General features: G+C 42.0%; 2 protein-coding genes and 1 pseudogene across 2 annotated transcripts; all 3 read right to left on the reverse strand.

Annotated features, from left to right (window-relative positions):
• Positions 1 to 21,051: 21,051 nt before the first annotated feature.
• On the reverse strand, positions 21,052 to 54,128 carry LOC143863357 (fatty acyl-CoA reductase 3-like). Its single transcript, XM_077374037.1, has 5 exons — positions 54,055 to 54,128; positions 26,028 to 26,109; positions 22,480 to 22,746; positions 22,027 to 22,154; positions 21,052 to 21,163 (listed from the first exon to the last, which is right to left on the reverse strand). The coding sequence occupies exons 1-5, from the start codon at positions 54,126 to 54,128 to the stop codon at positions 21,052 to 21,054; spliced, it is 663 nt and encodes a 220-aa protein (XP_077230152.1).
• Positions 54,129 to 54,796: 668 nt separating this feature from the next.
• LOC143863358 (putative cadmium/zinc-transporting ATPase HMA1, chloroplastic pseudogene) lies at positions 54,797 to 57,145 on the reverse strand (annotated as a pseudogene).
• An 8,059-nt stretch (positions 57,146 to 65,204) lies between these two features.
• On the reverse strand, positions 65,205 to 66,703 carry LOC143863359 (alcohol-forming fatty acyl-CoA reductase-like). Its single transcript, XM_077374039.1, has 4 exons — positions 66,613 to 66,703; positions 66,384 to 66,487; positions 65,659 to 65,861; positions 65,205 to 65,319 (listed from the first exon to the last, which is right to left on the reverse strand). The coding sequence occupies exons 1-4, from the start codon at positions 66,701 to 66,703 to the stop codon at positions 65,205 to 65,207; spliced, it is 513 nt and encodes a 170-aa protein (XP_077230154.1).
• Positions 66,704 to 69,547: the final 2,844 nt, after the last annotated feature.

Raw genomic sequence — 69,547 nt, forward strand, 5'->3', positions numbered from 1 at the left:
GAGCAATCGCGCATTTTCTTTGCAACCGACCATCAATGCCGCCCAACGGGGCCAGCACGAGCAGTCATCCGCGGTCCCCTGGCCCTGCGCACGTTTGTCTTTGAAACCGAGCATCAATGCCACAGAAAGTGCCGGGGCGCCAGCTGGAGCCATCATCCGTCGTGCCATGGCCTTGCTCCCATGGTCTTCACAACCGAGCATCCGTGACACCCGACGGGGCCAGGACACCAACCCTTCCGACATGAGCATTCGCGCATGTTCTTTGGCCACACAACAGCGCCAGCACGAGCAAAATCATTCGCGGTGCGGTGGCCTTGCACGGCCTTTTGTCTTTTGAACCAACCATCAGTGCCACGGGAAGTGCCGGAGTCTCGGCATCCGCGGTGCCAAGTCATTGCGCCCTTGGTCTCTGCAGCGGGGCATGCCGGGCACTCCCAACCATTGCAAGCAAGCAAGCAAGCAAGAAAGAAAGTAAGTAAGTAAGTAAGTATTACATATAGGGGTGGGACATGCGGGGAGATCTGCGAAACGTGCATTACGGGGCACACGCGTACCTACCGGGGCATACCGACCCCTATTGGGGCACACGTGTGCATATCGGGGCATACCGGGCCTATCGGGGCACACGCGTACATACCGGGGCATACCGAGCCCTACTGGGGCACACGTGCGCATATCGGGGCGTACCAAGCCTATCGGGGCATACGCATGTATCCCAAGGCATACCGAGTCTATCCGGGCATACGCGTTCATACCGGGGCGTAACGGGCCTATCGGGGCATACTTGGGCATATCCGGGCAAAAAATGCCCAAAACTTGCGCAACCTTGGCAACCGTGGTCCATTCCTCTCTATATGCCTAGCCTTGGCAACCGTGGTCCATTCCTCACTACATGCCATGGCCTTGTGCCCATGGTCTTCCCAAGACAGCATCCAAGGCGCCCGGAAGGCCAAGGGAGCCCAACCCAGCAATGCCCTGCTATGGCAAGCCAAGGCCAAGCATTCCGGTGCCTATCCGGGCAAAAATGGGATTCCTCTCTATATGCCTAGCCTTGGCAACCATGGTCCATTCCTCACCATATGCCATGGCCTTGTGCCCATGGTCTTCCCAAGACAGCGTCCAAGGCGCCCGGAAGGCCAAGGGAGCCCAACCCAGCAATGCCCTGCTTTGGCAAGCCAAGGCCAAGCATTCCGGTGCCTATCCGGGCAAAAACGCCCAAAGCATGCCCATTCCTTAGCCTATCCAGGCAAAAACGCCCAAAACCAGCACATTCCAGTGCCTATCCGGGCAAAAACGCCCAAACCCTGCACATTCCAGCGCCCTCCAGCATGCCACCCTCCTATAGGGTTTTCCCAACCAACCAGCCTAACCACCAGTGCCAACCAAAGGTGCTGTTAGCGACGACTTCTGAAGACGCAACGAGACGCGACGGGTTTGCGCCCAGACGCGACGAGACGATGCGGGATCTGCGCCCAAGAATGCCTAGACCCGTCGACTTGATGCGGGATCTGCTCGCCCAAGCATGCCTAGTGTGCAAGGCCATTGTGCAAGGCTAGTGTCCAAGGGTAGTGTGCAAGGCTCATGTGGAACGCTAGTGCCCAAGGCTTGTGTGCCAGGCCCGTGTGCAAGGCTAGTGTCCTCAGAAAATCGTAAGGCACGGTTACTTTTGGCCTACGATCCTCAGGGACGCCAAGGAATTTGTCAAAAAATGCAGCCCGTGCCAGAGGTACGCAACCACCCCCCATCAACCGGCCACCCCATACACTGCAATGGCAGGGCCCCTGCCCTTCGCCATGTGGGGTGTGGACCTGCTCGGGCCATTCCCAAAAGCCCCCGGGGGGCACACGATGTTGTACGTCGCCATCGACTACTTCACCAAGTGGGTAGAAGTTAAAGCCGTAGCAAAGCCCAATTCAAAAGCGACAGAGAAGTTTTTCTATCATGACGTGGTCTTCCGTTTCGGCATTCCAAGAACACTCGTAACAGACAACGGGCCCCAGTTTGCAAGCGCTGAATTCGGCAAATTCTGTGATAACCTAAGCATCGAACACCGTTTCGCCTCTGTAGCACACCCGCAAGCCAACGGGCAGGTGGAGGTAACTAACCAGACCTTGCTCCAGAGCCTCAAGAAGCGGTTAGGAGAGGCTGGAAAGAACTGGGTAGAAGCACTCCCTAGCGTCCTCTGGGCCTACCGAACGACGCCACGGACCGCAACTGGGGAATCCCCTTTTAGTTTAACCTTCGAGGCCGAAGCGGTCATTCGGTTAGAATCGGCCTCTCCAGCTTCCGCACGGAGAACTACGACGAACAAGGAAATTCCGAGCTCCTTTGGAACACTCTCGATCTCGTGCTTGAAAAAAGAGAGCAAGCCCTCCTCCGAACCGCCTCCTATCAGCAAAGGGTGGCACGATACTACAACGCCCGAGTAAAAAAGCGCACAGTAAAGCCCGGAGACCTGGTATTACGACGGGCGGAGGTATCCGACCCCCGCAACACCGGGAAGCTCGCACCTCAATGGGAAGGACCCTACAAGGTCGTTCGTGCACTCCGCCCCTGGGCCTACCAGCTAGAGCGCCTCGACGGGACCCCAGTCCCTCGAAGTTGGAGCATGGACAACCTCCGAGAATTTTACCAGTAAAAAGGTAGGGTAAGGTCCGTGTTTTTCTTTTAAGATATGACGAGTGTTTTGTTTGTTTTCTTTTTTGTGGTTTCTAGAAGCAAAGCTGTGTTTTCCCCTTTACAAATCAATGGAATAGCGTTTCTACCTGAGCCATGTGCATCTCCACTTTCCGGCCCATGATAAATAAGGGGCCGGAAAAAAAACATGGAGTGAGACAGAGGTAGTCTCAGGGCCGATCCCCCCGAAAATACCCTGAAACGCTCCCCATGAAAAAACAGGGAGTGAGACAGAGGTAGCATCGGGGCCGACCCCCCCGAAAATACCCTAAAACGCTCCCCATGAAAAAAAGACAGGGAGTGAGACAGAGGTAGCATCGGGGCCAATCCCCCTGAAAATACCCTAAAACGCTCCCCATGAAAAAAAGACCTCCCCTTTAAGGGCAGGCGGGACCCATTAACTCCGAACTGATCAGTCGAGGGGAAGATGGTCCTTCCACGAACAAAGACGCCCTACAAGGGTACACTAGAAGTACTCTCGCCAACCAAGCTTACAACTTAATAACTCGCCACGAAGAAAAATACCGAAAAGCTCAAGGGGCCCACGACACATTGTATAAATAAAAAAATAAAAAGGGAAAGGAAAGAAAGATAGTTCAAATGTTATTACAGACCAAACATGTCAATGAAACCATGAAGAAGGAGCAAACCCCCAAGACATCCGAAGCCTCACTGAGCCCCCGCAGAGGTCTCAGTAACTACAGGAGCTCCCAAGGCAACCACCGGATCCTCGACCGGTGTCGGTATATCCGCCGGCGCTTGCAAAAGATCCTCCGGAACGCTTTCCTCGGCCTCGTGCACCAACTTCTCGAGAGGGAAGGAAGGATCAACCTCGCGAACGCGCCGCCGGCGCTCAACAAAAGCATCTATCTCAATATCCACCCTGAACGAAGCTGCGATCTTGAGAAACTCCTCGGAATCCCGCCATTCCTCCCGCGCCTTCGCCAGCTCCTCAGCATGCCTCTGTCGAGCCACCGCCAATCTTTCCTCCGCACGGCCTCTCCCATCCACTGTCTGCCGGAGGTCCACCCGAAGTTGAGCAACAGTATCATCAAGCGCCACTTTTTTCGCTTGGGCCTTCTCCAAGTCCTCGCTCAGCTTTCGGACTCGCTCCTCGAAAGCACCTATCTCAGACTCCTCCTTTAGCAGGTACTGCACCATCTTCCTGGCATAACTTTGTGACTGCAAAAAGCAAACCATTAGGAAATTTTCACTTGCGATCTCAAAGGCAACAAAAAGGGAAAAACACAAGCAGGAAAGCCAGCCACCCGGTACTCACTCAAGATGTCGACTGAAAATACCGAGCCCCCAGGGCCCTGCGGTCGAAGCCTTCTAACTCAACCTCATCGCCAGGAAGGGCGGTTGTCACCCCTTGCTCCACCCCGACCCGGGGATTCGCAAGGAGCCATCCTCGACACCAATCTTCCATTCGGGTTTAAACAGCTCTCCCCGCGTCTGAAACCACTACGAAGAAAGCTCCATCCGCTCCAGAAGCAGTTTGGTCATAACCGCCCCCTCCAACCGACTCGGAACGTCCTCTGTAAAAGCAAGAGGACGCGCCGCACGGTCAACTTCCCCCTGTCTAGCGCCAGAAGGGGCTACCCTCTTGGCGGAAGGCTCCAACTCCCGGTGAGGAGACATGGCCGTACCCTTTTCTCCAATCAATCGACCAGAGGAGCTAGATGGCGCGGATACGGGAAGCCTAGCCTGCGACCGGTCCAACCTGGCCGCGGCCATAAAACTGGAAGGAATCTTCTTACGACTCACGGGACACTTCGTCGCCGCCGCGACCCCCTTTCCCCTGCCAGCATCACCGGAAGAAGACATACCTGCTGCCAAAAACAGAAGAGCAACGACCACTCAGAGCAGAGAAAAACAACAACTCACAAAAAAAAAACATATGCTTAAGGCGCATGTGGACAAACCCAGGGAGAAAGGCTCACCGCGATGACTGGCGGAACTCTCCCCTGTTTCCTCGCCCGTACAGCGGGCCCTCCTCTCCATAGCTCCCAGCAAACCGAGCCTCTTCAGACCCCTCTCCCATCTAAATTCGGAAACATCGATAGCCTCCCTAGAGGCGAGCTTCCCCAAGTCAAACTTACTAAAATCGGACTCGTCGGGGAGGGACTTCCTTCGCAACTCAACAGAGCGCCTCCAAGAACGAGGAAAGCCCCAACCAGCGTCCGACGGAGGAATAATGAACACATACTCCTCCTTCCACTTCCTAATGGAAGAAGGCAAGTTCGCCGCAATTTTCACCTGCGGACGCTGGGTCAGATACAACCAGTTGTCCTCCCCCTTCACCAACAGGCTAAGGGCAACACAACCCCGGAGCAGAGGGAGGGTAGACTGAATCTTATGAAGACCCGCCTTGGCCACAAAGGCCAAGAGAGTACGCCAACTATTAGGCGACAGTTGGGAGGGGGCCACCCGGTAAAACTCGAGGGCCTCTACTATAATACCCAAGAGCGGAAACCTAATCCCCACCCGGAAAGCCTCCACGTAGAAAGCTATCTCTTCCTCCGTGATACCCTCATACACCCCCTCCGCAGAGGAAGGAACCCTAATCCCATAATCATCGGGAATGTGAAACTCCCTCCTAATCTTCTCCGCCGCCCCTTCTCCCAAAGTACTCCTATAACAAGCCACCCGACCAGGACGGATAACGGCACCAGACCGAATGTCCCTAATCTCCGCCTCACGAGCGGAAGAGACTCGAGCAGGAGATTCCAAAGGAGCGGCCCCCACTGATGATCCAGAAGCCCCGGAGCTATCTTCCAACTCCCTAGGCAGCTGTACATCTCGAGAGTCGCCGCCACCGCCCTCTACCAACCGCCTCATTTTCCTTGGCGGAGCCCTCTCCACTACTTCTACCGACTCAGAAGATGTACTCTGAGAACCGGTTGTGACAGACATCGTAAAATAATCAAATGTCGGATGGAATAAAAAGCACAGAACTCACCAGGGCAGACGAACGAGAAAAAACCAGAAGAAAGTTGGTGAAGAGCAACACGTAGAAAAATCGCCGCAGAAGAAAGCCCGCTTCACCCGAGGAAGACAAAGAAATAAGACAAAGAATGAAATCCCCAAAAAGGCTTTAAAAAGAGCTAGGGTTTCAACACGCATCGATTGATCTCTCTTTCCTTCTAATCCGATGGGACGCGCACACGTGGCGCCGATTGGGAAATTCGAAATCGAAGATCCATACCCCCGACTGAAAAGACGTTGCTACCCCTACTGCTAGGTGACTTTCCCAGCAAGCCATCCCTAAATTCTCCCCACCTAAGGGGAAGGAAGGGCCCGGCATACAAATCCACAAGATGGAAAATACCCCGTACGGTGGCGAAAGACTCCGGACCCATCACAAGGGCCCGGCATGCAAATCCACAAGATGGAAAATACCCCGTACGGTGGCGAAAGGCTCCGGACCCCCCATCACAAGGGTCCGGCATACAATACCACCAGAAGAAAAAATACCAAGTACAGAGAAAAGGGCTCGGGTCGCATGGCAAAGGCCCAGTCTTACTTCTAAAGCTCCGCTCGGAATAATTCGGCTACTATGCAAAGGAAAAGGAAACATAAGGTACGAGTCGTAAAAAAGAGAACCATTCATAACTATTTCCTTCTGGCCAACGGGCCTACAAAAAAAGGGGGAGGAGAGTGAAGAAAAAAAGATAAGGGCACGCAGGCCCGGGCCCCCAAGACCCCCAACAACAACAAAAAAGGGGGGGAAAAAACCCCTCCAAAATCCCACTCACCCCACCGCCTCCAGCCCAGAGCGACTAGCCGCTGAATGAGTTTTCTGCGTCAGAAAGCTCCTTATCACTATGCTCCTCCTCCGAAGAGCTCCCCCAACCTGGATCCTAGACAAATCGGGTCTGGTCATTCAGCCACCTCACCCGGTTCTTCAGCAAGTCGTTCTCCGCACGCAGGGCTGCTATCTCTCGATCCATGTCCACCATCCGGCTACAAACCTCCATTTCCCTACGATGGACATAAGAGAAGAACGAGCGGTGGCGATGAACAAAAGCTTCATGGGGCTCCCTCTCGTAAAGGGGAGGAGGATGAGAGCGCGGGTGAAGCCCTGGAGGCGGGTTCCTCCCAGGAATTCTTTGCTGAGGCCCCAACCCGTCAGGGTTTGTCTCGGGGCTACTGGGAGGACTCCCCTCGGTAGCAACTCTCCCCTCGCCACTTACAGAAAGACCCTGAAAAGACGACGACATCTCTGACAAGCCCGAAGAAAGGCCGAAAGAAAGCAAAGAACGAAAGAGGAACGAAAAGGCAATCTACATAAAAAGCGGAAGAACTCACCCCTTATAAAACCTATGGGAGACCCTTGGGTAGGAAAACGAAGCAACTTGCCCTACGCGTGTCCGTTTCCTATCGGATGACCGGCCAGCACCGCTTGATGGCACCACAATTCCTCAGGAAGGAACTGCCGGACGTAACAGCACGTCCTCTCGTATCCCAAAGCTCTCATAAATGCCTTCGTCACGATATTCCTTAACCAGGTAAACAAGCCTGCTCCCTTGGACCATTCAATGGACCAAATGTAGTGTTATGATGAGACATAAAAACGGCGCTGCTCTCAGATCTTGCCACGTGTCACCCATGCACCCCATACAGCCTAACCTTCATAAAGAAAGGCGATGGGAAACGGCAAGACCGTACGAATTCGACACGTGTCACTTCCTCGCCGCCCAAACCTCATCATCATAAATCACTCCCAACTCCTCTCCACCTAATGAAAGGGAAGGGTCCGGAGGTGGGAAACCAAGCAGAGAGGTCCGACCTCAATCCCACTAGAGGAAAAACACGCGCCCAGGCCCGGAGTCCCGGCACGAGACCACAACGCACAAACACAACGGGCGAAGGAAACTAAACGCGCTAGGAAAAGGCTCGGAATCCCGCATAGGTTCGAACAAAATGCCACAATTCCTCGCAACAAAGATAATTTATACCAAACAGATGGAAAAAGCAACACAAAGAGACACGTCACAAACTCATAAAGATCGTCCATTCACATCCTCCTGGCCCACAGGCCTACAAAAAGGAAGGGAAATAAGAAACAAAGCACAAGGCACGCAGGCCCCAAAATCCCCGATAGGAAAGGGGAAGAAAAAAACACACAGAAAAACAGCAAGGGCCAGAAACTAATCGGAAGAAGACTCCTCCCCCGAAGGGTTCCCCTCCTCCTCCCAGGAGCTCTCCAGCAGGGGGTCCACCTCATATTCAAGCAACTGCTCGTTGAGGGAGTGAACATTTCTCTGCAAAGCCTCGCTCTCCTGCAGTTCCATCCCCTGGTGATAGGCTCGGGAGAAAAAAGACCACTCCCTAGCGACACGGGACCGAGACGACTTGTCCTCCCTAGGCAAGGAGGAAAGGCGAAGCGGGGGAAAGCCCGATGAAGGGCTCGAATCCCTCCTAGCCCTCTTCTGACGAGCCGCAAGGTCCTCCTCCAGATCGGAAGACAAGTCGGGGTCACTCGACGATTCCTGGGAAATATAGGCCTTGCCCCTGACTCGCGAAGGGGAACCGGACATGGTGTTGAAAAAAGGCACGGAGAAACACCTACCTCAGAAAAAAAAGAGGGGGAGAGAGGCCACAACAAAACGCCGGGGTAATCTTCCTTTTTCAAACTCAAGGAAGGAAACCTCGTGTGTCGAAACTAGGCGACCCACATAATGACGCTACCACTTCCCGGGGATGGTCACCGAATAAAACGGCACGCCTCCTCGTACTCCGGAGCTCCCATAAATGCCCTCACCATGACGTCGCTTGACCAAAAACGTTACTCCCTTGGCCCATTCAATGGACCAAAGGAGTAAGGGAGTGTTATGATGGGACATGACTACGGCGCTACTCTCAGATCTCGCCACGTGTCGCCCATGCACCAATAAAGCCTAACCATCATGAAGAAAGGCATTGGGAAACGGCAAGACCATACGATCATGACGTGTGTCGCTCTCTCGCCGTCCAGGCCTCATCATCACAAGTTATGGAAGGAATTATCCGACGAAGCCACGCGCGCCGGCGGAGCAGGAGAACGGCCCAATCCTGCAAAGGAAGGTTTTCTCTCCATAATGATGAAAAGGTCCGCACACCTCCCTTTAAAAGGGAGGAAGGGAAGAAGCGAAGGATCGACGTTTTTTGAAAGAGATCCCTTTTTCTCAGCTCCCGCACAACAACCAGAAAAGAGGCGAGGCAACAACAGAGGAGACTAGAAACTTAATCCTACTCTCCCTGCTAGTCCCCTCCGACCCACTCATCCGCACACCCAGAAAAGAACCCGCGCCTTGGTCCTGGTAACCCTGATCAAACCCCCTCCTCTTCTCGCTGTCATTTATATTGATTGGTCGAAGGATCTGACTTTAGTGTCGAAGTGGTCGTCCGGGACCCACCCCGGACCCCCTGACCCCCTTTGTTTGTGATTGCAGACCTCGCGGAGGCCCTCTACCGACCGCACGATCGCAGACCCGGATTCAGACGCCATCACGCGCGCTGGCACACACACAAATATCTCATCTATTTTTTTTTTGTTGAATGGCACAACTTTCTTATCTATTTCTTATACTATTTGTGACTTTAGAAGTATAAATGATTAAATAACACCAACTCTTATCAGTTTAAGCTTTTGGAGTAATTGGTTGTTTCACATGATATACGAGCTATTGCCTCACGGCAATCGTAGGTTCTAAACTCAACACTTCTTGATATTAAAAATATACTTGAAGGCTGACCCAACAGAGGGGCCACATGTTTGGCAAACCCAAAAGAATAAATGAGTAAATAACACCAGCTCTAACAGCTTAAAGCTTTTGGAGTAATTGGTTGTCTCGCAGCAACATTTCCTTTTAATATTTTCTAATAAGATGCAAATGAACAGTATCCATTAACTTATTGTGATAGACGTCTTATATTCTATTGGTATTTGGTCATGTGATTTGCGTTACTCTTTATAATGTTATTAAGGGTAAATTTGATAAGGGAGATGATATCCCCCCCGGTTTTCTTGAGAATGGTTCACTGCCTGAGGATAAATTCACCCCCTTAAACGTTTTTCTTTGCTTTTAAAACTTAGCGAAGAACATTAGGGAGGATTTTATCCGTCGCGCGGGGGGAGGGTGGGGGCATATCATTTCCCTTTTGATAATTGTAATGAGTATTTATATTCTGTTAAGGGTCACATGGAACAATTTCACTTTCAAGGTTCTGAAGTAGAGAAAAGCTTCTAACCTTAACATCAAAGATAGTAAAATTATTTTCATCTTCTTAGTGGAAGTATGCACAATGTCAAACCATGTAAATGTTGCCACATTATGTGTTTATATTTTATTTTATTTTATTTTCGTTACTGCTTTTGTGATTTGATCTAGATTTACGTTCACAATTTTTTCTATTTTTCCCAATTTTTTTTTTCGCATGCAACTTAGGTAAGAAATCACAAACTACACTTACCTATATTATACATTTGTAACTATAAATGAAAACATATGCAACAAGCTTACCACATCGATAATCTGCCTATGATCGAACGGCAAGCATCTCTACTTCCCCTTACCAAAACGCACGATAAAGATATCAAAGGTTCTGGAGTTACACAAAGTACATTATGTATGATTAGCAAGGGAATCATGAAGGTTACAAGAACATAAGTAAATAATTTACATTTTGTAAAAATGAGAGAGATTATGAGCAATAATCTATCTATGAATCCCTTAATTAGGTTACCTAATGCCTTCAATCCAGCCAGGGAAAGGCTCCCTGTAAGTGCTTGTTATGATTGTTGGGCGTATGATGACTAGAGGTACATTTTCTCTCAGTCGTCCATGAAGCATTTCCCCCATTGCCTTCGTAAAAATATAAGTGTTTGGCCATCCAAAGAATCGAGCCCTGAAAGATATAAAGTAGTAGAAATGGATAAATAAATGGAATAGATATGGTCTATTTGGGGTGACTTCCTTTCAAGAACATGCCAATCCGTGGATTCAAAGACTTCTATAGCCATCCCATAGACATTTTGGAGTTGAATGATAAAAAAATCCATTCATCTTGGTCGCGGGATAAACATACATTTGGCAATCATGAATTGTTTTTTATGACATCTTCATATGTATGTAGTTGTGAGTAAGGATAGGAAAGGATAGGGCGGAGGAATTTGGGAGATTAAGGAAGGCATGGGAGTAAGCTGAGAAATTAGGGAAAAATTCATAATCTAAACAATATATTTTGGGAAATAACCTCCCCCCCCCCCCCCCCCCCCCCCCCCCGCCCCCCACCCACCCACCACACACAACAGAAATCATTAACTTTCAATGCACTTGGAGAGAGAGAGAGAGTGAGAGGAGTTGGGGGGGGGGGGAGGGTGTCAGTCACTGCCCTATATTTTTCTTTATTTTTAGGGACTTCTTATGCTCCCCTAACACCCCATCTCAAGTCGATCCCTCTCCTCTTTCTCTCACAATTGGTCCCACAAATTCTATTGAATATTTTTTTAGGGAAGTGATATATTCTTCTTCCCCAGGCCCCACCCAGCTAGTGTATTTATGACTCATTTTACTCTCTTTTTTATGGTTTCCAAAGATGATGTAAGAGGGTTGTTCATGATGACTAACAAGCCCCTTGAAATTTATTAAATAATAAAAAGGTATGTGCAGTGCCAGTATTAAAAAGTAAAGAAATTGATTATTAATTTAATTGAAATGAAAAAATTCATAGAATAATGAAAAAAGATGGAAAGACTTTTGTATTTAAATTATTTAGAAAATTATAAGCAAACATTAAAAAAAAAATCTTAAATCCAATTTTAGGATCATGATATATTTTGGGCGGTGATATTTTCACCCCCCTGCATTACGCATGCGCCCCCTTATAACGTGATTTGACATGAAAAGTGGGCAAATCACGTTATAAGGGGGGCGCATGCGTAATGCAGGGGGAGTGAAAATATCATCTCCCTATATTTACATTTGATACCGATGTTAACAATGGAGGGATGGGATCATCGATCCAATGGAGAATATATTCTGAGCACACAGTATATATGTCAGCGCCCAACAAATTATAACGTGATTTTACGTCAAAAAGCGTCAAAGTTGCCCACTTTTCATGTCAAATCACATTATAAAGGGGCGCATGCGTAATGAGGGGGAGTGAAAATATCATCTCCCTATATTTTTAATGTAATATAAATATATATATATATATATATATATATATATTTACATTTGATACCGACGTTAACAATGGAGGAATGGGATCATCGATCCAATGGAGAATATATTCTGAGCACACAGTATATATGTCAGCGCCCAACAAATTATAGCGTGGCTTTACGTCAAAAATCGAAAGAGTTGCCCACTTTTCATGTCAATTCACATTATAAGGGGGCCCATGCGTAATGCAGGGGAGTGAAAAAATTATCTCCCTATATTTTTAATGTAATATATATTTTTAATGTAATATATATATATATATATATATATATATATATATATATATATATACATATACACATTTGATACTGAAGTTAACAATGGAGGGATGGGATCAGCGATCCAGTAGAGAATATATTTTGAGCACAGTGTATATATGTCAGCGCCCAACAAATGAATGGTTTGGATCACCCAAACAATGTGCTTCTCATTGTATTTTTGGGCTGCACACTTTCACAGTCGTCCAGAATTTCTCATGGGATTTTCTAGGGACCGTCGCGGAGTGGCTGTTGCATGGGAGAGCGGCCACGTCAGATGAATTAAATGAATAAGACAAAATTTGTTGAAAAGTGAGCACTGTTACATGGGAGAGCGGGCAACATCAGATGAATTAAATGAATAAGACAAAATTTGTTGAAAAGTGAGATATATAGGTGGCCACTCTCCCATGCAACAGCCACTCCACGAAATACCTTTTGCAATGCTCCCTAGCCTAAGTTGTAAATTTCATTTCGTTTGCAGTTTCGTTTTGGTGACCGGAACAGAACATTGCGGTCATTTCAGTCATTTTGTTCGGATTTCTTTTGAAACTTTTCATTCCCTTATGACTAGGGGTGCAACTTGGGTCGGGTTTTACAGTTTTACCCGACCCGCATCGACCCGACCCGAAAATAGCATTGGTCGGGTTTAGAAATCATGGGTCTTGGGTAGGGTCAGGTTTTAGTTTATAAACCCGGCTCAATCTTGGGTAGAGTCGGGTTTAAAGAAAGAAAAACCCAAAACCCGAAACCCGACCCGACTTATGTAGGTGTACTATGACATTTTTAATTATCTCTTGAATAACATAGCAAATTATTTTTCAATATATTGATATAATTGTTTTCATTGAGGTGATCATGTTTGTGATGTGGAAACATAGTTTCCTTCTTAAATTTATACACTTGATTACATAAATTTAGAGATTTTTGGTGTGAAGTTTTGTTTTTTTTCCTACAACGCATCAACGTGAAAAAACCCGACCCGACTCAACCCGACCGAGTTGCACCCCTACTTACGACGGAGGGATTTTTTTTAATAGTTAAAATTATGAATAAAATTAAAATTGTTAGAAAAATCTAAGAAACATTTAAATGAACCAAATATGTAAAAGATCCCACATTTACTTAAAAGAAAATCGCTATCAACTGAAACGATGAAAAATGGCTGTGTTGACCAGTGCGTTGACCAGTGCCTGATGCAATGAAAAAATTTTAGAGACCAAATTATGGGATTTTTTTACCTGACTTTTGGGATTTCATAATGTTTGGACATGATAAAATTTATGAAGTTTTAAAATTGGAAAAATACCCCATCGTTTGGATGTTAAAATTTTGACCCGATTTTTGGGATTTAATAATGTTTGAACACGTCAATACGATTTTGTACTAATCCTTTGTGGGATTTCTTAGTCTTTCAAGGTCACATGTCAAACCTTCTGGATAGTTGGAGTTTTGTGCCATGGCCAAGAAACAGCAAAACCTTATGGAACCTGGCCTTGATGGCTTCCATATGGGTGTTATGGGAAAAGAGGAATGCTCACACTTTTAAGAATGTGGTTAAAAATGCGTCTATCTCTTTCTCCAGGATCATCACCTTAGTAATTTCTTCGGCTAAAGTTCTCCCTAATTTTTCACTTTATACGGCCTTAGTTCTAAAAAGACGATAGAAAGAAACTGGCATGAGTAAAGAAGATATAGTTGCACCTAGATGGACCACACCTGACCCTGGGAGATTGAAATTAAACTTTGATGGCTAAGTTTGGGAAGCACAGGGCCGTCAGGTATTGGAGGTACTCTTTGAGATGAGAATAGTACCACAAAGTGGGCCTTTTCAGGTCCTATAGGAACTACAGACTCCGATGAAACGGAAGTGATGGTAGTCCTTCAGGGAATAAGGGAATAAGGTTGTTGTCAGAGAGAGACATGGACAATCTTATTGTGGAAGGGGATTCCCTAAATGTCATCAGTTGACTGGAAGGTCAATCATATCTCCTCACCCTAAGAGATTTTAAGAGTTCGTTGATGAGATCTTGGATCGGGTCGATGGTCATTCGGTCCAATTTCATCACGTAAGGAGGTCGTCGAATGAAGAAGCGGATCATCTTGCTTGAGGAGTGGCTAGAACGAAACTAGAGATTTTCGATTCACTCCTCTCGTGAGGTTTTTTCATTGGTTGTGCTTTGTCTGCTTTCATTGTAATGTTATTGTTGGTCTCCATGATCGCCTACATCATGCCTTTTTCAATGTAATTAAGATTCACCATTTTTTTAAAAAAACGTACTTGTATTCTCGGCGTAGCCGGAAGCACGAAGAACGAGTTGGGGTTGAACGAAGTAGACACCGGTAAGGTAAAACCTTCGAAATCACGAAGGGCGTTCTACGAATCCGTGAAAAATAGAGCCAAACAAGAAGAAACTTCTTCTTTTCTTTTAAATCAATAAAACAAAGAAAACCATGCAACAACCCTTGCACGTAGACCTTTATAGGAAGACAATAACTTCAACCCTAACTAGGACTAATTGATTTAATCTAACTGTTATTAATAACTCTCTAACCTACGACTCAAATCCATCCCGAAATAAAAAAGACGTGAGGAGCTTTCCTCTTTGGATTGGTTAAGCATGGAAAGAGATATGTTTCCTTCTTTATTCTCTTAATTTTAGAAAGAGGCGTGCAATTTGGGCAGCTTTTCAACTCCTTGCAATGACAGCTTTTCAATGCCTTGAAGCCCACGTCATTCTCCTCCAGTTGAGGAGAACTCGACCTCGAGTTCATTGGTAATGTCGCCATAGCACCTCCAACTTCAAAGACTTTGACACGCCAATGCTTTGGTTTTTCCGTGTTATACTTAGCTTTAGGAGGAGTAGGCTTCTTTTGCTTCTCTTTGACGCCATCACGTATCTCTTTCTTCTCAGATTTGGCAAGTGATTCCTTTACCGCAAAACACGATTGCCCCTCCACTTGAAAAGCTTTGGAGTTCTTCTCATCCACCATAGGTTGAAGTGCATAACTCTTGTTGTTTTGGCGAACAACAAAGACATTCTCTCTTCTCTTATGAGTGGAATCCCTGTCAAATTGCCAAGGCCTCCTACTAGGGGTACAAGTTTGGCCCTGTCAGCCCTGACCCGCCCTGAGCCCGAACAGGGTCTAGACTGGATTTTCCAACCCTGAGGGCGGGTCAGGGTTCATTTTTTAGGCCATGACTCAGGGTCGGGTCGGGTTTAGGGTTAATACCTCGGGCCAGCCAGACCCGGTCCGACCCTAAGTTTTCTATTATAGAATTGAACCATCTGTGCATGTTTCTTTTGATAATGTTGTCTATTATTTCTTTAGATTATTATCATTAATTGTCTATGTTGTCCGTCATGTTGTTAAGGAATTGAGGCGTCAAGTCCAAACCCTCACCGAGAGGTTAGCTCTTCAAGAGCCTCAAGATGAGGAGGAGGAAAACAATGGATCGGAGTCGGACGTCAACCCTTTCGCTCGGCCACACCAACGCCAAGGAGAGAGTGACGGTTCTTCTTCGAGACATCCCCCTTTACGTCAACGCTTCACCAACTTTAAGAAGGAGGTTTCCGAGTTTGAAGGAAAGATACGATCATATATCTTTATTGAATGCCCTACTTCTGTTGTATTGAATGTTCTTGATGAACAACCACATTTTGATGACTACAATGATGAGGAGAGTGATGAGATCATTTGGAACGATCGTGGCGAGGCATTAGTTATTCGGCATGCTATGAATACGGCCAAAGTAGAAGAAAATCCTCACGGGTTGTCGCATAATGTTTTTCATAAAGGATATATGTAAAATGAAGAGTTGTGCAATCTTATCATTGATAAGGGGCGTTGTGAGAATGTGGTGGCACAAGAGATAGTCGGCAATGTCAATCTTGAGACCAAGATGAAGCCTATGAATTTTGAACTTGCATGGTTCAAGAAAGTGAAGGAGAGTAACTATCTTCTTTACGAGAACAAATTTGATCAAGAGACCAAGGGTAATGGCATATCTTATGCTCTACTTGATGTTGAAGCTAATGAGAAGCACAAGGAACTTCCTCGACAATTTAATGAATTCATCACCAAAGGAAATGGATTTGACAACATATTAGGTGAACCGATGGATATTGAAGAGATGGGTAAATGGAAAAGAATTACATCGATTTTTTCATCCAATTTCATTGATCCATTTTTATTCGATCTGACATCGAAGGCTATAGCATTTTTTCATGAATTCAAGCATATTCAAGATGGAGACATATTCTATTTTCGCCTTTGGAATTATGTAGTAGGATTTGTTCGTCAAGAGTTTAAGATTCTTCGACACATCAAAACTCGAGGACGAGTCTTCTTGAACAAGGGAAGTTTTGCGAACTTCAAGATCGTGCGGATGGTTTGTTTCGAGTTCAATCACCTGAAGATTATGGCGTTTCAGCTACTCTCAATATTTTTTATCTTATTCCATATCATGAAAATGGCCCGGTCAACTCAGGGACGAGTTGACGTTCAACCGGGGGAGAAAGATGCAGTGGCATATCCAAGTGGCACTGTAGGATAATGCCATTTGTCATCCATGTGGCACATCCATGTTGTTTGAATTGGTCTTGGGTTTTGCATGGGAATTTAGATAAGCAATTACTATGTCTAGTTTTTAGTATGTGTTAGTTAAGTCTTTCTTTAATGATTTATAGCTATGTCTAGTTTTTAGTATGTGTTAGTTACGGTGTTTCAGTTACTTTCAATGTTTCTGATCTTGTCCCATACCATGAAAATAACTCGGTCAACTCAGAGACGAGTTGACGTTCAACTGGGGGAGAATGATGCAGTGGCATATCCAAGTGGCACTGTAGGATAATGCCATTTGTCATCCATGTGGCAAATCCATGTGGTTTGACTTGGTCTTGGGTTTTGCATGGGAATTTAGATAAGCAATTACTATGTCTAGTTTTTAGTATGTGTTAGTTAAGTCTTTCTTTAATGATTTATAGGGACTTTGTTAAGACTTATTGGGTTTGTACTTTGACTACTTAGGAAATAGTATTGTCATGAAAATTGTCTTAGAAGTTATTATAGGGTATTGAGAATAGGTAGAGAAGTTATTGGTAAGTCATTTTCCATGTATCTCATTTACTTCTTGTATCTCAAAATATATCAATGAGAATGAGCAAAGAGGCGATAACAGTTTTTGGTTAAAAAAAGAAAGCTTTTCTAAGCATTTAGCAAGAGTTCTACTTCTTGTGTTTTTTCCACAACCCTAAGGATTGCGATCGTCGATCCGAACGGTATCAAAGTGGGTCTCTATACTCCCCTTCCCATTCCTCAAGCTCCTTGGGAAGATGTGAGTTTAGACTTCATTTTGGGCCTTCCCCGAACGCAAAGGAAGAAAGATTTGGTCATGGTGGTTGTTGATCGTTTCTCCAAGATGACGCATTTTGTGGCATGTGAAAAGACTTATGATGCATCCAAAGTGGCCGATCTCTACTTCCGAGAAATTGTTAAGTTGCATGGTATTCGAAAAACTTTCACATCGGATAGGGATCCAAAATTTGTTTGTCATTTTTGGAGAACATTATGGGCGAAGATGGGGATTAAACTTCAATTTAGTTCTTCTCACCATCCTCAAACCGATGGTCAAATGGAGGTGATCAATCGAACTCTTGGCAACCTCATTCGGAGTTATGTAGGAGGAAATAAGAAGCAATGGGATCTTGTTCTTGCACAAGCCGAATTTGCATATAATCGCTCCACTAGCCACACCACCGGTGCTAGTCCTTTTGAAGTAGTGTATGGGTGTAATCCTCAAGGTCCTCTTGATTTAGTTCCTCTTCCTATTACTACTAAGTTGAGCGGCGATGCAGAGGCAAGAGCAAAGGAGATTAAGAAAATTCATGAAAGAGTTCGATCTAATATTGAAAAGAACACCCAAAAGTATAAGGCACGGGCAGACAAGCATAGGAGAAAGATTGATATCAATGAAGGAGATCTTGTATGGGTTCATCTTCGCAAAGAGCGTTTTCCACCCGGGAAGTTTGGCAAGCTTTAAGATCGTGCGGATGGTCATTTTCGAGTGCTAAAGAAAATTGGAGATAATGCGTTCAAGATTGAATTACCTGGTGATTACGGTGTTTCAGTTACTTTCAATGTTTCTGATCTTATCCCATACCATGAAAATAACTCGGTCAACTCAGAGACGAGTTGACGTTCAACCGGGGGAGAATGATGCAGTGGCATATCCAAGTGGCACCGTAGGATAATGCCATTTGTCATCCATGTGGCACATCCATGTGGTTTGACTTGGTCTTGGGTTTTGCATGTGAATTTAGATAAGCAATTACTATGTCTAGTTTTTAGTATGTGTTAGTTAAGTCTTTCTTTAATGATTTATAGGGACTTTGTTAAGACTTATTGGGTTTGTACTTTGACTACTTAGGAAATGGTATTATCATGAAAATTGTCCTAGAAGTTATTATAGGGTATTGAGAATAGGTAGAGAAGTTATTGCTAAGTCATTTTCCATGTATCTCATTTACTTCTTGTATCTCCAAATATATCAATGAGAATGAGCAAAGAGGGGATAATAGTTTTTGGTTAAAAAAAGAAAGCTTTTCTAAGCATTTAGCAAGAGTTCTACTTCTTGTGTTTTTTCCACAACCCTAAGGATTGCGATCGACGATCCGAACAGTATCAGCAGGGCTTCTTGGTAAGATTATGGATGCAATTTTTTAATGAGTCTATTCTATGCTTCATATTTTCGAGGATTTTCCCTCAAAGTACTGTTTTTATATTTCCTAGGATTTTGGACACAATTAAGTAATACATGTTAATCACTTCCCAATTTCATTGTCCTAGTATTGGTATATTCTGCACACAACTCATTGCAGCCTCTTTCTTGCATCGCTGCACCTTTTACAAACCTGCTTTGTTTGGTTAAATGATTAACTCTACCTCAAATTTCCTGGGACATATATAGAAATACATATATGTGAAGTGTGTAGGTGTCGTCGATGGATTATGCCACCGAGCTATTTTTCAGATATCCAGTTTCTTATTCCATATTTATATGTTTTTTCCCATTATGTTAATGTGAAATGAATTGAATTCTTTACGTGACAGGAAGGAGGTTATCTGGAAATACATATCATCCTGGGTTATTACAGCCACAAATACGTGTGTTTGGATTCAAATAAGGTTTCACTACTTTTCTCTAGGACTGAAACATTGTTGATTTTTTATGATTGTTATATGTTTTAGGATAGGAGCATGCTATGTTACAGGCTTATGAATTTGTTGGTTTGGATTCTGTTCTCAATGAAGGTTTGGATTCTCTTTATTAGAATTATCTCATTTCTTCTGAGTTTATGTGCTGTTCTGTCCAAGGGAACCGACTGATATTTCAAACGAAATTCAGTCTGAACATGCTTTATTGATTCATTAATCAGTTACTTATTTTCTTCATGAAAAATGAAGCAAATGGATCCCACTACCCATCACCATTTGATCTTGATCCAACGGTGATATAATTGGCCTATAGTGAACTACTCTATGGAGTATTTGTGTGGCACATCTATACTGTTTAGAGTCCACCAATCTCTACTATTTATATTTTTTTCTTAACATAAATTGGGATTAGTAGTCTACATGATTTATCGTTGATTGCCAATCAGGTTTCAGCTGTTGATTTGCCATTGTAATTAAATTGTTGGGGGTTTGATTGGAGTGAGAATTCTTTATGCAGTTACCTTTTTGACATCTTTTGATCAACTTAAGTGACTGTATTTCCTTCAATAATCGTGAAAATCTAGGCTTGGACAATGCTACTTTTTGACACCACCTTTACATCTTATTGACATTTTTTTATGCAGTTACACTTTTGACATCTTTTTCCACTTTTAGCGTATTTCAAATCCGGACTCAATCTGTTTAGCAGTGTGATGGGAGTTGGTTGATCCTCCGGCAGAAAAGAAGATAGTTGGGCTGAAGTGGATCTTGAAACCAAGTTGAATGTGGATGGATCTTTGCAAAAGCGTAAGGTGACCAAGTACAGATTTTCAAAAAACTTTTCCTCCGCTTCCTCGCCATCCTACATTCCAAGGTTATTAGGCTTCGACAAGTCGTCTTGGGATCACGCGTAGTCTCTTATTGTTTCAAGTCTTATTTCAAGGCTTTGGAAACTACTCTTAATCTCCTAAAATCAATTTTATAGTCTAAGGTTCAGATTCAATTTTATAGGCTCGGTGATACTGTTCCCGTAAGTAATTTTAAACTTTTTTAGCTTTCAATTTATTGACTGCTTTATGGCATCAATTGTTGTTGTTTGAAGTTTTTATTTATGAAATGATCTCATAAAACACTGTGGTTACAGTTGTTGTCATCAAAACAATATTAGAAATGGTATACGAATTTGGTTTTTCAGGTTAAAAATCACCAATCAGTTGTTTTCCTTTATGGGAAATGTTAAATGGTTTAGAACCAATATGAGTGTGTGAATGCATCATTTCATTTCTTTAGATGGCATTTTATTCCTTATGGCCTTCATTTCTCATATGTTTCTCTTATTTATTCGTATGCGCATTATTCTCAATTCGCATTATTCTCCTTTTAAACAGCTGGTAAGTTAGAACCAAATTACGCTTAGGGCAATCAAATTTGGCAATCGTGTTCTCATTCTTTTGCCCCGTGCGTGCATCACGGGACTGCAACTAGTGAAAACATATGAGTACATGTTTTACCTTATTACACATTTAGTAGAATGGCATAATCATAAGCTGAGTAGAGTTCGATCAATGCGTAACCTCACAACTATTTTACTAATTTTCATTCGAGTAGATATTTTACAGGACCTCACAACTATTTTACTAATTTTCATTCGAGTAGATATTTTACAACACCTGGGATGTGAATTTTCATGAGATATTCTTCCAATCGATGCACTTGGGGTCGAAACAAAACATCCCATCTACCATGCCATCATCTTTCATCGCTGCCCTAAACTTCTCTGAGTTGAAGTCGTCGAATCTGTGCAACATACTTGGAATCGTTAAACACTAAACAATTTTGAGAGCATGTGATCCAATCATTTTAGATTATATATATCTAACTTAGAAGAATACTACGGGTTTCTTTGGCTATCTTTAAAATAATTTACATGTAATCTTATATTCAAATGCCTTTGAATTTAATCATGATTACTTGAAAATAACGGTTGTAATAGTCATAGAAATTATATAGTTAATAGCAATTAAATGAAAAGGACAAAAAGTGAGCCTATGTGGCTGCAATCTCATGCAACAGCCTGTCCACGAAATGCCTTCTGCGATGGTCCCTAGCAAATCCCTCTCAACATTATGCCTCATTTATTTTCCCTATTTAAAAAAAATATATTACCCTAAAATTTGAGTTTTAAAGGCTACTGATATTTGCACTACCATATTTTGATAATGAGACTAACTCACCTTGTATTTTCTTTTTAAATTGGCAGGTGAGAGGTTTTTTGTAATTGTAATTGCCTTTGACAACTGGTTAAAGAATAAAAGGAGTGTTTAGTCTCATTATCAAAACATGGTGGTGTAAATATCAGTAGCTTTTTTAAATTTTCCTTTACTTTTACAGTGAAAACATATACTTTTGAGTTTGGTAACTTGGCAGTGGGAGTGTATTCATGTGAAAAAGCATTCAGAGGAGCACATAGTTAAAATGCCCACATAGAACACAAAAATTAATCTTATCCTTTTTTTAGAAAAAAACTAAATTGTTCTATTCTTTAGAACCCCAGAGTTCGGAAATCCTCTAACACATGCAGCTTTTAATAACATTTTTTTTGATGGGTCAGCTTGTACTAACATCTTATAATTTCCATACGCAAGAGGGAGTACACATACCTTCCTTTGAAAAAAAAGAAATGTTCATATAGACCCATCAAACGCATGATGAAGTTGTACTTTCGACTTGAATCTCGGTATAAACGATTGAAATGCTGGAAAAATACGACATTTGCTAATCCCAAGCCCTAAAAAGATAAGAATCCACAAGAAAATAGTTGTTAATGACCATTAGTATATATTTATAGATTCGGGATGGCTACTGATATTTGGACCACCATGTCATGATAATGACACTAACTTGCCATGTCTTTTCCTTTTCAATTGGCTGCTAAGAGCTTTTCTGGAATTGTAATAGCTTTTGACAACTGATTAATTAGATAATAAAAACTCTTAGCAACCAATTAAATAAGAAAATACAAGGCGAGTTTGTGTCATTATCAAGACATGGTAGGGCAAATATCAGTAGCCGTAGGTTTTTAAAAGTATCTTTACTACACCAAAAAAACCAACCTTGAGGGGTATCTTGTAACGTAGAGTCATGTATCTGCGAAAGCTAGCCATGGTGTTGAAGATTGTTAACGTTGAAACCCTAATGGGCTTTCCATCGTTTGTGATGCATGGGTTCTTAGAAAAGTAGTGGTACGCACTATCTATAAGCATGGAGATACACAAAGGATTTCGCAGAGATGAACCAATTTGGTAGATGAATAGTGAGGGTTGATTTGAATGAGCCACCATGCTCACCATCATAGCATTTACGACCATGTCTCCTGGGATCTGTATAAGCTTACAAGCCTCATGTCAAAATCCATAAGCTTGATCCAGTTTTAAGATACATTCACTAATTAACCATAAACACACACATTTGGGATTTTATAGGCAATTTCACAGAAAGCCATTCAACAGATTTTGTCTTATTCATTTAATTCATCTGAGGTGGTTGTTCTCTCTTGAAAAAGAGAGCCGCGGAATGGCCTTATGCCAAATTGCTTAGCAAATCCCATATATATATATATATATATATGGGATTTGCTACACATACATGACTCTACACTAATTAACCATGGGATTTGCTACACATACGTGACTCTACACTAATTAACCATATATATATATATATATATATATATATATATATATATATATATATGAGTTAAGTGAAGCTACACATATGTGTAGCTAACTTAGCTACACTGACGGCTTAAAATACAGTGGGCCCACATTATTTGGGTGATCCAAACCATTCATTTGCTAGGCCCTCACATTGATAGGGTGTGCCCAAAAAATCAGTTCCATTGGATGATCCCAACCCTTCAAACTGTAGAGGCAAAAATGGACAGATTTGTGAAGGTTTTTACATGTCCATTTTTGCCTCAACAAATCATAGGGTTGGGATGATCCTATCGAGTTGATTTTTTGGGCACACCCTATCTATGTGAGGGGCCATCAAATGAATGCTTTGCATCACCGAAACAATGGGGGCCCACTGTATTTTATGCCGTCAGTGTAGCTAAGTTAGCTACACGAGTGTGTAGCTACACTTTTCTCTATATATGATTTTTTGGGCACACCCTATCAATGTGAGGGCCTATCAAATGGATGGTTTCGATCACCCAAACAATGTGGGCCCACTGTATTTTAAGCCGTCGGTGTAGCTAAGTTAGCTACACGTATGTGCAGCTTCACTTAACTCATATATATATACATATATATATATATATATATATATATATATATATATATATATATGTATCAAATGAACGGTTTCTTCACACATGTGTAGATAAGTTATCTACACACTACCTTAAAATACAGTGGAGGCCCACATTGTTTGGGTGATCCAAACCATTCATTTGATTGGCTCTCACATAGATAGGGTGTCTACAAAAAATCAACTCAATAGGATCATCCAAACCCTTCGAACCGTGGAGGCAAAAAATGGACAGATTTGTGAAGGTTTATACACGTCCATTTTACCTCCACAAATAGTAGGGTTGGGATGATCCTATGGAGCTGATTTTTTATGTACACCCTATCTATGTGAGGGCCAATCAAATGAATGGTTTGGATCACCCAAACAATATGCCCTCCATTGTATTTTAAGGTAGTGTGTAGAAACCGTTTTCTCTCTCTCTCTCTCTCTCTCTCTCTCTCTCTCTCTCTCTCTCTCTCTCTCCATATATATATATATATATATATGAGGAAACTGTTGGTGCGCTTAAGCTCACCAAATTTATGGTGAGCTTAAGCGCCCAATCACATGGGGGCCCACTTTGTTAGGATGATCCAAAGCATTCATTTGAAAGGCCCTTACATAGATGGGGTGTGTACCAAAAATCAGCTCCATAGGATCACCCTAACCCATCCATTTGTGGAGGTCAAAATGGACAGACATTGTTTGTCCCCAAATCTGCCCATTTTTGTCCTCCACAAATGGAGGGGTTAGGATGATCCTATGGAGCTGATTTTTGGTACACACCCTATCTATGATAGAGCCTTGCAAATGAATGGTTTGGATCACCACAAAAAATGTGGGACCCATGTGATTGGGCGCTTAAGCGCACCATAAGTTTGGTGAGCTTAAGCGCACCAACAGTTTCCTCTCTCTCTCTCTCTCTCTCTCTCTCTCTCTCTCTATATATATATATATATATATATATATATATATATATATATATATATATATATATATATGTGAGAAAAGTGTTTCTGTACACGTGCGCAGGGAGCGGCTTAAAAAGCCACCAGTTGGTTGGTATGGCGGGTCCACCTTTGTAGGGTCCACAAAACGCAACCAACCGGTGGCTTCTTAAGCCACTTGTGCGCAGGGAGCTCCCTGCGCACGTGCGCAGAAACACTTTCCTCTATATGTGTGTGTGTGTAAATATATACATATTAACATATGTGTGTGTGTGTGTGTGTGTATATATATATATATATATATATATATATATATAGAGAGAGAGAGAGAGAGAGAGAGAGAGAGAGAGAGAGGTTCCTGAGGTGGCACTAACGCTACCTTATATGAGGTGGCGCTAACAAAACATAGGGGGCCCACTTTGTTTGGATGATCCAAAGCATTCATTTGATAAGCCCTCGCATAGATAGGGTGCCCACAAAAAATCAGGTCCATAGGGTCATCCTAACCCTTCATTTGTGGAGCTTAAAATGGATGGGTATAAACCTCCATATATCTAAACCTCCACAAATGGAAGGGTTAGGATGATCCTATGGACCTGATTTTTTGTGGGCACCCTATCTATGTGAGGGCCTATCAAATGAATGCTTTGGATCATCCAAACAAAGTGGCCCCCCTATGTTTTGCCACCTCATATAAGGTAGCTCTAGCGCCACCTCAGGAACTATTTACTTATATATATATATATATATATATATATATATATATAGGGGAAAGTGATTGTGAGCGGCACCTCATATTAGCTCGTGGGCCCACATTTTTGGGGTGATCCGAGCCGGTCATTTGATAGGCCCTGACGTAGATAAGGGGTGCCCAAAAAAATCAGCTCCATAGAATCATCCCAACCCTTCGTACTGTGGAGGTGAAAGAGGGGGAAAATGGACAGGTAAGTGGGCAAATTTATACCCGCCCATTTAATAAGACAAATTTATACTCGCCCGTTTTTTCGTAATTGTCATTATTATTGCTAGCTTCTTTCTTTACTTATTATTGCTAGCAACCTTTCAAGAAATATTACTTCGGTGTAGTTTTTCATCAATCTAATAAGACAAATCTCTGAATACATACAATTGCAAAGGATGGGCGAGACGTAGCATTTGGAGAAGGTGGCTAGCAAATCAAGATACAAAATTACCAGCGACGTGTTAATGCCACAAAGTTTGCAAATAATACAGATATGTGGGGAGGGCAAAAAACGGTAAAAATCATCCACATTGACGTGTTAAATGGACATTTTTTCAACAGTTTCCCTTTTTTTTTATATATATGCAACTTCAGGAAGGATGCCACACACTATACTTAATACGTACATGTATTATACATTCATAACTATGAAAGGAACCATAGGGAGCAAGCTTACCACATCGAGAATCATCCTTCTATCTATCGGCACGCATCTCAACTTCCCCTTACCATAATTCACTATAAAGACATCGAAGGTTCTACAGTTACCCAAAGTACATAAAGTAAGATTAGAAAGGGTATTATGCATAAATACCAAAATTTTCTTGATTTCTCTAAAACCTCTTTCCAGTGCTGAATGTCATTGAATGAATCAAATTGCAGTTTGAAGTGAAGGATATCCAAGACATGAAGGTTATAAATAAGATCCCAAAGAAAATTATTTACAGTTACTGTGTGTGTGTGTGTGTGTGTGTGAGAGAGAGAGAGAGAGAGAGAGAGAGAGAGAGAGAGATTACAGGAGCATTAACATGTTTTAAAATTTCTTGTTAGGTAAATTTGGGGTATGTAACCCGTACGGGTGTGGCTCTTTTGCTTAGAGTCATAGGTATGGTCCCCATTGACGCAAGTTCAAATCCCCCGGGCTTACCCGATGCGCGTGGTTAACAGGTGGTTGTGCGCATCCGTAGGGAATAATCCCGCCCTAAAAATTGGGGTGTGGATACCCCATGTCAATAAATGTTTTTTTTTTTGTATGTCAACAAACTAGGTCATAAATCAAGTAACTAATTTGAAGAATATGAAATTATCGACGATAGTAGTGTATGTAATCTGCAAATCCATGGGTTCTTGTCTTTTAAGCCAGGATTTTTTTCATGATAAATCAGTGTCTCCATGTCGTGTAATTGGTGGGAGAAGGAGGAATTTGAGAGGGCAGGAATGAGTCGAGGGTGAGCAGTGGCTAAAAAGTTAGCAAAAGTCCATCACATTTGGAGTAGAGTTTTTTGTTTCGTGATTTTTCAGGCTTTTCTTATCCTCTCCTCACTGACTCTCCCCTGTATTCCAGGAAAAAAAATCCCTCGCCCAGCCTCCTCACCACATGGAGAAGCTAATTTATCATGAAATAAATTCATGGTAGCGAAGCGTGCCTGCCTTGAAACTCAAACCCAAGACCATGCTTGTTGTGAGGGTGTGTTTGAAAGCCAATGGAAGGCATTTAATCCCATATTGAAAAGTGGAAGAAACATTTTCCTCCTTATAAGAGGTGGTGCACAGGAAAAGGCTTGGGCCTTTCAAGGAGCATTAAAATTGTTTGGGTGAGCCAAGTTTTACATGAAGTAAAATAAACACACACACTCGCCGCGCTCGGTCGTGGCCATGGTCCGAGGTCTAGGTCTTGGTCATCAATAAAAAAATCTTTTATTTTACATCCTAAATGACTTGTTTATCGTTCAAAATCTACAATTAAGTTTCAATTAGTTTTTATTTCTGAACAGACTCCATTTAAGCATCCATTTATATCTAACGTCTTTATTACCGTTTTCTAAATGTTGTGGTCCGTCTTCTCTGACTTCTCTGAAGAGGCATACCTTCCTTTCGTATTGGGGGTGGTATTCTCTATAAAGAAGGAAGAACACCAGCACCCAGAATACAGATACATAAAAAACAATATAGACATAGACAAAAAAATGATTTTCTCCTTAAGGTTTTTCCGCACTATGTTCCTCCATATCCATTCTATGTTTGAGCAGTTCTTAAGTGATTCTATGAAGATCAATAAGCTAGTTCATGTCTATTGGAGCCTAAGAGAAGTTTTATCTTGGAGGTTGGTCCAAGGATCCTGGATTGTACAGTAGGGGGCGAAAACGATACTTAAGGAGAGTGATCAAGTGGAAAGACTCAGCTTTCTTCTTCATTCAATAAACAACTTTTTTTTTCAAGCAAGGGTTATGTCGTCAAAATCGATTAGTGCATCTGCCTCTCCACTTTCATTAGTAATTTGTTTTTTCAACAATCTTCAAACTCAGTTTCGCCATATATATCATTGAGCATCCATCATACATCTATTGTTCCAACAATATATATCAATTAAGAATCATATTTTGATATTATGGCTACTGAGGCCCCCAAGTCCTCCTCTATTTCCACCACTGTTACAAACATCAGTGTAACCAATGTTCTTGATGTTTCAAAAATCGAACAGTTCAATGGTTCAAATTACAAGTGGTGGAAACAACATATTCTATTTTCATTACAGCAAATTGGGGTGGCTGTTGCACTTACCCAACCATCACCAGTTGAAAACGCAATGTGATTTAATGGATGGAATCAAGCTGATTATGTTTGCAGTTATCATAACTTGAATGGATTGTTAAATGAATTATACAATGTATAGTATTATGATACAGATTCTTTGAATATTTACCATGCACTACTGTAGACACCCCATTTTTCTCCGCTTTAATCAACAAAGAAGTTAGTGTGTCGTTGTCGGGTTCTAGTGTTTTCCATTCCTGTGTCCCTCCCTTATGCTTTCTCGATCTTTTCAATCATTTCCGCCATGTTTCGCATTTTTTCGTTGAGTGTTGAGAGTGGTTATTCGCGAGAATCAAAGCAAGAGAGAATTTGGACCCATTTGCTGGGTCCGCATTGAGCATGTCCTAGTAAAATGAGATCAAACAGGTGTGCCCGGCATTGTTTTTAATGAAGAATATGGCTTTTGAATTTATGCGGACCCAATGAATAAGATCAATTTCTATGGTGGGCATCGTGTATTTTTGCCAATCTAGTGGGGGCCCATTATTGTGAAAAATTAAAATTTAAACTTATGGCTTGTCAAATTGGACAATATGGATCATCCCACAGGACAAATTTAATGAGCACGACGAATTTACACTTTGGTTCATAAATTGAACGATAAAGGGGGGGGGGGCTATTAGGCGAAGATTACGATCCGGTCATTTGAGGAAGATTCCCAAATTCGGTCAATGCCGGTGGGGGGCCCAGTTCGAAATTATATTCTACCCAACCAGTAGATCGAGGATCTAAGATCGTTGAAGAATGTGGATTATACTCTAAATCTAGCCTTGCAGAACGGTTGTGTTCGAATAAGACTAAATGGATTCATACATTGTTTGCAACAGAGAAGCGAATTTTCGGCCTTGTGGGGCCCTCATATCAAGATTGGTTTGTGGGGCCCTCATTTCAAGATTGGTTTGAGAGGAGGGGCCTACTGTGTGTTTTGACTATTTCGTGGGAGGCTCACCATGCGTCTTACATGTGTGGACCCACCGCGTGAATCCAATCATTTTCAAGAAATTAAAATATTGAATCCTGAGATTGGTCAACTTGGAATAAAGAGGTGTATCATCTTTGAAAATCATGGAATTTAATTCCAAAATGGAAATTCGTTCCAATATAAGTGGAGTAAAGGACCCGCATGCAATTCTCTTTCCAAAATGGGAATTTTGCTATTTTAACTAGAGTTGGTGCCTTGGAAATTTTCTAAAAAAAAGGAGGGAGGCATCGGCTGTCCAAATTGATAGTTTCCTGTTGTTCGAAAGGCAAGCAATGTCTATCTATGGGTTGGACGGCTAAGATGATCTCAATAAGAATTGTATGGGACGATGAAATCGGCAGTTTCTATTCTCCTCTCAGGATATTGATGTACATGCTAAATGGAGATCAAGGGAAACTGCTAAAGAAGGTATGTATGATGTTAGTATCGGCAATTTGCCAGCCGAGGATAGATGAGGAAGGAAGCTTTCTAAAAAAAAAAGAGGGGAGTCTCGATTTTGAGAGGGAGGCACTCTGTTTCTCGAAAAAAGAAGAAGAAGAAGGCTCGGACGCTGTGGATCACCCTCTCTCTCGTCCTCTCAATTCTCCCGAGGCTCCCAACCATTCTCCTGGAGTTTTCTGGATGGGGACAAGCTCTGAGATATAGCAAAGCCTTCTCTCCCCCTAGACTCTCCACAGTATTCCCTCTGTTTCTTTACCTCCCACACTCACCCTCTATTTCTCTCCTCCTCTCACCACCCTCACGGCCTCTCCCTCTGGATCTCTCGAACCACCCTTTTCAACCCCACTCACATATAAAAAAAAAAGAGAAAGGAAGGAGGAAACAGAGCATCGAGTTTTAGCTTTCAAAGAAATAAAAAATAAAAAAAAACGTGAAAAACAGAGTATTGAATACTCTGTTTTTCACAATTTTCTTCCTCTCTCTCTCTCTCTCTCTCTCTCTCTCTCTCTCTCTCTCTCTCTCTCTCTCAACTCTCTCTCGGTCGTCTCTCACTCTATCTGCAACTCTCTCTATCTCACATCTTTCTCGAGATCTCTCTCTCACTCTCTCTTGGTTTCTCTCCCTCGGCTTCTCTCACACTCTCATCTATCTCATTCATCTATTTCACTCGTCTCTCAATCACTCTCCTCCTCTACCTCTCTCCCCATCCCCACAGAAAAAAAAAAACAGAAAAAACAAAAAAGAGAAAGAAAAGGAAGAAAGTAAATCGGATCGGATCGAGTGGCAGCGGGATTTTCGGATTTTTCGGCTCTTGGACTCGGCAGAGATCTCGACTACAGGTTAGTACACCATTCTCAGATTTTTCCCGGATGATTCGGTATTTTTTTATATTTTTGCATGATTTTTAAGCATTTAAATGAATTTAATTCAATATTAAATGTGTGTGCTCAAAATCACGATCTGCATGGGTGTTTCAATTCCGTTCTGTCTCGAAATTTAATACAATGGTCTACTTAAATAGATTAAAATAACTATCGGATCGGATCGGACATTGGATCAAAGGTTTTCAAAAATTTGAGTGAAGAGTGGAATTTAATTTAAAATAATGGCTGAGAAATTACGAAATTCGAAAAAATAGCCATCTCAGGATGATCTATTTTTTGGAATTTTAAATTTTTCTTGTATTCATCAGGTCAGAACAAGATTAAAGGACGTTTTCCGGAGTCGTAATTTTCTCGAAAATCGTGTTTTAAAAATAGAAAACTCTTCAAAAATATCTTTTTGACGAAGAAAAATAAATTATATACTAAACGGATTTGAAAATTAATGCAATTTTGTGGGGAAATAATATGATACTGGTACATTCTACCATGAATTTTTGAGAATTTTTAGAATTGGTTTCGTGTATTATTTTATGCTTTCTTTGAAAATTATCAGATTTTGGGAGAATTTTTACAGATATCAGATCACAGATAAAATTCTCACACTTTTTACAGTAGTCTTATATTCCATAGTCCTAGTTTTTGTAAAAGTTTCAGGTGATTTAGATCTTGTTTCATATGGGATGTAGTGTTAATTCATAATTTAGGCTGAAAATTGAAAAATCTGAAATTGATAGTAAATAGTTTCTAAAATTCATGAAAATATCACATCATGCTATATTTATTCATATCTTATTTCTGTCGAAATTTCATTGAATTTTGATTTCTATTTCTAGTAGTTTCTGTGTTATTTTTGCAATCTGGCCAATTAATTGTTAAATCAAAATTAAATATGAGCTTAATGTAAAAATCTATAAAAATCTTCCAGTAAGCTACATTTCATCATATATTACTGCTGTAGAAGTTTCAACTCATTTCGAATTCGTTTGCAACAGTTTCACATGTAAAATCACTCATATGTTTAAAATTGATAAAATTCATTGAAAATCCGAAATTAATTGAAAATCTCTAAAGAACCTTAAATTTCTGTCACATATTAACTCCTTAATCCATTAAAACAGAAATTTTAGGATCATTAGATTTTTCTGAAAAAATGGCCAGTGCATCCATAATCGTATCCCAATTGCACTCGATCTTTGCAATATGAATATTTAAGCTATAGCGTGTTGTTGGCTCCGAGATTCACTGTCCACGAAAATCCTGAGATATGCCAGGCAATAAGATGCTATAACCTAAGTATTAAATTGCACAAGAAAAGAGCGCACGATTCCCTTCCTTGGATGCCATTCGAGGCCGAAATTGGTGAAACCTAGAACTATTGGTATTCCTTAAATGTCTATAAACTGAAAATCCCTGAAATCTGAAATTCATTAACTTCAAAAATTGAAATCGATTCATCTCGTGTCTCTCGGAACCGTTGGGTTACGGTTTCCGTCATAAGAACCATTAGAGCCCAATTTAGGAACACTGGTGTCGTGTCGCGTCCTAAGTTTTAGGGAGTCTTAGGTTTTAGGGAGTCCTAGAGTTAGGAGTCCAGCCTCATCACATACGTTTGCTATGGATAGCAACCGTGCCATAGGTCTAGTTACTCTAGTCACCCAATCTTTCCCTAAGACAAGCCTAGTAAACTAGGATGTAAGCTAACCTGCATTAGTCTAAGGAACAACTTGCATTTAGATAAGAATCATATAGCATCTTAGATGAAATCCTAGGATAATAAAATCCTCAATTTCAATTAAATAACTTCTCCTAAAACTGTTGAAACAGTCAATCCCGTCTAGGTCGGTGTCTTAGTTGAGTTAGGCATAAGTAGCTTAGCTTAGGTGCACCGAACTACGTCGACTCTGATCCCAGTGAGGCTTGGGTACGTAGGCAGCTTGGATGTCTGATGGCATACCAACCGGGAGTCGGCACTACAACAAATTGTGGTGTTTTGTATATTAATTTTCTTGTAAATGCTTAATCAAATCACTTAGGATTTTCCATGAAATTAGAATTTTAGGAGAACTTTCACTTAGATTGAATCCAGACAAATAAAGTAATCAAGATACACATTTACGATTCACATTGAAATTAGATCATAGGATGCATGTCACATAGTTCGCACATTAACATAGAGTTGAATGAGCCATTTAAAATAAATTTAAAAGAGTTAGCTTTTGGAATCGAAGACCGATTATCGGGCAAGAATGGTGCATGTGGTGGATAACTCCCCATACCTTCCATTCTCGTAACCAGGTAGCGAGTCTAGATTTCTGGTTAATTTCGGGTCCTAGATCCCACATCTAGGTGGCGACTCTGTCAGTCTCTTTTGTGTGGAATTCGGATTGCCTTAGTGATCCCAAGTTCACATAAAAGATGAATTAAAATCAATACTAAAAGGCACACGCCAATCGCGTGGGTACGAGAGACCAAGAGAAGGCGTGGCGGCTCGCGCCCCACCCCTCTCGCGGGATCGGGTCCCACAGTTTGGCGACTCTGCTGGGGATCACCTAACTTCATTAAAATTTCAAAAGATAACTCATTTCAATTTAATTTAACTGGCTCATAAAAACTCTATCCTTTCTATGCTTATTAGATTAGTTTGTATGCTTTATTTTCTCATCACATTTTACTTGAACTCAACCTAACAAAACCTGAAGGCATCATAGGTTGCGCGAACTTATTGCACACACTTACATCACTTGCATCTAAACCCTGCATCTCACATGCACACACGTCCTATTTCACGAACCCGGAGTGTTATCTAGCATGGTTGACTGGGATTTCATCACGTGGTGCCTCTGTGCTAGAGAAGCATTCCACCCTTAGCTTAGCACCTTATGGTGCGTAAACGGATCTCTTGTTCACGTACTGATACGCCGGACACTGGTACAGTATATCGAACATGGATTCGCGCTAAGGGAACTCTTGGCCTGACCCCTAGATTAACCCACACATGCATGTAGAATACGAACACATGTGCATCACGTGTGTGAGCCTAGTTTATGATATCTTACCCATTTGTGTCTAGATTAGGCCATGGTCCATCTTCCAATGGTCACGATCGGTCCTTAGATACACGAACAAAGTCATGAGTCGAGATTCTCTCCACTCCGATAGATTAGGATTAGGGTTGATGCCTTCAGGTAACACTGTTAAAATGTGCGAAGATTAAAAGCTTTCCTTTTGGGGTTAGGATATAAATCCCATCATTTCCAAAGATCTCATAGGATTAGTCATTCATGATCTATCCGTTAAAAGCAATCTTATGCTATCTCATCTCATCTCTTGATCGTACGATTTTCAATCTTCTATTATGTGATTCGATCATGTATCCATACTTTCTTTATACTGGCAGGAACTTATCCCAATCTCGTGTTCATGTAATCCTGATCATTCTTGTATCCTTTCTATTGGCTTACAGGCACCATGTCTACTCGTACAATTCTTGATTGGATCCGTGGTACATTAAGAGAATCCCATATCTATGCCATAAGTGAGCAAGAGAAAAATCTCTTCGGCTATGTGGCGACCATTAAGCTCGATTGGGGATTACTCTATGCCGCATCAGAGTGTTGGGATCCCGATCATCATGTCTTCCGTCTTGGCAACCAAGAGATGTGTCCCACCTTGAAGAATGGTGTGCCTTATTGGAGTATCCTGTGGATGGCCCTCTAGTGAAGCCATCCTGTGTTCCAGATTATCATCCTTTGTTCCTTCGCTTAATGAATAATCCAGATGAATCCATGAACTCTTTCATAAAAGGCCAAGAGGTGTCCATGCAACATCTGATTGACATTTACCCTCCTATTGGACACATTGGTGCTGTTGATATTCAAAAAGCCCGACGGCGCGCTTTGAGATTCTGCTCCTTTGCTAGGTTCCTCACTGTCCAGCCTTCTCGCTTTGCGTCAGCTGTTCTTCTGGACCTCGTTGATCAAATGGATTGTGGCGCCAATCCAATTCCTACTATGCTTGCAGAAACCTTTAATGGATTGGATGATATGGCTCGTCTTCGTGCCAGCTCAGGTCCAGGCTCTTATGTTCGCTCCTTCGTTGGTTCTTTCTCAGGATGTCCTGCTTTACTTCAGGTGTGGTTATACCACAAGCTAAAAATCGCAGCTCCTGTGCATTTCGATCATACGTTATACACCTTTAGTAAATGGCGTCATGATGTTTCCTTTGATCATAAAAGCGATTGGGTTGAATGGTTAAATTCTCGCCAACAAGATCAAATTTATTGGCAAATTCCTGGAATCCAAGAAGCTGTCTTCAACACTGGAGAAGCTAACTATGTTCGCCTTCTTGGTCTCAAAAAGACTTCCTTTTATGTTCCTGCCAGGATCCTGCGTCAGTATGGAAGGGAGCAATCTATTGTGCCTCCCCTTCGTCATTTTTATCCGCCTGAGGATCTCAAGCCCAAGATTGTCAAAGCCGTTTCATCTGCTTGGGACGTCAGAATCATCAAACCTTTAAAAGAGTCAGCTGAGGAAGATTGTCGTCCAAAGAAGAAGTCTAAAAAGAATGCTTAGTTCCATGTTTAATCTTATCCATTTATCTTTGAAAGAATGAACCATGTACTCAAGCTTCAATGATTGATCAATAAAGTTCATCTTTCTCTCTCATCATCTTGGTCTATGCGTGCATTATTGTCTACTTCTTTCTGATTTTAAAATATGTCTTTCAAATATTTCAGGGCAGTAAACACCATAGCTAACGCCACTGCTCCTTGGGTTCGGGTCTCTTCACGATTGGAGAGGAATTCTGTCTCTCCACCACCCTCTCTGAGAACCCCAGCATCTCCTTCTTTCTCATGCTCACCAATGGCAGATAACCAAGATGGCCTTCCACCTGCTGCTATTACCGATACTCTTACCTTGATTCTCCAGCAGCTTCAAGAACTCAAAGAGGAGAACCGAGTTATCAAGGCTTAGCTTTCTGAAAAGTTGGGACCGTTGTTGTCCAAGGATAAAGGGCCTATGCACCAAGCAGCTACTTCAGCAGCACCTGCCCAACCAGTGTGCATCAATATCCCTGATAAAGCCGAAGAAGACTTAGAAAAAGAGCAGTACAGCGAGGATCGCAGTAGGCCTTCTCAGTTCATGGTTGATAAGTCTGTTATGGAGAAATTAGAGACTCTTACCAGGAAAGTTTAAGTAATTCAGTTTCAAGACCAAAGTGGTTTCAATCCCAGTGATCTTACTCTATTTCCTGAAATCCGCCTTCCTGCCAATTTTCAAATGCCCGATTTCGACAAATATGATGGTGTGGGTTGTCCAATCACACATTTGCAAATGTTCACCATCATGTGTCAGCCTCAAGGCTTATCTCCTGAGCAAATGGCTCAATTGTTCCCAGTTTCCCTAACCAAGGTTGCTAGGAGATGGTTCATGTTCTTGGACAAGACTCGTTACAGAACATGGAAGGATATCGGCGAACAATTCATCAGGCAGTTCAAATATGATGATAGGACAGAAATCACCAGAAAGGATTTAGAGAGAACAAAGCAAGACTCGAGGGAATCCTTCCTGATTTTTGTAAAAAGATGGAGGAGAATAGCAGCTCAGATGATGGAGCGCCCGTCTGAAGAAGAGCAGGTTCAAATAATCATGAAAAACATTTCCCCCCAGCTCCAGTATCACATGTCATTACAATACTATCCAGACTTCAAACACTTCATTGTGGCAGGCACCCAGATAGAGGAGGCTATGGCTCAAGGTGTATTTAACCGTAGCAACCCAAACCCCAGAGATTTCAAAAAATCCCCGCCAGCCCAAGTCAGTAGTATCTCTCGTTCCAATGCTCAGCCCTCTAAATCCCAAGAACCTTTAGTGATGGACTATGCTCAACCCGCGACCGCACCTCGGCAACAAACCCGGGTAGAATTTACCCCTCTTCCCATTCCATCTTCAGAGGTGCTTAAGCAGTGTCTTGCTTCAGGTCGCATAACCCTACCTGCCATCCGGCCTCCCCCCAATCCTCTACCTGCAAATTGGCGAGCTGACCTACACTGTGAGTACCACAGAGGTCCTGCTCATCTTACTGACAACTGCATTGCCTTGAAATATAGAATCCAGAAACTCATTGATGAGAAAGTCATTGCATTCCAGCCAAGACCCAATGTCACCCAAAACCCGCTACCTGGTCATGCAAATCCTCCTGCTGCCGTTAATGCCATAATCATAGGAGATCCTGAGTTTGACCCTCTCACCCTCATATGTGCTTTAGAACCCGTTTCTGAACCCCAAATCATCTTCTGTGATGAATCATACCCAAGAGAGTCGGTACCTCCCTTGGTAATCACCTACGAGCCACAAGTCCCTCAAATTATCACTTATGATGAGCCTGAATTAGATGAAGTCAGACATGTGACAAGGGGCGGAAGAATTTTCAAACCTGCTGAATTGAGAGTCGAAAATCCAGGGGCATTGGCTCGAGGAGAGGAGCCGCAATATGTGAAAGATCCAGATGATGAAGTGGTGCAGCAGTTGAAGAAAACTCAAGCTGTTATATCTGTATGGGGATTATTGATAGCATCAAAGAAACACAGAGAGGCTGTGTTGAAAGAACTGAATACCACACAGGTATCCTCAGGGATATCTCCGGAGCAACTGGCTGAAGTTGTTGCTCTAACCCAGGCCACCAGGGCCATTAGTTTCTCAGATCAGGAGCTGCCTCCTCAAGGTCGGAATCATGCTAGAGCTCTTCATGTCACTATTGTCTGTGGAGGCAAGAAAGTACCATCTGTGTTGGTAGATAACGGATCCGCCTTGAATGTGTGTCCATTGAGAACTGCCATTACCTTGGGTTTCTGTCCCACTGATTTTGCCGAATCAACCCTTGGTATCCTCGCATATGACAACACCCGCAGAAATGTGGTCGGAGTCCTCACCACCAAGATCGTTATAGGCGGTCAAGAATTTGAGGTTGAGTTTCAAGTTATTGATATCAAGGCCTCGTTTAATATACTTCTGGGACGTCCCTGGTTGCATAAAGAAGGCGCTGTTGCTTCAACCCTCCACCAAAAACTGAAGTTCATAAAAAATGGGAAGTTGTTCACTGTCAGAGGTGACGAAGAGCCAGAAATAGGGCAGATAACAGGAGAAACCTTGATCCTTCCAGTTGCAAAAGCAGATGACTACAACTTGAATGGTTTCGCATTCGACGTTGCTGCTATTTCTTATGAGGATGCCTCTCGGGAGGAGTTGTGTTTGCCGTTTGCCATCAGTCCTGTGGTGGCTAAGATGATGAGAAAAATGAACTACTTCCCTGGTATGAATTTGGGCCGTGATCCAAGCAAGGCATCTCATTGGCGCCCAATCAAAGCAAACCATGGAATTTTCGGTCTTGGATATGTACCTACTGAGGAGGAGGAGGAAGCCATGGAAGAATTGTTGAAATTGAAGGAAGAAATCCGCCGCACCGGAAGGGTACTCCCAATGGCTCCATATTCCTTATCGATGAATGGTCATTTTATCAAAGAAGGTGAGACTTCTGCATACTATGGGTTTTCTGAATCGTGGTATGACTCAGTGACAGGGATCATGATACCCGGTTTTGAAATATTCAGTGGCCTTGCTCTCCCAGAAACAGAACCGCCGATATATTATGTTGAGAAAGCTGTTGAGGACTGGTTAGTCTACCTTGAGCCAGAGGTGCTGGGATCTTTGTTTGAAGAAAATGTGCCTGATGTTGATTATTATTCTGAAGAACAAGAAGAGACAGATTGTGAAGATGTGCTGGTGGCAGTTATTCAGAGTAATGATACCTTAACTGAACCTCAGAGTCAGATTGCACCTGCAACAGAAAATCTTTCAAACTGGAGTTCTGATGTTTTTCCATCTTATTTTATTGCTAAGTCAAGTCTAGTCAAGTCGATTGAATCAGTGTCAGTGCCTAGTCCAGGCGAGTCATTTTCTGATTTTATTTACTATGTGAATCTTGAGCCTGTTCAGGATGAGTCCAATGATAATGATGTAATTTCTTTCAATTCAATGAAATCTGATTCTCAGTATGTCTCTGTGTTTGCTTCTGACTTTAATAATGATAACACTCCCTCCTCAGACGAGGAAGAAGGGATCGACGAAACTCCCCTTGAATTGCAGCATATGCTCAAACAAGAGGAGGAGCGCCGAGCCCAGCCTCTTAGAGATGAAATCGAAGTTATAAACATCGGAACAGAAGATTTAATACAGGAAATACGAATTGGAAATACTCTATCCTCTGAAGAGCGTGATGAATTAATAAACCTACTTAAGGAATATAAAGAAGTTTTTGCTTGGTCCTATAAAGATATGCCCGGGTTGAGTGAAGACATTGTTCAGCACAAGCTACCTTTCTTGCCAGGAATTAAACCTAAAAAGCAGAAGCTAAGGAGAATGAAGCCCGAGTGGGTCTTGAAAGTAGAGGAAGAGGTTACTAAGCAGTTGAATGCTGGATTTTTGCAAGTAGTAGAATATCCAGAGTGGCTCGCAAATATAGTACCTGTACCGAAGAAAGATGGAAATGTGAGAATGTGTGTAGATTTCAGGGATTTGAACAAGGCAAGTCCAAAGGATGATTTTCCTCTACCACATTTCGATATCCTGGTAGACAATACGGCCAGACATGAATTACTATCTTTCATGGATGGTTTCTCGGGCTACAATCAAATTAAGATGGCACCCGAGGACATGGCTAAGACCTCGTTCATTACACAATGGGGGACATATTGCTATCGGGTAATGCCATTTGGTCTTAAGAATGCTGGTGCGACATACCAAAGAGCAGCTACAGCTTTACTCCATGACATGATACATAGAGAAGTCGAAGTTTATGTTGATGATATGATTGTAAAAGCCAAGGAAAGGAGAGATCATATCCCGAATCTTAAGAAGTTCTTTGAAAGAATACTCAAATACCAGCTTCGCCTGAATCCTAGCAAGTGTGTATTCGGGGTTACCTCTGGTAAGTTGCTTGGATTCATGGTGAGTCAAAGGGGTATAGAGGTGGATCCTCAAAAAATTAAGGCTATCCAGGAGATGCCGCCACCTAAAACCGAGAAGGAAATTCGGGGATTCCTAGGAAGGATACAGTTCCTAAGACGATTCATTGCCCATCTTACATCAACTTGCGAACCTATCTTTAAGCTCTTAAAGAAAAACTCTTCCAAAGAATGGACGAAGGAATGTCAGCAGGCCTTTGAAAAGATAAAGCAAAGTTTGTCTGAGCCACCAATAGTAGCACCAGTGATACCGGGGCATCCTTTGCTGCTTTACTTGTCAGTAACAGAAACCACAATTGGTTGTATGTTAGCACAGCAAGATCCAGGAACCAAGCATGAAAAGGCTGTGTACTACCTTAGCAAGAAGATGTTGGAGTATGAGCAGAAGTACAATGTCCTAGAAAAAACCTGCTTAGCCTTGGTTTGGGCTACTCAGCGACTCAGGCATTACCTTTTATCACATAAGGTCTTGCTCTTGTCAAGGATGGATCCTCTGAAATATCTCTTTGAAAAACCAGCCTTGACAGGCAGGACTGCCAGATGGTTATTGTTGTTGTCCGAGTTTGACATCACCCATGTAACCCAAAAATCAGTAAAGGGCCGAGTCATTGCTGAGCAATTGGCAGAAGCACCCCGAGAAGAAAATCAGCCTTTCAAGCCGATGTTCCCAGATGAAGAGATCATGATGATAGAAGATGAATATCCAGAGACTGGTTGGACCCTCTATTTTGATGGAGCAGCAAACCAAACAGGACAAGGAGTAGGGGCATTGCTGGTGTCACCTCGAAATGAGCATGTTCCCCTTGCCGTTAAGTTACAATTCAATTGCACCAACAATATGGCAGAATATGAAGCATGCATTGTTGGGCTTGAGGCCGCATTGGCCTTAGGCATAGAGAATCTTGACGTATATGGAGATTCGAAGCTAATCATTTGCCAAACTCAAGGAGAGTGGAGAACCAAAGAAGAAAAGCTATTGCCATATCATGAATACTTGGATGCTCTTGCTAAACAATTCCAATGCATCACTTTCAGTTATCTACCAAGGTTGAAGAATAGATTCGCTGATGCCTTAGCGACATTAGCTTCTATGATTGACATACCTCGCAATATGAAGATGATGCCCATCACGGTTCAAGAGCAATGGCCTCCTGCATATGTGATGCTATAGAAATAGCTGCAAGATGTCCCGATGGAAAACCATGGTATACGGACATAAAGAACTACATCCCAGGCCAGGGGCATCCCAATGAGGCGTCGAGTAAATAAATAACGACTTTGCAGAGATTGGCAGCTAATTTTGTCATTTGTGGAGGAGAGTTGTATCGACGGTCTTTCGACGGAATTCAACTCTTATGTGTCACTGAAGATCAGGCAGAAGAAATTATCGCAGATATTCATGAAGGGGTGTGTGGGCCTCATATGAATGGAAAGATGCTGGCAAAGAAGATCCTACGTCTGGGGTACTATTGGCCAACATTGGAAGCAGATTGTCATACATTTGTGAAGAAATGCTATAAATGTCAAATACATACGAATCTCATCCATGTACCACCCACCGAATTGCATTCTCTTACCTCTCCTTGGCCATTTTCGATATGGGGAATTGACATCATTGGCAAGATTTCTCCTAGGTCATCTAATGGTTACGAGTACATACTCGTTGCAATTGACTACTTCACCAAGTGGGTCGAGGCCGCTTCTTATGCAAAGCTTACATCCGCATCAGTTGCTAAATTCATACGCACCAATATCATATGCAGATATGGAATTCCCCATGAACTTATCTCAGATAACGGATCTCATTTCAAAAAAGAAGTAATCACTCTTTGCGAAGAGTTCAAGATTAAGCATCATAAATCCTCATCTTATCGGCCGCAGACAAATGGAGCAGTAGAAGCTGCAAACAAGAATGTCAAGACTATCATTAGCAAAATGTCAGAAACTTATAAGGATTGGTCGAATAAGTTGCCGTACGCCTTGTGGGCTTACATAACATCAATTAGAGCTTCAACTGGGGCAACCCCTTACTCTCTTGTTTATGGGATGGAAGCAGTGCTACCTGTTGAGATCCGTGTACCTTCGCTTCGAGTATTGACTGAGGCTAAGTTGCCAGAAAATGAATGGGCAGATGCCAGATATAAAGAGCTGAACATGCTGGATGAGAAGAGGTTAAAGGCGCTTTACCATGTGCAGGGTTATCAGCGCAGAATAGGCAGAGCTTTTAATAAAAAGGTTAAAATCAGAGATCTAGAAGGCAATCTTGTTTTGAAAGAGAACCGAGCACCAGTGTTTGACCCAAGGGGCAAGTTCAAACCAAATTGGTCAGGACCATACATTGTGGACCAAATCTTACCCGAAAAAGCCGTCAAGCTCCGTAATTTGAATGGAGAAATATTGCCAGAACCAACAAATCTTGATCAACTCAAGAGGTTTTATGCTTGAACACCGGAAGGCCGTCTTTTGGCCGAATAAATCCCAAATTCATAACCCAAAATTAAAAAATATATAACCTTTTGCAAACCCTTTTGAGCCTAAATAAAATTTTCCTTCAAAACCCAATATGCTAGGGGCATCCGCCATGAACTACGCATGACCTGATCCCTACACTAGGGTACGTAGGCAGCTCGGTCAAACCGAGTTCGGTTGTTTCAAAAGAAGAAAATCAATTATTCCAAAAAGAAGTTTTAAAAAAAAAAAAGGAAGAAAAAAAATCCATGCAAAAAGAAAAGAAAAATTGAAATACCTTCGAATTAGGGGCATTCGCCCTGAACTACGCATGACCTGATTCCTACACTGGGATACGTAGGCAACCTGTTCACAGGTTCGGTCGAAACCCTTGCAAAACCTTAAGCCATTCTTTGAAAAGCCCTACCTCACCTATAAAGTCCTTTTGGTGTTCAAGTAAAAAGAAAAAGACAATGAAAAAATAAAGAAAAAGAAAAAAAGAAATGGAGCTTGAAGATCCGCTAGATTGAAAACCTGAAAAGGCGATCTAGGCAAAATTTAGAATCATTTCCCTGCTAAGTTGAAAACCTGAAAAGGCGACTTGGGCAAAAGTTAAGGGTGTAGCCTGCTGAGTCAAAAACCTGAAAAGGCGATTCAGGCAAAAGTTAAGGCCGAGCGGTCCGCCAAGTTGAAAATCCAAAAAAAGAAGACTTGGTCGTGGTAAGATTGGGTTCACGCCAGAAGAATTGTACCGATTTCTGAGCTCACAGTAGGTCACGCAAAGCTAATAACAACAATTCCTGAAACTATGGACATTAATTCCGAAGCAATCCGAAAGTTGATATCACTGTCTTAAAAATAAGTGAAGATGTTTATCAATGGAGAAACATTCTTTAAAAGAGGCTAGCCTAACCCAAAAGAAAATGCTGATAAGTCAGAAACATCACGAGATTACTTGAGTAATCTTTCTTATTTTGTCTTTTTTTATTACAAATATTTGTGGGTCTATTTTTAGAAAAGTTTACGAATTCTACTTTAAAAATTGTTGTAGGGTGCAATCACTCTGAAGGCAGGTTCGTTAACAGGTTCTGAGAAACTTGGAAGCGAAAAATCTTTGAAGAATGATCGCTGGTCAATGAATAGAAGAAGGTTAGAATGCCTCAAACTGGGGCAGGTTGCTAATGAAGTGGCATCCCATATTTAAGCCCTGAAAGTCCTTTGCTGCATGGTGTTATTAAATCCTTTGCTTCTAAAGTTGTTAATTGGAAATTTCGATTTCTTTCAAAGCTCAAATTATCATATCTCTCTGAATCCATTTGAAAATAATATTTTCTCTTTGAGCATCATACAAATGTGATGTCTCATTTCCTTGGAATCCGTACAAATACGGTATTCCATTCTCTTCGAGTCCATACGACTATGGTCTTTTGTTCTCTTTGAACGTCATACAAATATGACGTCTCATTTCCTTGGAATCCGTACAAATACGATATTTCATTCTCTTCGAGTCCGTACAACTATGGTCTCTTATTCTGTTTGAGCATCACACAAATGTGATATCTCATTTCCGTGGAATCCGTATAAATACGGTATTTCATTCTCTCCGAGTCCATACGACTATGGTCTTTTGTTCTCTTTGAACGTCATACAAATATGACGTCTCATTTCCTTGGAATCCGTACAAATACGGTATTTCATTCTCTTCGAGTCCATACAACTATGGTCTCTTATTCTCTTTGAACATCACACAAATGCGATATCTCATTTTCCTTGGAATCCGTACAAATACGGCATTTCATTCTCTTCGAGTCCATACAACTATGTTCTCTTATTCTCTGTGAGCATCACACAAATGTGATATCTCATTTCCTTGGAATCCGTATAAATATGGTATTCCGTTCTCTTTGAGTCCATACGACTATGGTCTCTTATACCCTTTGAACATCATACAACTATGATGTCTCATTTCCTTGGAATCCGTATAAATACGGTATTTCATTCTCTTCAAGTCCATACAACTATGGTCTTTTATTCCCTTTGAACATCATACAACTATGATGTCTCATTTCCTTGGAATCCGTACAAATACGGTATTTCATTCTCTTCGAGTCTATACAACTATGGTCTCTTATACCCTTTGAACATTATACAACTATGATGTCTCATTTCCTTGGAATCCGTATAAATACGGTATTTCATTCTCTTCAAGTCCATACAACTATGGTCTCTTATACCCTTTGAACATTATACAACTATGATGTCTCATTTCCTTGGAATCCGTATAAATACGGTATTTCATTCTCTTCAAGTCCATACAACTATGGTCTTTTATTCTCTTTGAGCATCGCACAAATGTGACATCTCATTTCCTTGGAATCCGTACAAATACGGTATTTCATTCTCTTCGAGTCCATACAACTATGGTCTCTTATTCTTTTGAGCATCACACAAATGTGATGTCTCATTTTCTTGGAATCCATATAAATACGGTATTTCATCTTATCCAAGCCCATTCAAAAATGATACTTTGTTTTCATTAAAAATCTTTCGAAAGTCATCCGTTATTCTCTCTGAGACCATTTGAAAATGACGTCTCATTTCCTCTGAAACCACACAAAAACGGTATTCCTTTCCCTCCGAATATCCATTCGAAAATGGTATCCCTGTCATTGCCCGTTCGAAAGCGGCGTCGCATCATAATTATCTTTTGTTCTGGATTGCAAGATTTTTGCACCCAGAGTAAATCCGATTCTTCGTTATTCTAAATTGCCATCTCATGGTGTTTAGAGTAAGTGATTTTGATATATGTTCAAATTCTAGGATTTCATCTAGGGTCTTGCATTATGTTAGGTTGCATTGTGTCTAGGGAGTCCTTTGTCGATCAAAGCTACGCAAAATGGCGCTGTCACTTTTGCTTTGGTATTCGATGACAACGTCATCTCTACCAAAGAGGGGCATCTGTAGACACCCCATTTTTCTCCGCTTTAATCAACAAAGAAGTTAGTGTGTCGTTGTCGGGTTCTAGTGTTTCCCATTCCTGTGTCCCTCCCTTATGCTTTCTCTATCTTTTTAATCATTTCCGCCATGTTTTGCATTTTTCCGTTGAGTGTTGAGAGTGGTTATTCGCGAGAATCAAAGCAAGAGAGAATTTGGACCCATTTGCTGGGTCCGCATTGAGCATGTCCTATTAAAATGAGATCAAACAGGTGTGCCCGGCATTGTTTTTAATGAAGAATATGGCTTTTGAATTTATGCGGACCCAATGAATAAGATCAATTTCTATGGTGGGCATCGTGTATTTTTGCCAATCTAGTGGGGGCCCATTATTGTGAAAAATTAAAATTTAAACTTATGGCTTGTCAAATTGGACAATATGGATCATCCCACAGGACAAATTTAATGAGCACGACGAATTTACACTTTGGTTCATAAATTGAACGATAAAGGGGGGGCTATTAGGCGAAGATTACGATCCGGTCATTTGAGGAAGATTCCCAAATTCGGTCAATGCCGGTGGGGGGCCCGTTTCGAAATTATATTCTACCCAACCAGTAGATCGAGGATCTAAGATCGTTGAAGAATGTGGATTATACTCTAAATCTAGCCTTGCAGAACGGTTGTGTTCGAATAAGACTAAATGGATTCATACATTGTTTGCAACAGAGAAGCGAATTTTCGGCCTTGTGGGGCCCTCATATCAAGATTGGTTTGAGAGGAGGGGCCTACTGTGTGTTTTGACTATTTCGTGGGAGGCTCACCATGCGTCTTACATGTGTGGACCCACCGCATGAATCCAATCATTTTCAAGAAATTAAAATATTGAATCCTGAGATTGGTCAACTTGGAATAAAGGGGTGTATCATCTTTGAAAATCATGGAATTTAATTCCAAAATGGAAATTCGTTCCAATATAAGTGGAGTAAAGGACCCGCATGCAATTCTCTTTCCAAAATGGGAATTTTGCTATTTTAACTAGAGTTGGTGCCTTGGAAATTTTCTTAAAAAAAGGAGGGAGGCATCGGCTGTCCAAATTGATAGTTTCCTGTTGTTCGAAAGGCAAGCAATGTCTATCTATGGGTTGGACGGCTAAGATGATCTCAATAAGAATTGTATGGGACGATGAAATCGGCAGTTTCTATTCTCCTCTAAGGATATTGATGTACATGCTAAATGGAGATCAAGGGAAACTGCTAAAGAAGGTATGTATGATGTTAGTATCGGCAATTTGCCAGCCGAGGATAGATGAGGAAGGAAGCTTTCTAAAAAAAAAAAGAGGGGAGTCTCGGTTTTGAGAGGGAGGCACTCTGTTTCTCGAAAAAAGAAGAAGAAGAAGGCTCGGACGCTGTGGATCACACTCTCTCTCGTCCTCTCAATTCTCCCGAGGCTCCCAACCATTCTCCTGGAGCTTTCTGGATGGGGACAAGCTCTGAGATATAGCAAAGCCTTCTCTCCCCCTAGACTCTCCACGGTATTCCCTCTGTTTCTTTACCTCCCACACTCACCCTCTATTTCTCTCCTCCTCTCACCACCCTCACGGCCTCTCCCTCAATCTCTCCCTGACTCTGTTTTCTCTCCTCCTCTCACCACCCTCTGGATCTCTCGAACCACCCTTTTCAACCCCACTCACATATAAAAAAAAAAAGAGAAAGGAAGGAGGAAACAGAGCATCAAGTTTTAGCTTTCAAAGAAAAAAAAAACAAAAAAAAAACGTGAAAAACAGAGTATGCACGTCTCTCTTCCTCTCTCTCTCTCTCTCTCTCTCTCTCTCTCTCTCTCTCTCTCTCTCTCTCTCTCTCTCTCTTCATCTGACTCTCTCAACTCTCTCTTGGTCGTCTCTCACTCTATCTGCAACTCTCTCTATCTCACTACATCTTTCTCGAGATCTCTCTCTCACTCTCTCTTGGTTTCTCTCCCTCGGCTTTTCTCACACTCTCATCTATCTCATTCATCTATTTCACTCGTCTCTCAATCACTCTCCTCCTCTACCTCTCTCTCCCCATCCCCACAGGAAAAAAAAAACTGAAAAAACAAAAAAGAGAAAGAAAAGGAAGAAAGTAAATCGGATCGGATCGAGTGGCGGCGGGATTTCCGGATTTTTCGGCTCTTGGACTCGGCAGAGATCTCGACTACAGGTTAGTACACCATTCTCAGATTTTTCCCGGATGATTCGGTATTTTTTTATATTTTTGCATGATTTTTAAGCATTTAAATGAATTTAATTCAATATTAAATGTGTGTGCTCAAAATCACGATCTGCATGGGTGTTTTAATTCCGTTCTGTCTCGAAATTTAATACAATGGTCTACTTAAATAGACTAAAATAACTATCGGATCGGATCGGACATTGGATCAAAGGTTTTAAAAAATTTGAGTGAAGAGTGGAATTTTATTTAAAATAATGGCTGAGAAATTACGAAATTCGAAAAAATAGCCATCTCAGGATGATCTATTTTTTGGAATTTTAAATTTTTCTTGTATTCATCAGGTCAGAACAAGATTAAAGGACATTTTCCGGAGTCGTAATTTTCTCGAAAATCGTGTTTTAAAAATAGAAAACTCTTCAAAAATATCTTTTTGACGAAGAAAAATAAATTATATACTAAACGGATTCAAAAATTAATGAAATTTCATGGGAAAATAATATAATACTGTTACATTCTACCATGAATTTTTGATAATTTGTGGAATTGGTTTGGTATATTATTTTATGCTTTCTTTGACAATTATCAGATTTTGGGAGAATTTTTACAGATATCAGATCAGAGATAAAATTCCCAAAATTTTTACGGTAGTCTTATATTCCATATTTCTAGTTTCTGTAAAAGTTTCAAGTGATTTAGATCTTGTTTCATAAGGGATGTAGTGTTAATTCATAATTTATGATGAAAATTGAAAAATCCGAAATTGATAGTAAATAGTTTCTAAAATTCATGAAAATCTCACATCCTGCTATAATTACTCATATCTTATTTCTGTAGAAATTTCATTGAATTTAGATTTCTATTTCTAGTAATTTCCTGTGTTATTTTTGCAGTCTGACCAATTGATTGTTAAATCAAAATTAAATATGAGCTTAATGTAAAAATCTGTAAAAATCTTCCAGCAAGCTACATTTCATCATATCTTGCTGCTGTACAAGTTTCAACTCATTTCGAATTCGTTTCTAATAGTTTCACCTGTAAAATCACTCATATGTTTAAAATTGATAAAATTTATTGAAAATCCGAAATTAATTGAAAATCATCTGAATATCTCTAAAGAACCTTAAATCTCTATCACATATTAACTCCTTAATCCATTAAAACAGAAATTTTAGGATCTTTAGATTTTCCTGGAAAAATGGCCAGTGCATCCATAATCGTATCCCAATTGCACTCGATCTTTGACAATTTGAATATTTAAGCTATAACGTGTTGTTGGCTCCGAGGTTCACTGTCCACGGAAATTCTGAGATATGCCAGGCCATAAGATGCTATAACCTAAGTATTAAATTGCACAAGGAAAGAGCGCACGATTCCCTTCCTTGGATGCCATTCGAGGCCGAAATTGGTGAAACCTAGAACCATTGGTATTCCTTAAATGTCTATAAACTGAAAATCCCTGAAATCTGAAATTCATTAACTTCCCAAAAATTTTACAGTAGTCTTATATTCCATATTTCTAGTTGCTGTAAAATTTTCAAGTGATTTAGATCTTGTTTCATATGGGATGTAGTGTTAATTCATAATTTAGGCTGAAAATTGAAAAATCCGAAATTGATAGTAAATAGTTTCTAAAATTCATGAAAATCTCACATCATGCTATATTTACTCATATCTTATTTCTGTAGAAATTTCATTGAATTTAGATTTCTATTTCTAGTAGTTTCTGTGTTATTTTTGCAATCTGGCCAATTAATTGTTAAATCAAAATTAAATATGATCTTAATGTAAAAATCTGTAAAAATCTTCCAGTAAGCTACATTTCATCATATCTTGCTGCTGTAGAAGTTTCAACTCATTTCGAATTCGTTTGCAACAGTTTCACTTGTAAAATCACTCATATGTTTAAAATTGATAAAATTCATTGAAAATCCGAAATTAATTGAAAATCATCTGAAAATCTCTAAAGAACCTTAAATCTCTGTCACATATTAACTCCTTAATCCATTAAAACAGAAATTTTAGGATCTTTAGATTTCCCTGGAAAAATGGCCAGTGCATCCATAATCGTATCCCAATTGCACTCGATCTTTGACAATTTGAATATTTAAGCTATAGCGTGTTGTTGGCTCCGAGGTTCACTGTCCACGGAAATCCTGAGATATGCCAGGCAATAAGATGCTATAACCTAAGTATTAAATTGCACAAGGAAAGAGCGCACGATTCCCTTCCTTGGATGCCATTCGAGGCCGAAATTGGTGAAACCTAGAACCATTGGTATTCCTTAAATGTCTATAAACTGAAAATCCCTGAAATCTGAAATTCATTAACTTCAAGAACTGAAATCGATTCATCTCGTGTCTCTCGGAACCATTGGGTTACGGTTTCCGTCATAAGAACCATTAGAGCCCTATTTAGGAACACTGGTGTCGTGTCGCGTCCTAAGTTTTAGGGAGTCTTAGGTTTTAGGGAGTCCTAGAGTTAGGAGTCCAGCCTCATCACGTACGTTTGCTATGGATAGCAACCGTGCCATAGGTAGCAACCGTGCCATAGGTCTAGTTACACTAGTCACCCAATCTTTCCCTAAGACAAGCCTAGTAAACTAGGATGTAGGCTAACCTGCATTAGTCTAAGGAACAACTTGCATTTAGATAAGAATGATATAGCATCTTAGATGAAATCCTAGGATAATAAAATCCTCAACTTGAATTAAATAACTTCTCCTAAAACTGTTGAAACAGTCAATCCCGTCTAGGTCGGTGTCTTAGTTGAGTTAGGCATAAGTAGCTTAGCTTAGGTGCACCGAACTACGTCGACTCTGATCCCAGTGAGGCTTGGGTACGTAGGCAGCTTGGATGTCTGATGGCATACCAACCGCGAGTCGGCACTACAACAAATTGTAGTGTTTTGTATATTAATTTTCTTGTAAATGCTTAATCAATCACTTAGGATTTTCCATGAAATTAGAATTTTAGGAGAACTTTCACTTAGATTGAATCCAGACAAATAAAGTAATCAAGATACACATTTAGGATTCACATTGAAATTAGATCATAGGATGCATGTCACATAGTTCGCACATTAACATAGAGTTGAATGAGCCATTTAAAATAAATTTAAAAGAGTTAGCTTTTGGAATCGAAGACCGATTATCGGGCAAGAATGGTGCATGTGGTGGATAACTCCCCATACCTTCCATTCTCGTAACCAGGTAGCGAGTCTAGATTTCTGGTTAATTTCGGGTCCTAGATCCCACATCTAGGTGGCGACTCTGTCAGTCTCTTTTGTGTGGAATTCGGATTGCCTTAGTGACCCCAAGTTCACATAAAAGATGAATTAAAATCAATACTGAAAGGCACACGCCAATCGCGTGGGTACGAGAGACCAAGAGAAGGCGTGGCGGCTCGCGCCCCACCCCTCTCGCGGGATCTGGTCCCACAACTACATAGAAAATGTGCACTTAAAAAATGTTAGAAATAAGAAATATTTTATAGGAAAATTTTTGGATTTTGTCATGAAAGATAGTAAAAATGTGTTTAGAAAAATTGATGAGTATCAATTCTTAGTTAAAGAATTGGCTAAGGAAGGTATGAAATTACCTGATGCATTCATGTCTGGTTCTCTTATAGAGAAATTGACATTATCTTGGAAAGACTTCAAAACTGGAATGAAGCAAGACCAAGGAATGAACCATAGATCAAGTAGTAGTTCGGGTTAATTAGATAGAGGAAAAGAACAAAGTCAAAGAAAAAGAAGAAAAAGCCAAAGAGTTTATCTCCAAGGCAAATATAGTAAAAACAAAAAATGAGAGGTTTAATAATATGAAAATGAAAAGAGAAAACAAGTTCAAGAAAACTACACCAAAAAAGAAAAGGAACTGTTTTGAATGCTGAAAACCAGAATTCTATAGGAAGGATTGTCGACGACGAAAGAAGTTTGGTTCGAACAATGCTAAAGTTAATTTAGTTGAAGCTGATATGATTGCAATTCTCGTGACATCAGTGAACTTGGTGTAAAATCTAAATGAGGGGGCGCTATACACAGGTGCTTCTAAGAACATTTGTGGAGCTAGATAGAAACTCTTTCTGCAACTATTTAACAGTTGAAGGAGGAGATGAAGTCTACATGGGCAACTCACAGACATCAAAATTCATTGGAAAATGCAAGGCTCTACTGATGTTAACTTTTGAAAAAATACTTGCTCTTCAAGAGGTGTTGCATGTGCTAGACATACATGGAACTTGGTGTCAGGGGTTTTTCTCAACAAGAATGAATTGAAACTCACTTTTGAAGCGAACAAGGCTATTTTAAGAAAAAATAATGCATTTCTAGGAAAAGGCTAGAATATTGTGGACCCCGATCCGAGATAGGTGGGGGGACGGGTCCCACGGAGAGTCTCAGGATAATCCACGTGAATGGAGAGCTCTACCAAGGAACTCTTGAAAGAAGTGCCCCTCACAGCATGAGTGGCGATAAAAAGTGAGATATCTCTTGATTCGGGGACTAGCCCAGATTCGAGGCGTACCTTAAACAAAGGAGAGTCGCCATCCAAGAAAATGGGCCAAAGATCCCATACTATGCTCTGTTGCAACGGATAACCAGAGATATAAAATAAGGTTCGTGCCTGGTTACGAATTTGGAAGGTCCGAAGAGCACCTCATCCGCCCATGTGCAAACACCTGGTCTCTTATGCCATTTATTTAATAATTTTGAAGAGTTTTGGGCGAAAATCATATGAAATGGGAACGAATATCTCCGAGAAGACGTCTATCTAATCATGCATGTCTCGGAGATGAATAATAAACACACATAAAATACATGAAAGAAATGTCACCTAAGAATATCTAGGTTATGAGTGTCATACCTAATTGGTGTCTGAGTTCTGGTGTGCAAACACATGCATGCTACAGCTAAAAGTATAGAATCTGTACATGAAAGTAAGAAAACACAACAAAACACACAACACAAATTAACTCTATACACATGACTGGACAAGACAAATCCTAAAACTCTAATGCAGGACTTGACTCGGACCAAGATGACCGTCCATCCCAGCTGCTCTACGTATCCCGGCCTCGGGAAGAATCGGAGTCAACGTAGTTCGATGCCCTATTCTAAACTACTATGCCTAACCATCTAGAACCGCTATCCTAGACTCGATCCACTAGACTCGACTGATTTTTAAAGCTTTTTTGTACAATTGCTTAAGTTCATGTGATTTGTAATTTTTGGGACTCTATATGCCCTAACTAAAGCAAGGTGATTAGCCTTAAGCTAATGCAGGTGGGCCCTAAATCCTATGTGTAATTAGGCTGTGCATCCTAAAGAAAACCACGGGCTGACTATATGCTTCCTAGTCTAGCCATCGGTTCGACGAAATGTCTAACCGATCAACTCGAGGCCTCCTAACTCTAGGGACACTCACACGACAGGTCACACCATATCAATACAAATCAAGACAGACTCCTAACTCTAAAACACCCCAAACAGCTAGGACAGACTCCTAACTCTAGGGGAAGATCTTTTGAAAAAGTGTTGAAGAATTTTTGTATTTTTTGAGAATTTGAAATGTTTATTTTTAAAGGTTTGGCTGGACCTGGGATGTGGATCCCAAGCTGCACTACGTACCCTATGAAAAGGGATCAAGCCAACGTAGTTCGGAACAGATTTTCCTAACTACTACTAAAGACTCAATACTTTTGAGATTTTTGGTTTTTTGAAATGTTTTTTGAATTTTCAAGTGTTTTTTACTCAAGAGGACAAAATCCTATCATCATAAGGGTAGGATAGACTCCTGATATCCCGCAAAGGTTGGACAGCATCCTATGCCTCGCAAGAGCTGGATAAAATCATATGACTTGATGAGAAGTTGGATGGAATCCTAACCCCTAAGATGATAGGACTGACTCCTGAAACTGAGACTCTCTAGCTAAGGACAGACTCTTATGCTAATGACTCTGAGAAGGGCTCTAATGAGACATGACATGTCTTCTAAAACAAAAGGATAAGTAGGGCCAATGAGACAAAGCCTGTCTCCAAAATGTTTGAATTTTCCCACATGAGACATAGCTTGTCTCCTCAAAGGGGGGCAACTTTGTGAGACTTGAATAGTCTCCTGTGGATTGACTTACTGATGAGACAAAGCCTGTCTCTAAAGGATATAACTTTCTTTGCATGAGACATAGCCTGTCTCCCTGAGGGTAAGACTCTCTGCTGAGACGTAGCTTGTCTCCCTGAAAGGTGGGCTCAAGATATCTCTTTCATTGCCCTTGCAATGAATGGGTTTCTAATGTTTAAGGGTACCTAAAAAACTAAGCCAGTCTTAAAAGTAAATGAGGGGAGTGTTACTTGGACTAAGCGAGTCCCCTATGGATGGGCTTGGGCTAGCGCCTTCATCGCCCTAATGAATAGGGGCTAAGGTCTCAGAGTATCTAAAACATTGGAAAAGTTTAAAATTGAAGAGGGTAGCGCTATTCAGACTATGCAAGTCCCCTAAGGATGGGCTTGGGCTAACGCCTTCATCGCCCTTGCTAACATTTTCCATTTGCAAATCGTTAACACATATATCATATGACAGCACAAGCATTCATAAACAGGTTATATAAAGAGCAATAACATAATAACATTAAACAGAATAAAATTCCTATATGTAATGCACGGCTCAATCCATTATGCTCCTCAGAAAATAAACAGAATAAAATTTTCTGCACACACTGTTATACCTAAGCATAAGAATGCTAAAGACACAAAATACACTGACTAGTGCAAAAATTTAAACAAGATAATTGAGAAACTTATCCTAATAACAAATAACACAAACATGGCAGTTCTAGGCTAGAATACACAACAAGAAGTATCTAAACAGACTTTAATGTCTACAATTTCTTTTAAACTCTTGATTAGATAAAGAGATATCATGCTTACCTGAAACACGGTTAGGGATATGAATTTAGCCTCTTCACGCCAATTACTTCAATTCTGAATCAGATGAAGCGACATCGACAATGGGTAGAAGTTTCTTCATCTCATTCTTCATCTCCTTCATCTCGTGCTTTCATCCAATTTACATTTCCACGTAGTGTGTTGATCTCACCATTGTGGCCCAAAACTCTCATAGGTTGAGCACGGTCCCAGCTAGGGAAAGTAATTGTTGAAAACCAGGGCCATGAAGCTCGTAAACCTACTATGGCCAAGATCTGCATAATAGTAGTCTCTCAGTTGATCAGGTTTTAGTTGACCTTTGTAAACAACAGTCCTCGAAGAAAGAGAGCATATATAGAAGTCCTTCACTCCACCATGTTGTAGATTTAGAGCAGCTCGAATAGCCACCATCGAAACCCTCCGTAATATGTACATCTGCTACTCAAAATCAGCGTTTGACCTTGGAGTTGGAGTAAGGAACAGTTGTTCAATAACAGGTTCTGTCTGAAGAGCAAACTTGCCCAAGCCTGTATTATCAGTTGGGACAGATCGCCACGCAAGTACAACATGCCCCGGTGACTCCGCAACCTTGGTAAATACTGTTTTGCTTTCTTCACGGCGAACTTCTGATGTTGGTAAGAAGAACATCCCTACTGCATACTCACCTAGTGGTGGCAGCTCAAATCCAACATCTTTAGCAACCTCAGTGAAGAATTCATGGGGAAGCGCCACGAGAATGCCAGCCCTATCACCGGTGTTTGTTTCGCAGCCACAAGCACCTCTGTGGGACATTCATACCAACATCTCTATAGCACCTCCCACAGTTTTCCTGCTGTATTCACCAGATAACTCTGCAACAAATCCAACTCCACAAGAATCCTTATCGAACAATGGATCATACAGACCCAGTGGCTTGTCTGGCACCTGTGAGAACGCCATAGATGGTACCATAACTCTGAGCTTTGGAGAATATCCAGGACCATCAGACCTCCATAAATGCTGCCGTTTTGAATCTGAAAAACGCAATTTTGTCCTGAAAAAATATTCTCCACCGTGACTGCGCCAGTTCACCTCAAAACAGAGCAGCATGTAGCTCTTTTTCTGCACTGGCCCAAAGCAAGGAAGCTCTTTTGATGATTAAGGGAAGGAAGAATGATTGAATCAGTTGGGAATTGAAGGGCTGAACCTGAAATCGTGGTCATTTTTGAAGTCTCTGTTTTAAGGAAGGGAAAAGGCAGGATCTTTTGACTACTTTAATTCCTAACCAATCTCCCTCAAAAGACACTTTTCTGCCCAATTCTCAACTGATATGACTCGATTTCATTTTGAAAAACAAAATCGTTTCAGAAGAAAGATAAAGCACTCCTCTGCCTCCAAACGCAGATCATCGACAGAATCCGAGAAACGCTTGATACCAGTCAATATCGCAAAAAGGCCCCTACCAGGTAAACACTCAAAGCTTTCAATAGAAACATATGGTAGGTCTTTCCCCACACTGTGGTCTACAACAGCCCTGCCAATAGGGTGTGTAGAACCTTTTTCTATGGCAGCAGCTACAGCAAGGGTTTCCTTCTCACAGTTAGGAACACAACAAGGAGCAACTTCCAATTTGTTTGTTACAACCCGATGTCCATGAATGGGCTCAATTGCTTTGCACATAAGCTCCCCTGTGGTCAATGTCCCTGTTTTATCAAATGCAATGGTGTGACAGGATGCTAGAGCATCCAATACATGCCCACCTTTGAGAAGTATTCCCTTACTTGCACAGGAACTTATTGCAGTAGCATATGCCAAAGGAGCAACTGCCAATGCACAGGGTGATGCTGCCACCATTAGCCCCCCCCAAAGCCCGGTAAATTGATCCTCTGCAGACTGGTGTGCCAATAAAGGACCACTTAAAAATACATGGCCCAGTGAGAGCAACCGCAAGCGATAGAGCCACAACAACTTGGCTATAAAACTCCCCAAATTCATCTAGCCACCGTTGCAGCTTTGGCTTATTTAGCTGTGCTTCTTCGGTTAACTGAAAATTTCTGCTCAATGTAGAATCTTTCCATGTCTTGGTTGCTTTCACTATCATCATTCCATCCAAGTTCCTTGCACCCCCTGGAATTTTATCCCCCACTATCCTCTCTATTGGTTTGGCTTCTCCAGTCAGGTGCTCAACAGTAACTGTAGAACTACCTTGAAAAACTTCTCCATCTATCGGCACAGCCTCACCAGCTTTGACCAAGATGTAAGAACCCACTTCCAGGTCATGCACAGGAACCTTTTTATATGCCAGGGAAGAGATATCAGGTGATCTGTTGTCATTCACTTCCAGCACAAGGGCAAAATCGGGATTATTCTCTTTCAAGTCCTTAACATCAACCATTGCCCGGGCTGTGAAATACTCTTCAGCAATGTGGGCCAGATTAAACATTGCAAGAAGCAAGCCTCCTTCAAGGGCGTTTCCCATGAGTACAGATGCAAATGCTGCAAGAGCCCTTAGAACATGGATATTTACTTTTCCACCAGCAATATCCATAGCAGCATCAAGTGCTGCTGAAACTCCGACGAGTGGGAATGCAGCAACAATGAAGGCGCGCTGGAAAGGCTTTGCAACCAACTTGGGAAGCACAAAAGGGCACGCAGCCGCGACCAGAAGTAGAGCCGTTGAACAACAACAAAGCTGCAAATGCTCCCGAAGGAAATCCGCCAATTCAGCCCATCAAATTGCTCTTGCGAAGCCGAGAATCGCTTCCTGATATCGGTTCAAGTTCGTGTCTTGCTCGTGATGGTGGTGGTGGTGGTGATTATGATTGTGATTATGATCATGATCATGATTGTGATAATGATTGTGGCTGTGATGATCTTCATGATGATGATGAGAGTTTTGGGAGGTAGAACGACAATGGATCGACCTATTGTAGGGAAAGAGTCGGGGATTTACAGAAAGAGAAACAGACCTAGGAATTGAAAGGGAGAACTGAGGTATAGAATAGATGGAAACAAAGGGAGAGGGGACCTTTCTTCTTTTGGAATTCGGTATAAGGAATCTGGTGCTTCCGATTGCGTAAGGCAGAGAATCCATCGTTCTTCAGCACTGGTTTTTTAACACGAAAATTCAGTATCAGAACATCACTGCGCAGGAGATCAAGAGAAGAGGAGGTTCCTTTTTAACTCTCTCTCTCTCTCTTCCTCTGCAGATTTGCAGACCTCAGATCTTGGATCTATATAAGAAATGGCTGGAAAAATTGCTCCTCGCCGGAGAAGATGATCGGATCTTTCCTAGAAATGAGCAAATCTCACTGGAATTTAAGAAACTGACGGATCTAGTTGCAGATAGCTAGAATCTATGGATATTCTCTGAAGAAGATGACCGGTGGGTTAGGGTTTGGTTCTAGATCTGAGGTTTTACCGCTTGAAAAGAACAAAATTAAAGGAGGAACATAAGATGATTCAAGGAAGAACTAATTGGCCGGAGCTCCGGTAATCCTACCGGAGAAGAAGATCGGGGAAGATAAGCTTTGATCGGAAATTGCAAGGTTTGGGTTAGGGTTTCAGCTCTTCTCCCCTTTTCTCTCTGAGATTTTTCCCCGAAATTTTCAGACGAAAATGAACTCTCCTCTGCCCTTGCCCGATGGATTCTTTTTATAAGAGAGTGATAAATTCGACCTCTTTTTCTTATTTGGACAACCACCTTTCGGATAATCCACTTCCCTTTCTGGTTTACACTACGGTCTTCTCGCGGTTCGTTCGCTAGGCAAACGCACTCCGATTTCGACGAAATTTTACAGGGAGCTAGATGGGATCCTACCCTAGCTTAGGGTGAAGTTTGGGACCCTAGCTGATTGATTTGGTTGGGTTATTCATTTTCACAGAGAGGTTTAGGGCCCGGTCAAAATGGGGTGTCTACAAATATCAATGGTTTATTCATTTTGAATGTACTAGAATATATGAATGAAAAACCATCACCTTCATATGCTTAATAGGTCTTGCGAGTTTGGTTTAATAAATGGAAATGTTGAACCTAGTAGTAAAAAAAATTTGAAATATGTTGAAGCAAAGCTTTTCAAAGAAACCACTTCATAGTGTTGAAAAGTCGTACCATACCCTGAGGATAAGCTTAGGGGGCTGAGCCCTTGACAGATAGAATGGAGAATGTATCTGCTGAATGCTAGCACCACGAACCATTTCAAGCCTTCATATGAATGCTTTAACCGAAGGAGAGATGGTGACCGATGTCTATTGGGTTTGGCTGAGAAAAAAGGTGTGAGTGGAGATACTTGTCTCCATATGTAGTGATGACACTTGTTCACTTGACTTCTCTCTTAAGCTGGAAGATGAAAGGAGTGGGTTTGGCTGAGAAAAAAGGTGTGAGTGGAGGTACTTGTCTCCATATGTAGTGATGACACTTGTTCACTTGTCTCTTAAGCTGGAAGATGAAAGGAGTGGATGTATATCTCCATATGGATTACCATTATTGTGATTATCCTTATCTTTTATTGTGTTTATCTGTAAGTCCATATCTAAGCACTGATTATTTCTGATAATCAATGATTAATAGAAATGATTTGGTGGAGTTTGATGTTGTACAAAGTTATGGAATATTTGAAGTTTGTTTCAAAAAATAATTAAGGCCACATTTGGATACCCACAAGATTTAGATTTGGATTTCTCACATTTGCACTGGATCAGATCCTTAGATTTCCCAATCAGCTACAACAGTGAAAAAAAAATCTGATTTTCAAATCTGTTATGCAAGAAATTATTTGGAACTCAATATTTATGGCAATTGCCCTCATCCTTATTGTTTTTATGACGCAGGGTGTTCTCACCCCCTTCAGGAGTAGGACTATTCCTATATGTAGCACGCAGTGGCCCACATACAATGTGCATCAGGGTAAGTCGATCCGGGTGGGATTCGAACACTCGTCTCAGGAGCAAACCCGTGACTTTATTCCGAAGTGGCAATTTCCTTCAGTTTTTTTAACCTTCATCCTCGCTGCTTCTCGACCATGCTGCCGCAGCAGCCAGACGTCCCCCCACCCCTCTCTCTCTCTCTCTCTCTCTCTCTCTCTCTCTCTCTCATCCTGAGCATAAGGATGAGGATGATTGATGTATTTTGTATCCAAAACTCAAATCCAATTCTAAATAAAAAAGCATGAAGCATCAAAACGTGGCCTAAATGAAAACACTTTGAAAAAGGGATTCCGTGTGGAAAATAAAAATGGGAGTGACAACACCGACCCTTTTCAAGGTGTATTTATTGCTTTTTTATGGGGATTTGAGCTCCCTTACTCTATCTTTTAGTGGACGTGGCATTAATGGTTGATGCCCATGTTTTTTTTTTTTCAACAAAACGGGATCCCGTTTTCCTAGCAGTGCTCTAAATTAAATAAACATCAATAAAAAATCAAGACAGAGCATTACAAGCTTTAACGGTTAAAGCTGATAAACATTCAACATTTCTACAGTTACCTGGTGCCTTCAATCCAGCCAGGGAAAGGCTCTCTGTAAGTGGTTGATATGATAGTAGGGCGCATGATAACTAGTCGTACATTTTCTCTAAGTTGTCCAAGAAGCATTTCTCCCATTGCCTTTGTAAAACCATAGGTGTTTGGCCAACCAAAGAATCGAGCCCTGGAAGATATGAAGTAGTAGAATTGTATAAATAAATGGATTAGGAAAGTGACATATTCACTCTTTTTTTACTTGGGATAGCCCCCTCTAGTGTACTGACGACTATTCTTTTACACTTTTTTTTATACTATTCTTTTACACTTAAGGGGGCTGTCCCAAGTAAAACAAGGGGAGCGAATATATCAAGGGTGTTGCGCCTTCCAAGAACAGGCCAATTTGTGAATTCAGCTATAACTGATGGGGTATAAAAACAGCAGCCTATTAGCTGTCGACACGTGGCCCAAGGATGGCCCACTGCAGATCCCGCGTCAGCAGGGGTAGTTTGGTAATTACAGCAGAGTAGGTGAGCTCGAACCTATCGCTGGCCGACACCTGTCCTGTAGTAATAACTCTTCAACTACCCCCGTTTTCCCTCTATAAAAGGGCTTCCAATGCTCATAAACAGGGTAATAACTTCTTCATCCACCACCCTAAAACTAGCTCTGCACTCTTGCTCATACTGACTTGAGTGTCGAAGGGCCTATCCGGAGTAACACTCTGGGTTGGTCATTCTGACCTCGTTTGCTCTTTACGCAGGGCTCAGCTACTCAGCTCCTCCACTTCGGCTCTTCGGGTCCTCCGGCTCAGCTCTTACGTCACTGTCATATCTGTTACCGATTTTAGGCTTAACAGATTGGCGTCATCCGTGGGACCCCGAACTAAAGGCTGTTCCAATCACTTTACAAAAATGGCAGGGCGCAAGAGTACGCGGGTGCCAACCGCACGGACTACCCGAGCCGTGCTACCCGGCAGGACTCGGAGTGAGCGACTCGCTTCGCTGGTGGTGGCAGCTTCTGCTACGGCCGAGCAGAGCCAGCCTCGTTCGGAGCACCTCAACCCCATGCCCACTCCAGAGCAAGTTCAAGCCCTCTTTCGGCAAATGACAGCTCTCGTTGGACAGTACCAGCAGTTACTCCAGGCGCCCCCCCAACCTCCTCCGGAAGCTCCACGACCTGTCCCCGAGAGGCCAGATATCCGCAGGGGAGAGTCGTCGCGCCATGGTGAGGACCGAACTCACCACTCCACCAGACAAGTCCGTCACCCCACGGCCAGGCATGCACAGACAGAGCCGCACCACAGTCGAAGGTCGCGGTCTCGCTCTCCGCAAAGGCACCGAGCTCATGAAGAGCGCGTGCCACAGGCAAAATCCCGGTCCCGTCGTAGAAGTCTGGAAAGCCACTCCGGCTCCGCGGCGAGCCCATTTGCGGAAAGAAACAAGTCCCCAGACCGTAGAGTTGACCCGGTGCTGCGGAAAATAGAAGAGATGGACCACAGAATTGAAGAGGTGGCTAAAGATCAAAGCCGGCCTGTTTCTAGGGCGTTCGCGAGCAGAACGCCATTAACCGACGACGTCATGGCCGCCCCAGCACCCAGGGGATTTAAAATGCCAACTATCCCGCAGTATGATGGGACCACTGACCCCGTGGACCACTTGGAGACGTTCCGAACAATGATGCTCCTCCACGGTGCGTCAGATGGCTTCCTTTGCAGAGCATTCCCGACGACCCTGACAGGTGCAGCAAGGGACTGGTACTCAAGGATCAAACCGAACTCCATCAGCAGCTTCGATGACTTCGGGGAAGACTTGGTCCGACACTTCATGAGCAGCCGCAGGCCAAGGAAAACAACAGCATCCTTAATGGCCTTACGGCAGGAGGATAATGAACCTCTCAAAGCCTTCGTCGGCCGATTCAGGCGCTTCAAGTGCCAAATCTAGACCCCTCGGCCGCTACAAACGCACTTCTCGCAGGTGCTAGATCTAATGATTTCCGCCGAGCAGTGGCCCGCTGGAATCCACTCTCCCTAGCGGACCTAATGGCTGGGGCGGAGGAATATATTTCAGTAGAAGAGACTCTGGCTGCTCTTGACTCGAATCAGAGGAGGGCCTCTGATGATATGAACCGAGACAAGCACCCTGCTAAGCCGCATAGGGATGACAAGGTTGTTAGAAGAGACAAGTCCCCCCAAAGAAGGGAGGAAAACTTCACCCCCCTCAACACATCCCGAAGGCACATACTAGCTGTTATCAACGGAGAGGAGTTCATAAAGTGGCCAACCCCAATGATCTCCAAGGGGAACAGGAGAGACAAGTCAAAGTACTGCCGTTTCCACAGGGACCACGGCCACGACACGGACGAATGCTGGCAGCTAAAGGAAGAAATCGAGTAGTTGATTAGCCGGGGCTACTTGAAAAAGTATGTCCGAAGTGAGCCCAAGGATAAAGGTCCCCAGGGCCGGAGCCCTCGGCGGTCACAACCGCCCTCAGCCCGGAGACAATCTCCCCCGCCGTCTAGTCCACAACCAGAGGCACACCGCTCCCAACAAAGGGGGGTCATTGGCACAATCATGGGTGGTCCGGCAGCTGGGGGGACATCATCTGCTGTTCGAAAACCATACGTACGCCGAGTCAACGCCGAGCACACATGCAGCAAGAAGATGAAGACAGACAATGAGATCTCCTTTTCAGATGCCGACCTCGACAATCTGATACTGCCACACGACGACGCCCTGGTCTTAACAATGCTCGTCGCAAACTGGGAGTTGAAGAAAATCCTAGTCGACAACGGGAGTTCGGCCGATATTTTGTACTATCATGCTTTCGAGAGAATGACGATAGGTGACGACCGCTTAAGGCTGGCGAACTCAGATCTGTTCGGTTTTTCAGGAGAGGTCGTCAAAGTGGAGGGACAGATTGAACTCCCAGTCCTCGTCGGAGAGCCGCCCTGCCAAGCTTTTGCCATGGTCAACTTCCAGGTAGTGAGGGCCGCTTCGGTCTATAACGCTATCTTGGGATGACCCGGGCAGAACTTAATCCACGCAGTCGCTTCAGCGTATTACCAGAAAATGAAGTTCATAACGCCAAAAGGCGTGGGTGGGGTCAGAGGAGATCAACCACAGTCCAGGGAGTGCTATGCCATGGCACTCAAAAGGCAAAGATGCACTGGAATCCTTGCCGATTGAACTACTTGATCTGAGAGACGAAGCACAGGTGATTGAACCCGCCGAAGACCTCAGAAAATACTATCAGTATTAGACCACCCGGCGTGGAAGTGACTTTGTAAATATCAGCTGAATGTGAATGACAAGCTCTTTTGCAAATCTCTTCGTACTCATTACTTGGAAACCCAGTTCGCTAAAACTTGGGTACTCATCAAATTGGAAACCCAGTTCACTAAAACTAGGGTACTCGACGCTTGGTTCGCCACGGCTCGTCTCCGCAAAGACCGGGAGCGCACTCTTGGTCCGGAACCAGTCCGGATGCAAAAACCAAAGCTCCTCGGAAACCCAGTTCGCTAAAACTTGGGTACTCATCAAATTGGAAACCCAGTTCACTAAAACTAGGGTACTCGACGCTTGGTTCGCCACGGCTCGTCTCCGCAAAGACCGGGAGTGCACTCCTGGTCCGGAACCAGTCCGGATGCAAAAACCAAAGCTCCTCGGAAACCCAGTTCGCTAAAACTTGGGTACTCATCAAATTGGAAACCCAGTTCACTAAAACTAGGGTACTCGACGCTTGGTTCGCCACGGCTCGTCTCCGCAAAGACCGGGAGTGCACTCCTGGTCCGGAACCAGTCCGAATGCAAAAACCAAAGCTCCTCGGAAACCCAGTTCGCTAAAACTTGGGTACTCATCAAATTGGAAACCCAGTTCACTAAAACTAGGGTACTCGACGCTTAGTTCGCCACGGCTCGTCTCCGTAAAGACCGGGAGCGCACTCCTGGTCCGGAACCAGCCCAGATGCAAAAACCAAAGCTCCTCGGAAACCCAGTTCGCTAAAACTTGGGTACTCATCAAATTGGAAACCCAATTCACTAAAACTAGGGTACTCGACGCTTGGTTCGCCACGGCTCGTCTCCGCAAAGACTGGGAGCGCACTCCTGGTCCGGAACCAGTCCGGATGCAAAACCCAAAGCTCCTCGGAAACCCAGTTCGCTAAAACTTGGGTACTCATCAAATTGGAAACCCAGTTCACTAAAACTAGGGGACTCGACGCTTGGTTCGCCACGGCTTGTCTCCGCAAAGACCGAGAGCGCACTCCCAGTCAGGAACGGGCCCGGGCAGAAAACCAAACCCTTTCCAAAACCCAAGTTCAATAAAACTTGGTCATCCTAAGCCGTTCAGAACATCTCTAGCCGGACTGGATATGACGCGTCTCGCTAGACGACAAAAATCAGTCCGGCCCAAGCCGGAATGACTCCCAGGCCGGACTGACAAATTCCGGACTGTTTCGGTAGCCGGACTGACAAATTCCGGACTGTTTCTCCAGCCGGACTGATAAATTCCGGACTGTTCCTCCAGCCGGACTGATAAATTTCGGACTGTTTCGCCAGCCGGACTGACAAATTCCGGACTGTTCCTCCAGCCGGACTGACAAATTCCGGACTGTTTCTCCAGCCAGACTGACAAATTCCGAGCAGCAAATTCCGAACAGAGATGTAACTGACCACACTTCCCCAAGTCATCACAATGGCTTGGAGAACTGGGGGGCAACTGATGGGGTATAAAAACAGCAGCCTATTAGCTGTCGACACGTGGCCCAAGGATGGCCCACTGCAGAGCCCGCGTCAGCAGGGGTAGTTTGGTAATTACAGCAGAGTAGGTGAGCTCGAACCTATCGCTGGCCGACACCTGTCATGGAGTAATAACTCCTCAACTACCCCCGTTTTCCCTCTATAAAAGGGCTTCCAAAGCTCATAAACAGGGTAATAACTTCTTCATCCACCACCCTAAAACTAGCTCTGCACTCTTGCTCATACTGACTTGAGTGTCGAAGGGCCTGTCCGAAGTAACACTCTGGGTTGTTCATTCTGACCTCGTTTGCTCTTTACGCAGGGCTCAGCTACTCAGCTCCTCCACTTCGGCTCTTCGGGTCCTCTGGCTCAGCTCTTACGTCACTGTCATATCTGTTACCGATTTTAGGCTTAACAATAACCATCCCATAGAAATTTTGAAGTGGAAAGAAAAAAAATCTATTCTCTTGGTCTCACCTATACTCAACTTAGTATTCTAGTTACCATGCCTATTTCTGGGCCATTCTGATTTTAAAAACATTGATCTCAAAATTTGCATTCTGTGGTGGATCCAAGTTGAGTGTTTCAAACCTTTGGATTCCGAGTTCTTTCATGGCAATAGTCTCTGCTTTTCTACTAGCTCCATTATCACGAAGTTCCCTCAATCTTTCATTTGCCAATTTCATCTCTGCTTCAATATCTAAACGCATGATTCCATTTAGTGTTTCACCCACGATAAATGGTTTCTCTAATATAAGTCCGGCCTTTTCCCCAGAAACATATGCTAAAACACAAGATGAAATTTGATTCATTAGAGGGCTAAATTATCAAAAAATAAGAAATCAATTCTTAATTACAAACACATAGATCAAATAATAAATGGAGGAGAAAACAGGAGGAGGAAGAAGAAAAGATAGAGAAGAGGAAGAGGAGTAGAAGAAGAGGAGCAGTAGAAAATCAAACTTCAAGAATAAGTTCATAGCCGAGATAAAAATAATGATAATCATCCATCCTTTGGTAACTCACTATATAGACTCACCAGGTGACACATGGAGAAGTATCTCTAGTTTCACACATTTCTTTGCAAACTCCAAAACATGCTTAGCTCCCATGGTATTAGTAATCAAAGAGACATCATATCTATAGACAATTATTAAAAAAATTAATAATTTGAGATTTCAAAAGAAAAATAAAAAAAGGTTTCGTTCACTGTTTAAAAACTGCACTGAGTCAAATATGGACTCGCACAACTCAACTCGGTTTTGTCTTGGCCAAGTTCTCATTCAAGCCTGAGTTTTGTCATCACAAAGTCAAAACTCCTTTAACTTGCCCGAATCGATAAAATATTGACCCCGCCAATTATGGACTTGCTTATGTCAATTCCTTTTTAACATAAATTGAGTTCTCGTCCAAGTCTGAGTTTTTAAAAACCTGTTTCATTTTCGATACTACATGACAGTATTTGCATTACAACATCACCTCTCATCAAAGTTTGTAGTAGCTGCTACATTTACAATGACATTGATTCCTCTCCACATCTCTTCCTTGATACTTTTCTCCTCTATTCCCAAGTTCTCACAAGCGATATCCCCTGCAACAGGAGTGACCTTGTCCCATATAAATGAACAAAAATCCTTACCATGTTTCTCTCTCAAGATCCTAAATACCTCCTTCTCCATAACCTGACAATAAAACAAAGTTAAGATATGATACATAACATCTTGGTTCGATGTTTTAGAAAGACAAAACTAAGTTTTAAGTTTTTTAATGGGTAAGTCAGTTAAATTATAAAAGATTAGATAAATTCACTTGCCTAATCTAACCCAACCAACCAATATAGCCTAATAAAATCAAATCTTCTAATCTCAGAATATTTGATCTCGATTTGATTTCATTCTCTAATACCATCAGCTTAAGCTTTTGGAGTTACTGGTAGTTTTCACATGGTATCAAAGCCAAAGGTCCTGAGTTCAAACATCCCAGATACCAAAAATCTAGATGCAATGGCCAAACCCAAAAGCGGGGCCACATGTGCCATGTGTAGGCCAACCATAGAAAGAGGGGCCACACGTGAGGGGAGTGTTAAACTTAAATAACAGTCTTCAAAAGCTTAAGCTTTTGGAGTGACTGGTTGTTTCACAGATATGATACCTCCTCCTTAAAGAGGCTTGAGTGATTACAAAGAAAGAAGTGTAGTGGTATACATCATTTTGCAGGCGCTGCCTAGCAGTTTCATCATTTGTAGCCCTTATGAGAAGAAAAAGCCTCTTCATATGAGGTTGAACTCTAAGTAGTTTCTCCACAAAAACTACATTCATTTGAAAGAAAAACTATCATTAAAAACAAATTTACCAGACAATACAAAAGAGCTAGAGGAAAAAGGAGATAAAAAAGGGCGGGGGCGGGGGCGGGGGCGGGGACGGGAGCTAATACTCTTTGCTAGAAAGCCAGTAGAACCAGTGACTAAGATGCTTTTGTGCTCCAGAGATTGTAAAATACACCCCAATTCCATTTGGAAAGCCATTTCAAAGAAAAGAATTTGCAAATATGAAAGCCCAGAGTGAAGAGAGGTATGTTCTGTCCCTCGAATGTGAGCAATGTATTTATAAGAGCAAGTTGGATGTTCTGGCACAAGAACGTGGTTCCTTATGTGAGTGAGTGAGAGAGAGAAGGGGGTGGGGGGGTGTGGGTGTGGGTGGGTGTTAAAAACTCGACTGTTCTTGACTTGTTTCCTTTACGCAACATTCACTCACTCATGCTGGTGCATGTTGATAAACGAACAGATTTAGGCATATAATTAAATCTTGGATTGCACCAATAGAGGAATAGGTATTCACCAGCGTTCTACACTTTTTTTAATCTTCTGTAATTAGTCTAGGGAAATGATATCTTTTTTTAAAATGATATGATCTTAATCAGGGAAATAATATCAGCGCACCTACTTCTTGTTATGGGCTCGCTCTAGCATGTATTTCTTTTTTAATTGGTTTGTAAAAAACTTTCTGGAACATAATGACCTTTTGAAAGCTCTTTGATAGGTGATGGGGTCCAAAATATACGACCAACCGGCTGTTGACACGTGGCCCTCACAGGGGCCACTGCAAAGCCAGCTTATATATATCAAAAGATGGTTGTGTTGATATCATTTCCCTTAATCCATAGTCAATGGACTCAATACTAAGTACAGAGAGAGAGAGAGAGAGAGAGAGAGAGAGAGAGAGAGAGAGAGAGAGAGAGAGAGAGAGAGAGAGATTTTCCAAATAGATTTTGGGTGAATTTTACAAATCAGGTCATGCCATTAATTTGTGACCAAAATACTCAATGTAGTGTTTTTTTTTTTACTCATTGAAGAAGACCAAAATGTCCTTTTATGTGAAAAGACAGAGGTTACCTTGTAAAAAGACCAAAATACACATGACAATCAAAGATAAGTTTTGCATCAAGGGTGTGGTAATATCATATCTATGTATACTAGAATTCTTATGCTTGGGTGTAAAAAAATGGGCCCACCCCATCAAAGCAAAACATGACATGTAAAATTGTGAGCCCCACCATATACTAGGGCTCGGGTGAAGATCGTGGGACCTACGCCATCAAAGAATGAGGCAAAATGGTGGGCCCCACCAGGTGCACATGTTTGAATTGGGTCGGTGGGACCCATGCTATTAAAACATATTACTGAGCTTCACGGGTATCTTGGTCTTTTTACAGGGTAATTTTCATCTTTTCACAAATAAGGACATTTTGGTCTTTTACAAGTAAAAAAATCTAGGGAAATGATATACCGCCCCTTTTGATTACCAGGAACACCCCCTGTCAATGTATCAATGACTAAAGAGGGGCTGTTGTACTTATGTCAGAAGAATTCAATGCCCCTTGATTGCCACAAACACTGACAGTGGGTGTTCCTGGTGATCAAAAGGGGCAGATATATCACTTCCGAAAATCTATCATGGCCATTTTGATCAGAAATTGATTTTTTTTTTCTTTTATATGAGTATGATCAGATCATAAATTGATGACATGACCTGATTTGCAAAATTCACACAAAGGTGGTGACTCTATTTGCAACTTATCAAACTATAAGATATTTTTCCCAAAGAATAATAATATGAAGAACCGATGGGATAGCCCAACAATTAGCATGTGCCATGCTCACAAAAAAAAATTATTATTTTTCTTTATTTACCTAAACCTAAGGGCTGCCTTACATCACTCGTGACGTTGTGGTGAGAAGCTATATTTTCATTCGTACTCTCGGCCTCCCTACCATTACTCTTTTGCAAATAAATAGTGGACGTCTTTTGCAAAATCCCATTTATTTTATTCATTCTTAATCCCTTTAATTTTCACATTGTACTATATCTGTATATTTTATTGGGTTTTTTAAAGATGTTGCAAATTAGAAAAATATACACCTCTACGAATTTACACGAAACCTTCTTCTACATATTTTATTTTATATACTTTGCACCACATTTTGTCGACCTTGGATATATAAGAAAACCCTTGCGTTGCAGGAGGTGTGGAGAAAAATTAAATGAATAATCAAAAGATGCATGTAAATAATTTCAATGCAAAAAATCCTTTCGTAGACTGCCTCCAAAAATCAAGGAATGAAGCATCTGTTGATGGGTCAAGGTATCAAATATAAAATTTGGGAATTTCTCATTTAGAGGTACACACTTTTAATTTTATTTTAATTTACCGGTTCTTGCTAAATACATGTCCATGCTGACATTTCTTCGAGTGTACTAGTTGTTGGTACGACCACTTGAGCAAGGATGGGGCCGTGGAAAAATATTTGGTAGGTCCCAGAAATGATGTGAAGAGTAGATGGTTTAGGGTATTTTATGATGATTCCGATGGTGTGACTGTCAAATGCGATTGTGCTAAGTTTGAAAGGGAGGGGATCTTATGCAAACATATCCTTCGTATTATGGATACGAAACAATTGAAGAAGGTACCCGACCATTATATGTTGAGGAGATGGTCTATTCAGGCAATGTATCAAGTAGAGGGTACGATATCTACAAGGCCACAAGTAGGTAGTAGCGTGAATCCGTTTCAGAGGTGGTGCCTAATCTCAAGATGGGAACGACTGGTTGATGGACCCGGAAGAGATGACAACATTTTCAACAGGATGACTGAATTTTGTGATCGTCTTTTCGCTGAAGAAGAACAAAAGCAGAAAGAAAAGCAAGTTACATTGGATGATAGTGAGTTACCAATCGTTGGTAGCGAAGTATATTCAAACATTGCCGTGAGTCAAATACCTGAAATAACAATTCGAGACCCACCCGTTGCGAAGACCAAGGGACGTCCAAAGAATCCAACACGCTTGAAATCTGGCATAGAGACATCTGTA

The sequence above is a fragment of the Tasmannia lanceolata genome, unplaced genomic scaffold (assembly GCF_043159265.1).
Source record: "Tasmannia lanceolata isolate RefF3 unplaced genomic scaffold, GAP_Taslan_0.1 ptg000044l, whole genome shotgun sequence".
NCBI classification, from domain to species: Eukaryota; Viridiplantae; Streptophyta; class Magnoliopsida; order Canellales; family Winteraceae; genus Tasmannia; species Tasmannia lanceolata.

What these genes read in the sequence shown, in the direction of transcription:
- LOC143863359 (XM_077374039.1), bottom strand. Translation starts at nt 66,703, where the DNA reads ATGGCTTTCCAAATGGAATTGGGGTGTATTTTACAATCTCTGGAGCAC. An exon ending in TACTGGCTTTCTAGCAAAGA is followed by an intron (nt 66,488 to 66,612) that starts GTATTAGCTCCC and finishes AAATGAATGTAG; the next exon opens with TTTTTGTGGAGAAACTACTT. An exon ending in ACTACAAACTTTGATGAGAG is followed by an intron (nt 65,320 to 65,658) that starts GTGATGTTGTAA and finishes AATTGTCTATAG; the next exon opens with ATATGATGTCTCTTTGATTA.
- LOC143863357 (XM_077374037.1), bottom strand. Translation starts at nt 54,128, where the DNA reads ATGAAGGAGATGAAGAATGAGATGAAGAAACTTCTACCCATTGTCGAT. An exon ending in TCATCTGATTCAGAATTGAA is followed by an intron (nt 26,110 to 54,054) that starts GTAATTGGCGTG and finishes GGGTAACTGTAG; the next exon opens with AACCTTCGATGTCTTTATAG. An exon ending in GAAGGATGATTCTCGATGTG is followed by an intron (nt 22,747 to 26,027) that starts GTAAGCTTGCTC and finishes AAGCTTATACAG; the next exon opens with ATCCCAGGAGACATGGTCGT.